The following is a 72089-nucleotide window of genomic DNA, read 5'->3' on the forward strand; positions in this document are numbered from 1 at the left end:
TCAATCAGAGTATTATTAAGCTCAAGCTTGACTCCTTTAGTAAATGAGTTTAGACGAGTCAAATTTTTATCGAGTTTAGTCTCCAATAGTTCACGAATAGTTTAATTTATTTACCTGTATAATGAGTTTTAATTTAAAATTAGTAAGTTTAAAACTAAATAATTTTAGTTAAATAAGTATATATTCAAATTAGCTTGTAAACTTATAAAGATGAGCTCTTAAATCTTAACGATCCAAATATATGTAAGTTTTAAGAGTGTAATTAAATTATATAGAGTTGAAATTTAGAAAATGGTTTGACTCATGAAAGTGTGTGCTTGGTTTGAATTTATTTCTATTATGATATTAATCTCAGTCTTCTTAACGAGATTGTACATCATGAACTAGTTCGCGAACTTGCTCATGAATTCGGAAATGAGCTGAGCTCACGAGTTGAATACGATGGAGCTCAATCTTGACTTATTTACTAGACGAGTCTAAAAATTAAGGCCAAACTTGGCTCATTTAGAAATCAATTCGAGTTCGATCGAGTTTTTATTTAACCGAATCTTAAGTAGTTTACGAATATTTTGATTCATTTACACCTCTCCTAATATATATTCATGACTCTGATTAAAAAACAAAATATATAACTTTATAAAATTTAGGAATATTTATAATTTAGTCCCTGTGTATTGCCATTATTAACAAGTCAGTCCCTGTATTTTTAGAAACCTATTAAAATGTCTTTATGTTTTTTTTCCGTCAACGAAATAGTCATTCCGTCCTTTTTTCCGTTAAAATTAGATAAAGTAGGAGAGAGAGAATTTTTAAAATATAATTTTACCCTCAAATAAAACCCTTTATTTAGTCCTTAGATATTGTTATTATTAACAAGTTAGTCCTTACATTTTCAAAAATCTATTAAAATATTTTTTATCTTTTTTTATATCAATTAAAACGTCCTTATCGTTTCTTTCCGTCAATGAAATAGTCTCTATCTTTTCTCATATCTATTAAATCGTCCTTATCGTTTCTTCCTGTCAACGAAATAGTCCCTCCTTATCGTTTCTTTTCGTCAACGAAATCGTCCCTCCCTATATTTTTAAAAATCTATTAAAACGTCCTTATCGTTTCTTTTTGTCAACTAAATAGTCCCTATCTTTTCTCACATCTATTAAAGCGTCCTTATCGTTTCTTTTTGTCAACAAAATAGTCCTTATATTTTCTTTTCTTTCCTCCTCCTCCTCCTCCGAAAAATAAAAAAAAGAAAAAAAAAAGTAAAAGAAGAAGAAGAAGAAGAAGAAGGAGAAGAAGAAGAAGAAGAGAAAGAAGAAAAAGAAGAAAAAAAAGAAGAAAAAGAAGAAGAAGGAGAAGAAGGAGAAGAATAAGAAGAGAAAGAAGAAAAAGAAGAAAAAGAAGCAAAAGAAGAAGAAGAAGAAGAAGAAGAAGAAGAAGAAGAAGAAGGAGAAGAAGAAGAAGAAGCAGAAGAAGAAGAAGAAGCAGAAGAAGAAGAAGAAGAAGAAGAAGAAGAAGAAGAAGCAGAAGCAGAAGCAGAAGAAGAAGCAGAAGAAGGAGGAAGAATTGATGAAGAAGAAAAGGAAGGAGGAGGAGGATGAGGAAAATAATGGGGGATAATTTAGTCTTTTACTATATTTTTAACGGCAAAAATAGACAGAAAAACTATTTCGTTGACGGAAAAAAAAGATAATGATGTTTTAATAGGTTTCTAAAAATACAGAGGCTGACTTGTTAATAATGGCAATACTCAAAGACTAAATTGTAAATCTTTCTAAAATTTAAAAGGCCTTTTGGACAAAAAAATCTAAATGTTTACCACTTTTCACATTTATAACTTTGTTCATATTTATATCTAAAACTTTAAATTTAGATAATAAAACTAAACTTTTTTCATTTTATCTCAATTATAACTAAAGGACTAAAATGAATTTGAACAGTTATAAAAAATTACAATATAGTCCCTAAAATTTTATTTGACTAATAAAATAGTCCTTAAAATACATTATTTACTTCTCATTATACATTATATTTTTATTTCAACAATACCTTTTTTGTTAATCTCATTATTTACTTTTCATTTATATATATATATATATAGATATTAGTTCAATAAAAGTTTAAAATATAAAAAATTATAATATAAAATATATAATATTTTATTTTATTTAATATATTATTGATATAAAATACAATTTTTTATTAGATCAGTCAATGAATTAATACACATCACAAGTTTTCTTGTTATATAGATAAGTAAAATAAAAATATTGAATATCTCAAATACAGAGACGTGGTTAACATATTTAAGATTTTATAAAAATTATAAAGAGATGAATTTATATACTAAAGAGTATAATATTTTATTTTATATTATTAATATAAAATATAATTTTTCATAGGCTAATAATTTATAATAATGAGTATAAATCTTCAATAAAATACTTTAATATATAATAATTATATATGATATTTTATGTAGCAAAAAATTAATTTTTAATAAATATTTATTTAATATTATATATGATAAATATAAAATAAATATACTTTCAATATAAAATTTAAATTAAAAGAGCATATGTTTATTAATATAAAATTTTAAGTGCTATATTATAATTTGCCCTGATTTTTTCAGAGATTAATAAAATTTTAAGTGTTATATTATAATTTGTCACTGATTTTTTCAGATTAAATTTAGTTTTCTAAGTTATAATTGTGAAAAATTAAAAAAAATTTAATTTTATTATCCAAAATTTAAAGTTTTGATTATAAATATGAATTAATATAATTATTTAAATTTTTTTATAGTCTTTTGAGGAATAATTCTAGGTACACTATATGTGGACTCGGAATTTTTTTTTTTTTTTTATCAAAATTGATAAAATAAGTAGCTAAAATTGAAATAAATCTAAAAAATCAGCTTTATTTTTTAAGATTTTAAAATTAAAATATAAATATAAAAATAATAAATATTTAAAATTTTGTATTTAATACGTTTAAAATTATATTTTAAATTTTACGGCCAACCACAAGATTATATTAACGTGAAATTCCATCAAGTTGTCGTATATCCTATGTTCACCAATGGCAGATGTGCAACTTTGGTAAAAGTTAAAGATTGAATAAAAGAAATAATGTAAATATATCATATAAAAATAAATATATATTTGAGTTTATTAATTCAAAATTTTATAAAACCTTAGACTATATGCAAATAAAATAATTTTATACTTTTAATGAAATAAAAGGGAGAAAGTAAAGTACGAGAAAATAAATAAACATCTTTTTTATACTTCACCATAAAATAAAAGTGAGAGTAAAAATAAAAATAGAAAAAATTAATCTAAAAATTTCAATAATTAATTACAAGTAATTTTTAAATATTTTTAAGATAATCAAATAACTTTAATCATTCAATTTTAATCAATATTAGAAAATTAATAAAAGTTTGACAGATTAATTGATGATGAAATTACTTTTATATATTAAGCTATTAAGTATTTTTAAAATATTTAAGAAACAAAACTTATATTATATTGTCAGACTCTAAAATAACCTTAAAACCTTCCTTCCTTAACAAATTAACAGAAATAAAACTTATATTATATTCAAGAGGAAAGTTTTCTGTTATATGCAATAATTTTTTCTTAAAAGCATTCCAACTAGAGGAAGTTTTGCGATTATTCCTCCCACTTGTAATAATTCAAGAATATTTATTTTCAAGTCTTTCAATTTAGATATATGAATTTGATCCAAGATAAAAATATTCTCACCATTAGAAATTCAAAATATTTTATAATAAAAAATTTGTCCACACTTGGATTTTCTGTGTTGTACTTATAGTTTAATGCCTTGTAAAATTCTTTTAAAAATGAAATAAAAGTAAATAAATTATAAAGTCTATCTTTCAGATTATTTAGAATATGTCCTCTCACAGTAACTCATCTTCTCATTGTTTCTTACATTATGCCTTAACTTAATAAAAGTCTTCACGCATTAGTATAGCGAGATTAGACATATTAAAATTCGGTATGTATGAAATTTTCTGAAGAGTAAATAAAAACCACATTTTGTCTTTATAACGAATAAAATTTGTTTCATCAAATAATCTAGTTTTATAAACTCTTTGTCCATAAGAACCTACTTTTTGATTTCATAATTAATTCTTGAAAATTGTTAGAATACTGGATATATAATTGGTATTGAGGCATGAAGAAAAACTTTTTTAAGGAATTAATTGTCTCGTGTTGTTGCAGAGCCATGATAATACTTCTTCGGGATGTAGAAAAGCCTTGAAATCACAGAGAATAAATTTTATGATTTTTTAGAAATTTGAGCCAAAGTGTGAGGAGAGAAAAAGAAAGAAAGACTATTAAAATTTTGGAGTGAAATTGATATTTATACAAATTGAAACAATTTGTAACGGTTAATAGCACCCATTCAGACAAATATGGGTGCACATGCTAAATCTTTTATTTATAATATTGTTTTCACCGTATTTCTAGATTTCCTTTTAAATGATCCCCAAAATAAATTTGTATTTAATTTAAAATTTTCTACAATATAATATATGTTAAAGCAAAGGAGCTGTCAGCATTTCGTTAAATTTGAGAGATCTCATATTCTACTTTTTCAATTCTCAACTCTCATTAAAAAAAAGAAAGCTAGGGATAGGAGTGCGCATTCAGTCGATTCGATTTAAAATCGAATCGAATCGAACTGAATAAATCAAAAATTAAAATTTTAATATTTATAAAAATCAAATCAAATCGATTTTGATTAGAAATCAAATCGAATTAAACCGGTCTAATTCGATTTGATTTGATTCAGTTTAATCGGTTTGAATTTTTAATAATTTTTTTTTATTTTTTACACTTTATTTTTAGTATTTTAAAATTTAATTAGAATACTTTTAATTTTAATATGATGTAATCTCTTTATATTATTAAAAATAATATATTATTATCACTAATTGGTTGGATTCGTTTTTTTTTTTTTCTGATTAAAATCGAACCAAATTGAAATAACTAAAATTTTTAAAATTAAAAATCGAATCAAAAGAACCAAACTAAAATTTTGAATTAATTCAGTTTAATCAATTTTTTCAGTTTGAACTGAATAGTGTTCGTTCTAATTAAAGTTTTATGTTTTTTCTACATGCTATCCTTAACTTTTCTTTTCTCTTTACTTAATTAAATAAATTATTAATTTACAGCGTTCACCCTATTAACAATTTTTTTCTTCGCCTTTTAGATAAAAAGCTCTAACCATAAGATGTTCCTCGTTTTCGACCGATCCTTTTACTAATTAACTTTCTCTCTAAGCTTGCAAAAGTAGTGAGTGAAGTAAAAGTACCATACCATTTATTTCATTTCCAACAAAATTTGATCTTATAACAATTGAGTTACTAAATATAAATTAAAATTAATATATAAATATATAATTTAAATTAGACCGAATGCATATACACACATCTGTATTTTAACATTTTTATTTATACCTCAATTTTAATGGTGACCTAATAAACGACTAAACTTTTAAAAAATATTATTTTTAATCACTTAATTTTAAAAAAATATATATTATTTTAAATACGTACACTTTAAAAAAAATACTTTTAAACACAAATTTAAAATTATAAATTTAAAAAATTATTTTTAAATACAACTTCAAAATCATGGATTTAACTATATATTTAAAAATTTATTTTTAAATATGACTTTAAAATTATAAATTTGATAAAGTAGTATTTAAAAGTAATATTTTTAGAATTTCAAAAAAAAAAGTAATATTTTTAATCTTGGGGGGAAAATTCAAACATGAGAGTTAATTTAGGAGGTGGTAAGGGAAGCTAACAAGGGACAAAATATTAGAAAAAATCTTGTTATGGATTTGAATTCAAATGACAAAGGTGATGAAGTGGTTATTGCCGACCTAAAAAGAAGGCACATGGGCCAAGATGATGAAGCTATTAGGGCCCAAGAGAAAACTTCAGATTTAAAGTCCATTTAGGATAAAAAATGGAAGAGCTATGGATATTGGTTCTCAGGCCAACCGAAACAAATGAGACCGTTAAGTTATGACTGTCGTGGGTTTGGCAACCCATGAGTAGTTCAAATTCTACAATAACTAGTTAAAGAAAAGGGGCCGAATTTTATTTTTCTTGTTGGAACAATTTAAAGTTCAATTAAAATTTGTAAAATAAAAATTTTATTGGATTATGCTGATTTTTTTCGGTAGACAGTATTGAGTACAGTTGCGGATTAACACTTTTGTGGAAAGGAGTTGATAGGGTTGGTCTATTTGGCTCTTCCCATTATCATAGTGACATTAAGATGTATCTATTAGGGCTTGATCCATGGAGAATAACAGACTTTTAATATGTGCAAGCTAATCGAGCTACAAGACATGAGACTTGAGATTTACTAGTATAATTATCTCGGTGAGCAATTTTTTTTGGGTTTGTATAGGTGATTTTATCGACATCCTTCATACTTATGAGAAGAAAAGGGGTCTTTTGCAAATCACAAATTTATTACATGCTTTTGAATGCAATTATTGGAGATGGTCTTTCTGATTTATCTTTAATTGGATATAAGTTTATGTGGGATAATGGAAGGGTAGGAGTTAATCATGTTGAACCCAAACTTGATCGTTGCCTAGTGTCGAGTAGTTGGAGTGGTAAATTTGCATTGGCCAAGGGTTCAATTTTGTATATCTCCATGTCCGGCCATCTACCAATTTTGTTACAGGTACAAATTTTTGTTCCAGGATAGCAAGTTCATTTTTTCGTTTTGAAAATCAATGAACTAGAGAATTAGATTGTCGAAATATTGTTGAAACTCGTTCACCGCAAAAAATCTCAAAATTAGCAACGAATTTTACAAATGGATTTTAATCGCTTAATAATTTTAATGAATTTAGAAATTCGTTAGTAATTCTTAATATAAAAAATTATGTAAAATTTTACCAACAAATTTAAAATTCATGAGTAATATGTTGGTATTACTAACGAATTTTAAAATCAGTTAGTAATTTATAAATATATAAAATAATTGGTGTTGAAATTTATTGACGGATGTAAAATTCGTTAATAAATTTATTAGTAATTAATTAACGGATTTCAACCTGTTAGTAAATTTAAAAAAGTGTTTAAATCACTAACAAACTCTAAATCATTTAATAATATACTCAAAAAATTACTAATGAATTTAGAAATTTATTACTAAATTTTAGCATTAAATTAGTAAGTAAAAAAAATGTTAAATTTATCAACGGATGCCATCCGTTAATAAATTTAAAATGAAATTCCGCATAAAATTTACATATTTTTTTTAAAACCCACATCAACGGATTTACTAATGAATTCATTGGTAATTTTTGAAAAGAAAAAATCTCACTTTTTTTTTTTTTCAAAATTTAGTAACGGATTGTGAATACGTTACTAAATCGGTTAATAATTCACGTTTATAAATATAACACCACACTCTCTCCTTTTATCATTCATTTATTTTATCATTTTTCTTTTTTTCATTTTATTGCTCCTTCTCTCATTTTCTTTCTTTTATTTCACTTTCTTATTTCATAATTTTTTCCTCATGTTTTTTTTATTATTTTTCTTTCATCTTTTATATTTTTTTCTCTGATTCTCTTCTCTCTTTTGTTATTTTCTTTATTTTTTCTCCATAATTTTCCTTTCACTTTCTCCATTTTCTTTTCCATCATTTTCTTCCCCTTCCTCTCATTTTCTTCATTTTCTCTATAATTCATTCATATTAGTTTCTCTCATATTATTTTCTTGAAAAAAAATAAAGAAACATTTTTTTTATACTTCATCATGAAATAAAAGTGAGAGTAAAAATAAAAATAGAAAAGTTTCATCTAAAAGTTTGAATAATTAATTTCAAGTAATTTTTTTATACTTTTACGAAAATCAAATAACTTTAATCCTTCAATTTTAATCAATATTTAGAGAATTAATAAAAATTTGAGAGATTAATTGGTAAAGATATTAATTTTATTAAGCTATTAATTATTTTTAAAATTATTTAAGGGGCTAAACTTATATTATATTATTGCATTATATTTTGAATAATTTTCACTAACTTTAAAAGGGCTGATGCAAGATATTAAAAATGAAAAATATAATAATGTGTAAATTGAACGATCTTATTTCTTAGATCCATTTTCTGGTCTTGCTCCTCTATTTCACCTTCATTATACTAGAATTACTCATTACATAAACAGAAATCTATAAGCAATACGATTATATATTCTTAATTGGAATAAGAAATTTCATATAAATTTAATTTAATTATTTTTTTTAATTTCATTATTTGAAATAAAAAAAAATTCATTCTTAAGAGAAATTACTAAAGTAAGAATTAATTTGAATTCTTTTATTCAAAAATGAATCGCTCCAACACTAATGAATTAATGATGGCAATTATTTACATTAGATTGCATCTACAATTTTTTTTTTCATTTTTTTATAAAAAAAACAGATTGTATATGTATCTGCATGCACCTACGACTAACAAAGATGCCAAAAATGTAATGATCTCCAAAATTTTCCCATTTTCCAAATAGGCCAGGATGGTATTTGCTAGCTATGATAAACAAACGGAGAAGAAGTTTATTTTCTTAAAAAGCTCCAAGGTCCCGTCCCGGTGCCTATTCTGTAGAAATAAAAATACTTTGTTAAAATAAATTTCTATATAAAGAACATTGATTAAATACAATCATTGATAAATAGTCAGATATCAATTTTTAGTTAATTGACACCCCTATACTAAATAGAATTAAACTACTGAATGCCTAAATTAAAACCGTAATCTATTCAATATTTGAATTTATAAAAATCATAATAATTAACTACAAGTTAATCATACTATCCATAATTTATTAGAAGAAAAATAAAAATTAATCACACGTATTGTTGTTTATATTCTAAATTTTTTTGATTCTCTAAATTTTTATAAATTGACAAAGTTTGAGAAGTATAATTTTGTCATTTTATAAAAATTTAGAGTTCAATCAATAAAATTCGAGAGTAGTAAGTAATAAATCAAACTATTTTTGACATCCTTTTATAAATTAACAATAATATCGTTAATCTGTGCTTGATTGTTATAATCCTTGTAAGTTTAAGTATTCAATAAGTTGCAAATTTAGTTCAGGTGTTTAACGATGCAATATGAAATAATATAAAAGTATAGGTATAAATTTGGCATCAATATTTCTAATTGAAACTGTTACCTCAACAAGCCCACGTATGCGCGTAAAGTCATAAAAATGGTCAACGCAACCCAGATGCCAAAGAAGCCATGACTAGATGATAAAGCAAATAAGCATAGGATGCTTATTATTGACACCAAAACCTGAACCATGGTGGAAGAAATTAGCAGAATGCGAAAAATAAGAGAAGTATAACAAGGATTTGATATTTGTTAATGGTATAATAGGGAAGAAAAATAATATAAGATAATTAAAGTGTTGATTTTCTGTTGTATTCTTGGAAGCCAAACAAGCTTATCTAAACACAAAAGCAAAATGAATTGATGTTTTGAAGAACTTTTTAACTGGGGTAGAAGGCGAGGCATACCATTGAGTATGAAGAGTATGCAAAATCAGATGCTCCATAATTGATTCCATCGAAAACGAAGGCTAAAACATTTACGATTTGAGTTGCTGCAACAAACTAATCAGCATAAAAAGAGAAAAGAGGAAAGTCTTAGTCCGAAAAGTTTTCCATAATCCAAAGCACAGAAAGTTCTTGTAATTAGAAAAAGTGAATAGTTACCGGGATGCCCACGGCAATAAGATTCAAAACATTGACGTCTTCTGTAAATAATCTTGAAGCAAACTGTAGTCCACCGAAAAGGAAGATCGAGAGAACTAGGCCTAAAAGCAAACCGTACTGCAAAGAAAAGCACACAATTAAAATATTTACAGGGAAATTTGTAACTTAATGCTGAGGTATTTCCGTACCTGGAATACACGAGAAGCAATGGCCTTGGCCCTGTCGTGATCCTTATTTGCAAATGCACTTGCAAGCATTGCCTGGAAAAGTTGAAATGCATTAGTCCATTTCTTGGAGATGTTTTACAAGTAAAATCTACATCCACCGGCAAGCGAATTATGCAAATATTTACAAACACATGCAAGTGGTTTCAGTTCATTAAAAGAAACAGTTCTTACTTGTCCAGCCACAGCCAGCCCATCTGCAAGCAAAGAAGTTGCCATCCAAATCTGCAAGCAAACCTGAAATGCAGCCATTGAAGTAGATCCATGTCTTGCCGCCAATGATGCAGCCAAGGTGACACAGATTGTCGCAGCTATTACCCTCATCAACAGCATAAATCCTTAGTGGAAATGCAATTCATAGATCAGTTGCAATAGCATACAAAGTGAACAGCAAAAAAATGAATAGAAAAGGAATGAGATAATTCCCAAGGAGACAATGCATTTAAGAAGGGTGGAAAAGGAAAAACCTTACCATTTTTTAGAAATCGACCAAATTGTAGATCTTTAATGTTGGGAGGCAATAGATCAACATGTTCAATTAATTTCCACAACAGAATCAGGGAGATTAGGTACCTAAAACATAATATTAAAAGGAAAAAAAAGGTGAACCATAGTGTCCTCAACAAAAAATCAATCAACAGCATGCCAGAAACCACAAAGAAAAATTGGAATGCTATCTCATCTTCAGGAGAAAGATGGAACTTACTGAGAAATAACATGAGCAATGGCTGCACCACAGACGTTCAATCTGAATACGAATATAAATATTGGGTCCAAGATGATATTTGCTACATCTCCCACAACTACAAAAAAATAAATGATAATAATAATAAATTATAAGCTTTGGAACTGCTAATCCATATAAATGAAGTATAGATCAAATATAAAGGTAGGAAGAACACAGCAAAAATCACTTCACATTATTTGATTTTATGTCATGTTTCTCTTTGCTTTTATTGTTATAGATATTAAAAAATATAGATACATATTTCACTAATATATCAAGGGCATACATATTTACAGGTGAAAGATCTATCTTACCAGTAGCAAATAGAGGAGTTTTCGTATCCTTAATTCCTCGGAAAACCCCTTGCATCGCTAATGAAAGAAGAACAGCAGGAGCACCTAGTGACCTCAATGTCAAGTATTGTTGTGCTGGTATTAGCATTGGGGAATCCTGCACAACAGAAAAGGCATTCCTCACAGAACTTGTCTTTTGAAGTTTGAACAATAAAAAGTTTTAGACTAACTTGCGTGAAATAAACTGGAGCATATTGATATATTGAAAAACTTGGGCTGTTAGGTAAAAACATGAACATCAAACAACCTATTGACAAGATAACCCAGTGGAGCTAATAATTTTAGATGAAAAATCACAACAGGAATGAGAAATAATACACAAACTTTTCAGCACTCCAATGCTACTTGAAGAAGACTTACAGATTGTACACCCATGTAGCTCAGGATCGGTTTTGCAGAGAAAATGAGGAATAAAGCCTGGATTACGCCAAGGACACAAGCAATAACCAATGCTGAAGAAGCAGATGGTATGTGCCGTTTGGTGGAAATGCTGCCTGCAGAGGATGATTTGCATGTAGACTCTTGTTAAGTGGAAAACACAGAATGTCTTAAAAGTGAGGAGCATATTCCAGGAATTATAAGGAAATCAATCGAGAACAACGTGTAAGTTGGAGCTCTATCCAGATCTTTGCAACTCAATTGGTGTATTCTTTCAACAAACTAAGGGGAAACAGAGGATAAACCTACCAGATTTAGGTAATAGCTCTTCCGTTTCCTTATTGACAAGCAAACCATCTTCAAGTGATGCATTTTCGTCGTTACTCGATTTTCCAGCACTTTCTTCCTCGGCAACAAAAGACGTGGTAACACTGACAAGTGGGAAAATTGCAATCTTTGACACTTGATTAAAAATGGCAATAGAAACTCCCACAGCAGCAAGCTCCACAGGTCCTACAAGTAATAATATTAATGAGCCATTGATGTTGACAAAAAATATTTATTTTTTCCTATGATGGATGATAGATTCAAAATAAAGATATATTATTTATTATCCATGTTAGGTTCAAGTGGATCCGTTTCATGTTGGATAGAACTTCACGACCATATTGTATGCTTTCTACTTATCTATTCATTTACAATGCATCAAACAATAACTTTTTCCAGTAAAGTTTCTGCATCCAGAAATGTAATTATTTCTCATGAGCAACAATGAATGCAAACTGCATCTACAAATATATAATTGATCAGTTCCTGTATACTAAATACTCAGAGATAAAAGCTTATTGAATATGGATCAGCAGAGAAAAGCTTAAAAAAATCGAATAGGAAGGAAATTAAGTAGTGGATATGCAGGCTATCTTCAAGAAAAGATGGAGATCACATGTACAAACCTAAATGGCCAATGAATGCTGTATCGATTAGAGAAGCAACAGGATCTGCTGCTAAAGCAAGTGCAGCAGGAACTGCAATTTGTGCTATTTCTACTGCTAACTCATCCATATTGAAAACGTTCCTGGACAAACAAATCATAGAGTTACATGTGAGATTTAATAATATTATCACAAAACCTCTTGACAAACAATTAAAAGAAGAAGAAGATGAAAATCCAAGCTGCAAGATATGCATTATTTAAAAAATTTATACTGTGATAATCATAAAAATAAAGATGTTCCTAAAAATAGTTGTAGAATCAAAAACTTTCTAAAAGAAAGAGTACCTTGTATCCTTCAAGAGCATAACAAGAGGCAATTTAGCCAAGTTTTCCCACAGATTAAGAAGAGTTTCTGTGGCCATCGTTAAATTGGTTTTTCCAAAAACAACAGATGGAATAAAGATGATGCAGCTTCAGTGGAGTAATTAAAATAATGTGATCATCACCAAGCCAAAACCAACAGAGGAATCAGGCTGCTTCCGATGGGAAAAAGAATTCAACAATCAAAGAATTCCGGCATCAAACAACTGGTCAACAAAGAAAATGACAAAAGAAAATACTCAGAAAAGTCACTGTTGTTTCCCAGAAATTACAAGCAGTATAAGAAATTCAAATCAATAGAATCCCAGAAAAAAAAAAATACAAAGAATCCTAAAGAATCATGCTTCATTTCAGCTAGAAAATGTTTTTAGAAAAATGAAGCATGGATCATAGAAGTAACCTGTAAGCTGGGACGCTGCAACAGATGCAGCTTCCTCAGTTGATCAGGAAATCCGAGTCTGTACTTTTTATGCATTACAAAAATTGTAGAAAATCGGAGCTAAAATTAGCAAACTCAAAAATAACCGCCACTGCTTACGCAACAATTTCCAAAAACAGAAATTCCATTTCTTTTTTCAGCCATTCTCCAATTTGACTGCTAAAAATTATCCATTTTTATTTTAAGTTAGTTTATTTTTTTCTCTCCAATTGCTAAAAATATATGTTCGTGGTTGCCAATATCAGCTGTTTTAGCGACCTTTCTTTTTCTTTTTTCCTCCAAGTTTGAGGAGGCGTTTGAACTAGAGCTCAAAAGCACTTGTGTAGATTTCATACCTAAAAATTGATTTATATTTGTTTGATAAACTCATCATCGTTTCATATTAAAGAGATCACTACATATATTGTATTTATTTACTTTAACAGAAAAATAAATAATTTAATATGATAAATTAATAATAAAAAAATTATATAAATATACACTTATTAGTTAATTTATGTATTAAATAGTTGCAATTATATAAAATTTTACTAAATACGTTATGTAAATAAGTTTTGATGAGCTATAACAACAATTATCAATTAATAATAACAATTATTAAAAAAATAATAATGTAAATATAGTGGTATTCTGAAATTCAGAAAATAGAGTTATAGTGGGTGTGTAAAACTTAGCTAGGGAAGGAGACGTTTCTTTCCTTTTATCACTTTTCCTTTTATCTGCTAGTGACGTCTAATCGCTTCTCTGCTACAGTGCCACCTGTCTCTGTCACTCAATCCGTACATACGGAGGCATTAGACCCCTCCCCACGCCAGGCGACCATTTAATTCCCCCTGGCGCGCATGCGGGTAGGGCTGTGAAGTGACTGGGCCAGTTATTCTCCGTCACATCACATCACCGGACTGGATTACCTCCTGTTGGACCCATGCTCATGTGGGATCTGGCCTGCCCCACGTATCCGGGCTAGGGCTTGTGGTGTTGGGTCGGTCTGCTTAAGGAGGGCCTGATGAGCTTTGGGTCTGCGTTCTTCCTTAGAGCCTGCCCTTGCCCCTAGGTGTAGGAAGTCCAGCGGTCATCAAGTGCCCCTTTACCTCCTCAGCAGTTATTACATGAGTGATGAGTGGGTAAATCCCTAGGCCTCATTATGACCGCGTGGCCCGAGGACGGCTTCTGTAAAAAATGTCATTTCCTTGCTTTTACTCTTTTAAAATTCAAAACCCCCAGTTTTCTCTAGACTCTTCTTCTCGCTTTGCTCTCTGTGTGCTTCATCCCTTTCACTCTCTGCAAAATTCTCTCTGAGGCATGTCTCTTACTCTCTAATGGCTGCTTTTAGACTTTCCGACGTTGTGAATCGAAAATCTAACATCACTCCTTTCTCTCTTTCCAATTTCTTTCTCGGGAGTACCTAGATACCCCCTCTTCCGTATTAGGGCTTCTCATTGTAACGAGAGGATTGTTCTTTCTGTTCCTCCTCCTCCTGGTCTGATTGACCCCCAGGGGGATCGTAGCTTAGTTTTCTTTGTCAAGCAATGCGAATTTGGTCTGACCTTCCCCTTTTTCCCATTTTTCGTTGAGGTCTTTCGCTATTTCGAGGTAACCCCCCGTATGCTTGCACCCAACTCCATCCTCTTCATGTGCTCTTTTGAGTCTGTTAGCGTGTGTTGGGGTTTCACCCCCTCGGCTGTCCTGTTCTCTACCTTTTTTCGCTTGATCAGGGCTGGCCAAGACTTTTATTATTTTGCTCCCCGAGGAGGATTATCTATCTTATTGGGTCACAAAGACTCCATTAAGGGTTGGGCAGAAAGTTTCACCGTGGTGGAGCTGAAGGAAGGTTTCGGGGTATCCTGGGAGGTAGACCTCTCCTGGAGGGATGTGCCCCTAGGCTGTAACGACCTTCCTCAGCTGTCCCTTTCTGAACAAATATGCCTTCTCAGACTGACCTCTGTTTCTCGAAAGTATGATGTCGTGAAGTGTATGTTCGTGTCCAGTCTTCAGGACTACTAGGAAGCTAGTATTTACTTGCTAATGTTCTGTCTTTCTCTTGTTTTTACTTTTTCTTGCACTTGTCTCTAACTGTTTGGGTATTTTCATTTTTTGCAGCTTTTGATTTCCCAATGGAGCAAATCAAGCCACCGAGGAACTTCACCTTGTCCCAGGAGAACATGAGGGCCGCCCTGGAGGCCTTCTGGGCTGGTCGACCTGTGACCGAGGTGACTCGAGAGATCGCTCATGCTATTTCTCCCTGGGCAGCTGGCCGAACGGTTTCTCCTGCCCCTGCTTCTTCTCAGGCTTTAGTGCCAATTTTCAAGAGCTCCCGTTCTGGGGCCTCCAAAGCGTCCACTCGCGGCAAGACTCCGAGGTCTTCCAAGTCCCCTACTGCTCCTCAGCTCAAGCCAGCCTCCACTCCAGCCTCTCAAGAGCCCATCACCATCGAGGAATCTATGGAGGGTGGCTCCAAAAGGGCCACGCCTCCACTCCAGGCCATTTTTGAATTTGCTTTGTTTTTGTTGTTTCTAATTTTGCTTGTTGTTTCCTTCTGCTAGGCGCTGAGCATTTATATGGAAATCGATGCTCGGGATCAGTCCCTTCAGAACTCGATGGACTTGCAGATCGATGAATGCCGCCGTGAGGAGAATCTAGTGGCGACTGGTGACGCCCATAGGCACATAGTTGCCCTCAAGAGCTAGCTTGACGACCTCACCCTTTGCTTGGCTGGGATGCGGGATGAGGTCGACAGGGCTTCCGAATAGGCTTCTACAGTAGAGTCTCGACGTGATGAGGCTTTGGCACAGTTGTCTTCTCTGGAGGAGGCCTGCCGAGAGCGGGACAAGGCCAGAGCTCAACGCGACGAGGCCTGGGCCCAATGTGAGGCAGCTAAAGTTCAACGGGATGAGGCCCAGGCCCGGTGCGAGGTGGTAATGGCTCAAAGGGAGGAAGCCTTGGCTCGAGTTGTTGTCCTTGAGCAGGAGGTCAACAAGCGCATCAAGGACCTGAAAGGCATGGCCTCGATATTGGAGGAGTCACGGCTTCAGCAACAGCAACTCCGCCAAGGGGTCACTGTCTTGGAGGAGAGGTGTTCTGCCCTACTGAAGGATGCCAGACTCATAGAGGACAGGGTCTAGTTGGCCTATAAGGCGCGCTTGCAGGAGTACAAGGACTCTGCTAAACTGAAGGCCAAAATTAAGTAGGCCTGCGAAGCGCGACTTGCGGAGTACAAGGCTTCTAATGCAATGAAAGAAGAGCTATACAACTCAGCCTTCCGCATGTTTGCCTCCGAGTTCAATAAAGGCCTAAAGGCGGCTAGGGATGCCCCTTCCACTTCGTTGGTGAACCTTCGAGCTCCCGAAGTCAATTCTGACGGCGAGAAGGTACGCTACGGAGAGGATGACAGCTCGTTACCTAAGGGAGCTCCTCCCCTGCCAACTGGACCTTAAGGAGTGGATAGTGTAAATAAGCCCTTGAACGGCCTTGTTAGTTCAGGCTCATCTTTTGTACCTTTGAATAAATAAATAAAGATGTTACTTTTTCTATTTCGCCTTTGTATTTTTTTGTCTCTTTACTTTTATGTTTTTGAATGTATGGCGATATGGGAGCGTGTAGTTGATAATGAATGATATTTCACCTTGTCATATGCCTCATTTATACTTAGAATATTTTCTGCACAGGTTGCTTCTTTTGGCTTAGCCGGCCTACTTGAACCCTTTAAGACTCAACTTACTTTCTCCTCTTGACTTGTGAATTTTCCTCACTGAACTTAATTATAAAAGCCTTAAACCAGATGCTTACTTAGCAAATTCTAACTTATTTAACTCCTCTTAATTAACGGACTGGGCTGTCTCTTCTGGGACTTTGCCAAACAAACAGGCTCGAACTAAGAGCTCAGTGTCTTTCTAATGCTTCTGACTCGCGGGTTTTTCTTATTTTCATGAGGGCATTTTTGTCATTGGCTCACGACCTCCTCAGTGTTACGAGCTCGGATATATAATACTTAGAATAATAATCTGTTTGTATAAGTATCCCGCATAAGATGATTTTTTGAGTATGTTCCTGTTACGAGCTTGGACACCTTATTCTTCTTGTTGTAACCTTCCGATAGATAGTGTGGGTTGAATTGTGTGTCCTGCTTGGATGGGGAGCTCGACCTTTTGTCATTTTTCTCTACTTAGTTTTATCTTGTTAAGTGTTTGTTCACCACAAGCTAATTCGAGCTGAGAGCGTGGCCCTTTGCTTTCGTTTTATCTTTTTGTGTGTTCTGCGTTTGTGGGCCTCTTCGTATAGGGAGCTCGGATCTCTGCTATTTCTTCCATACTTAGCTTTATTCTGCTTGGGTGATTATATGTTGCGAGTCCGTCTGTCCAACGAGTTTGGGAGCTTGGACTTCATTTTCGATTTTTAAATGCCTTGATATCTTTAATGAGGTCCGACTTGCTTCCCTGCTTCCACGCTGAGCCTAATTCAGGCTATACTTTAGTTTGTTTATTTGTGTTTTCGTTTTGCCTTAGTCTTTTCTTCTGAGGGGAGGCTCAGAGCCATTATTTTTCTTCGTTGATCTTTCTCTTTCCAGCTCGGTCGGGCGATGCTGGCGGTCATTGTCCAGATCTAGTCACCTTCCTTCCTGGGGTTTTATTTCCCTTTGAGCTCGGTTTTGCGTAGCTTAGCTCGGGTTCAGGCTGTTTGGCCTTACTGTCGCTTCCAGACTCTTTGGCCTTACTGTCGCTTCCAGGCTCTTTGGCCTTACTGTTGCTTCGTCCTTTCAGCTCGATTTTGTGGTGCTGGCGGTCGTGTTTCGAGGCTAGCCACCCACCTCACTGAGGGCTTCACTCCCTCTCAGCTCGGTTTTGTGGTGCTGGCAGTCATATTCCGAGGCCAGTCACCCACCTCACTCAGGGCTTCTATCCCTCTCAGCTCGGTTTTGTGGTGCTGGCGGTTATTTTCTGAGGCCAATCACCCACCTCACTGAGGGCTTCTATCCCTCTCAGCTCGGTTTTATGGTGCTGGCGATCATTTTCTGAGGCCAGTCACCCACCTCACTGAGGGCTTCTATCCCTCTCAGCTCAATTTTGTGGTGCTGGCGGTCATTTTTCGAGGCCAGTCACCTACCTCACTGAGGGCTTCTATCCCTCTCAGCTTAGTTTTGTGGTGCTGACGATCATTTTTCGAGGCCAGTCACCCACCTCACTGAGGGTTTCTATCCCTCTCAGCTCAGTTTTGTGGTGCTGGTAGTCATTTTCCGAGGCTAGTCACCCACCTCACTGAGGGCTTCTATCCCTCTCAGTTCGGTTCTGTGGTGCTGGCGATCATTTTTCGAGGCCAGTCACCCACCTCACTGTGGACTTCTATCCCTCTCAGCTCGGTTTTGTGGTGCTGGCGATCATTTTTTGAGGCCAATCACCCACCTCATTAAGGGCTTCCAGTGTCTGTTCTTCTTTTTTAAGAAATAAATGAGACACATAGTGACAAAAATAGTATTTCTTATTTCATTCATATTTTTCAGAGTACAAATATTTTCAAAGTACTGGGTATTACATTGCATGTATTTTAAGGAAAGTACCACTTCAGATGTCGGATATTCCAAGCATGGGGCTCCGGGTTCCCTTGTAGGTCTTCAATCCGATATACTCCAAGCTTGAAAACTTTAGTTATCCGGAAGGGCCCTCCCAAGTCGGTGCCAACTTCCCTACTGCTGCCCTTTTTCCCGTGGCTTCTAGTTTCCTCAAGGCTAGATCTCCAACTTTCAAACTTCTTTCCCTAACCCTCTGATTGTAATAGCAGGTTGCTTTTTGTTGATAAGCGGCCGTGCGCACTTGAGCTTCTTCTCTGATCTTCTCTAGGGCATCCAAATTGCTTCTCAGCTTTTCACCATTGGTGTCTTCATTGTTGAATTGGACATCATGAGAAGGGATTTGCAACTCGATGGGGATTACTGCCTCAGTGCCGAATGCTAGTGCAAATGGTGTTTCTTTCATTGGCGTCCGAGGAGTAGTCCTGAACGCCCATAGGATGCTATTGAGTTCGGCCGCCCAATTCTTCTTTGCTCCATCCAATCGCTTTTTTAATTCCTGAAGGATAGCTCGGTTTGTGACCTCCGTCTGGCCATTGGTTTGAGGGTGGACTACCGATGAGAACTTGTGTCAGATGCCCATGTTCTTTGTGAAATCTTTGAAGGTCTTGCAGTCGAACTGCTTGCTATTGTTTGAGATAAGCGTCCTCGGTATCCCAAATCTGTAGATGATGTTGCCATAGATGAAGTCTATTACTTTGCACGCGGTGATGGTGGGGACAGCCTCAGTTTCAGGCCACTTTGAGAAGTACTCCACTGCTACTATCACAAACTTCTTTTGCCCAGTGGTCTTAGGGAAAGGGCCTAGGATGTCTATGCCATACTGTGAGAATGGCCAAGGGCTAGATATGTTGGACTGGGGTGTGGCTGGGATGTTGATGGCATTGGCAAACCTTTGACGTATGTCGCATCTCTTAACGAATTCCTCTGCTTTTTTTTTTAATTGTGGGCCAATAGTAACTCTGCCTGAAAATTTTATTTGTTGATAGAGCCAAATTTAGACCATTTTATCATGTTGTTATTAATGTTAATTTACACTTTTTCTGCCTAATTCTGTGGTTTTGATCTTATTTTGCAGAAAGTGGTGTAAAGAGGTAATTTGGTGAAAATGCTCTTAAAACTGCCTAAAAACAGATAAAAGAGAACAAGCTTGTTGCCCAAGTCAAGTTGCAGCTGAAGTGAAGATAAATAAGAAAAGTGCTAAATAAGGAAAGTGGTAAATAAGAAAAGTACATTCAGCAGAGTAATTTGAAATTCAAATTTCAAATCTTCAAGAAGGTTTTCCCTTATTCAAGAAGCCAAATCTCAAGAAGACATACTTGCCTCCTAAGTATTCAAGATTCAAAATTCAAAATTTGAAATTCAAAAGAAGGCTCCACCTCATAAGGCAACTTAGGGCAACACCTTCACGTATAAAAGCCTCTCTTCCAAGCCGCACGCCGAAGTCCTCTCCTCCATTCGGATTCAAGCAAGCCATCGAATCTCTCTTCCTCTCCAAGGCCGTCGGTTCTTCTTCCCTTCTTCTTTTCTTTTATTTTCTTATTTTGTTTCAGCCATGAGTGGCTGAAACCCTTTTTTCTAGTTGAAGATTAGGTGAAACTTTAGTTGTTTTATGGATTGGGAGATTTGAATATATATTGTTTATCTTTTATTTTTCAGTATTTATGCAATTTCATGCTTAATTTAATTGTTGCTTTGTTGTTTAGATCTACGTTAATTCTTGATTGTAAAGTAATAATTTGTTAGTTTGGATAGTTTTGAGTCTGTAATTGCTTGAATTATTCAAACACAAGAACACTTGGTGTAAAAACTAAGGAAATTGCATGATCTAGCGATATCACCATACGTTTGGGTAGCTAGAATTAGGTCTTTCTATTTCTTAATGCAATTGAAAGTTGTTAGAAGCCAAAGGCCCAAGGACGTTCCTTGGCAACTTGTTGATTAGTAATTAATTAGAGGACGTTCCCTAATTGATTTATGCTTAAGGAGGGATATGGTGGTGAGAAGCGTCTTCCATCTCCATAACTAATTTATTGAATCAAATAAAGGAATCTTTGTGTCAATGATCAATCCCAACAACTGAAGTGGATCCAATTCTTCAACTAGAGCTTTTCTCATTATTGAATTCTCTTTACTTTATTATTCGCTTTATTTTATTGCTTTTAATTCTAGTTTAATGATCAAATCTAAAACCCCCCAATTTACTTTTACTGTCTATTTACTTTCAGTTTATTTACTTGGTCTTGATAAGGAAAATAGGTAAGTATCAATTCCATGTGGATTCGATCCTTTTGCCACTATCTGCAGTTGTAAAATTGTTGATAACCAAAAAGGTTATTTTTGACCGGCTTCGACAACCGCACATTCATTTGCCAACATGCCTGCTCCTTCGTGTGCTCCACAAACTCCCTGATGTATCTCCTCAATCACCTTGGTTGCTTTTTCTGGACCCACACATCGAAGCCACGGGCTGGATTTCCCCCTTCGGTATAGAGTCCCCCTCACTGCTTGATAATTTACAGCTTGGGCTGTAATTTTTCTTGCTTCAGCTTTATCTTCAGGGAGCTTTCCATTCTCTAAGTACTCCAGGTATGGGGTCATGCAGTTCTGCCCTTCTTCGATCTGCATTATTGTAACAAGATTTTCAAAGGCGGGAATGCTAACGTGTTGTATGTATACTTCATTCGGAAGCTGTTCTAGTTCTTCTTCAGATAACCGGCTAAGCAGGTCTGCCTCTTCATTCTCCTCTCGAGGTATCCTCTGGTACTGCACAATAATTCCCTACTCGCCGAGCTCGCTTCTACAACTCTCACCTTCGCCAAGTACTTCTGCATGGTGGGGTCCCTTGCTTGGTATGCTCATGTTATTTGATTAATCACTAGCTGGGAGTCGCTGCTTATTTTGAGATCAGTTGCCCCCACTTCCATTGCTATCAGCATTCCGTTTATTAGGGCTTCATATTCTGCCATGTTATTGGAAGCTATGAACTCCAATCGCAGGGCGTAATAGTCCTTGAACCCTTCTGGGCCTTTTAACAGTATTCCAGCACCACTGCCCTTAGCATTAGATGCCTCATCTACAAACAACTTCCAGTTGAATTCCCGTGAGGACTATCCTTCGCTCTCTCTTCCTACCACACCCCGCGACTCTCTATTGAGCTCTGGATGCTCTTCATTGAAGGAGCACTCTACTAAGAAGTCAGTAAGGGCTTGAGCTTTGATGGCTGTCTAAGGTTGATATTCAAGACAATACGGGCCGATTTCAACAGACCAGGCTAGCATCCGACCTCACTTTTCTAGTCTGTGAAAGATTTTCTTTAAAGGCTGATCTATCATCACAACTCCCTGAAGGCTTTCTAGGTAGGCTCTGAACTTCCTTACTGCCAACAGCAAGGCGAACGCCAGCTTCTCTATGTTCAGGTATCTGACCTCGGCATCCTTGAGCACCTTACTGACATAGAAGACTGGCTTTTGCTCCCCTCCTTCTTCCCTTACTAGTACTGCATTTATGGCTTGCTCTGAGGCCGCTAGGTAGATCATGAGTTCTTCCCTGGCTAATGGGCTGCTGAGCACATGTGATGAGCTGAGGTATTGCTTGAGGCTCTTGAAGGCCTGTTGGCAATCTTTTGTGCACTCGAAGTTGGGTACTTTTTTCAGCTTCTTGAAGACTTTGACATAAATCGATTGAGCGCTACCACCCTCCTTGTGAGTCTCTGCACATCTCTTACACAAGTCGGCTCTGGTATCTTCAGTATGGCTTCTACCTTCTCCAGGTTTGGCTCAATGCCCTTTCCACTGACCATGTAGCCCAGGAATTTCCCTCTAATGAAGAAAGTGCACTTTGCCGGGTTCAGCTTCATTCTGTAATGCTTCAGCACTCTGAATACTTCCTTTAGGTCAGCCAAGTGCAGCTGGAAGGTTTGACTCTTGACCACCATGTCATCTACATATACTTCTACAGTCCTCCCTATTTGGCCTTTGAAAATTTTATTCATCAATCTCTGGTATGTCGCCCCTGCATTTTTCAGCCTGAAAGGCATGGCCCTGTAGCAATAAGTCCCATCCTCAGTTATGAACGAGGTCTTCTCCTCGTCTGACCTGTCCCTTAGAATTTGATGATAACCAGACATCGCATCAAGGGATGACATATTGATAGCGGTTGTCGAAGCCGTAAAAAATAAACCTATTATTAACCAACAAATTAATTTGCAGATAGTGGCAATAGGGTCTAACCACAGGGATTTGACACTACAAATTTTCCTATTACTGACTTGGTTAAATAACAAAGTAAATAAAAGAGGGGGGGGTTTGTTTTGAAGAGTTTAAAACTAAATAAAAGAAAGCAGTGATTAAATGAGTAAATCAATGGGAGAAGGATTCTAGTTGAAGCATGGATCTATTTCAGTTTGTTTAGAATTGATTATTGACTCTTTAGTACTCCTATTTATTTCAATAAATTAGTTTAGGATGTGGAAGATGCTTCTCACAATCCAAATTCCTCCTTAATTCTAGTTTGACTAGGAAACATTCACCAATCAAACACTGGTTAACAAGATGCCAAGGAACGTCCTTAGGGCTTTTAGCATCGAACAACTGTTAACTGCGTTAGGACTTATAGAAACCTAATTCTAACCTTGCTAACCGCGTGGTCAAGTTTAGATTATGCAACCGATTATACTTGAGTTTAAACAACCTAAGCAATTACAGACCTACGTCATTCAAACAATATATTACTTAAGCAATTAAAAACAACAGGCCTTAATTGATTCTAAAAGCAAAGCAATAATTAGAGAAAGATCAAGTTGCATAAATATTGAAAATAAACAAGAGTTTAATAATGGAGATTTAAATCTCCCAACTCATCACAAACTGAATTTTTTCCAACTTCAAGTAGAAAAGAATGGATTTAGCCACTCATGGTGGACAAAATCACAAAAAGGAAGAAGAAGAAAAGTAGAAGAGGAGAGGCTGCTGAAATTCTGCAGTTGCCGATGAGTTTCTGCTGAAAATCTGATCATTCTTTGCTGGTTTGGAGCTGTCTGCTTTTATAGGTGAAGAGTCCTAGTCCAATTAGGATTTGGAATCCTAATTTGACTTTGTCTTTTATAGTCTTTTATTCCTTCTTTTCTTTTGTATTTAATTATGAATGAATTCTTCTTTTTGAGAAAGTCTTTCTTGGGAGTGACTCTTGGAGATGTCCTAGGATTGATCTTGAAGTGTTTGAAGTAGGATAGGACTTCAATGCTTTTGAAATTTTAAATTTGCCTCTTTTCCGCGCTGCTGTCCGCCTCTGCTTCAGTTTGATTTGAGCAGTTGATTTGCCCAAATCACTTGCCCCAATCGCTCGTGCAAGTCAGTCCCAGTTTTCTGCTTCAGCTCCCTGTGAGTGATTTGGCCAAATCACTTCGACCCAATCACTTTTCCAGCTTTTTCTGCACTTTTTCTCCAACTTTCCATTTTCTTCCTTTTCTGCAAAAACATGATAAAAACCATAAATTAAGCTGGAAAATGTGTAATTAAACAGTAATAAAGATAATAAAAATGTGGCTAAATTATGTTTGATCACATATAATCAAAGCCGGCCGTGGAATCGAATATTTTATTAATGTTAGGAAGGGGATAACAATCTTTTGGATAGGCCTGGTTCAGGTCGGTAAAGTCTATACACATTATGTATTTGCCATTGGCTTTTTTGACTAACACAGGGTTTGCTAAACACCGTGGGTACATGACTTCCCTAATGAACCCTGCCTCTTCTAACTTCTGCACTTCTTCTCTGGTAGCCTGTTGTTTCTCCTTCCCAAACTCCCTTTTCTTCTGTTTTATTGGCTTTGCTCTGGGGAGGACATTGAGCTTGTGGGTCATCACCTTGGGGTCTATTCCCGGCATGTCAAAGGGCTTCCAGGCAAAGCTTGAGGCACGTCATCGGATTAGGGCCATTGTTGCAGCTTTCTGCTCTTCGTCAAGGCTCACATTGAGGCTGAAGACCTTGTCTGTCTCTTCCTCTGATAGGGGGAAGGTCTCCAGCTCTCTAACGGGCTCCGTCCTAACCTCCTTCTTTTCGTCCCGGACCTCCATGACCTCTGGATTTATCCCCTCAGCTGTTGTACTTGGTTCTACCACCATGGCCAGATATACAGCTCTCACTTCCTCTAGTCATCCCCAAACTACTCCCACCCCTGCCTCTATTGGAAATTTCATGGTTAGGTATCTGATGCTGGTCACCACTTCGAAGTCATACAGCACAGGCCTTCCCAATATTGCATTGTAACTTAGTGGGAGCTTCACCACTAGGAATACTGCGTAGTGAGCCCGAGACAAGGGTGGTTCTCCCAAGGTTAGGGCCACCTTCACCTTCCCCTCCATGGCCACTGGGTTTCCTCCAATCCCCTTGACTGGGGCCTGATCTCTCACCGACTATTCTTCTGGTATCCTCATTTGTTGGAAAACCCTGTAGGGCAGCAGGTTCACCTTGCTCCCATCATCGACCAGGATCTTGCGTACCCTATAGTTATGAATGACGGCCTCGATGACAAGAGCATCATCATGAGGCATTTGAATCCTATGAGCATCCTCAGGGGAGAGGGAGATGGTCGCTGGGGAGTGTTCTACTACTTGCAAGACCTCGCTGCTGCTGCTCCCCTCCCCACTTCGGCTTCTCTTCCTCCCTCTCCTGCTCATTCGGCATCCAGTCCCTCCTACAATCATATTGATGGTTCCGCTGGAGCCGTTATTCATGGGCCCTGCCCCCTGTCTACGGGGCCTCTCTGCTGTAGCATTCTGCTGGGGCCTCTCTCCTTCTGGTTTCTTCACGAAGTTCCAGAGATGCCCCCTCTTTATCAACCTCTCTAATTCACTGATCAACTGGTAGCAACTGTTGGTATCATGGCTATGGGTGCGGTGGTATTGGCAGTAATTGTTGGGATCCCTCCGGCTAGCATCGGCTTTCATGGGCTTAGGCCATTGGAGGAAGTCCTTGTCTTGTACTACCATGAGCACTTTGGCTCTGGATGCATTGAGGGGAGTGACTGCCTCAGGGATCCGGGGCTGGTATGCCCTCTGTTCTCTCTTATCCCAAGGTTGCCTATATGCCTCAGGCCCCTTATTTTGTCGTTTCTCTGGTCTCTCCGGCCTTCTTTCTTCTACGACCCTTCCCCTGTCCCTAGCCTCCCTAGCGAACCTGCTGGTTGTTAAGGCATCATCCTGCCTTATGTACTTCTTAGCTCTTTTCATCAGTTCTGCCAGGGTGGTTGGGGGTTTTTTGCACAATGACCCGAAGAACTCAGGGGATGTGGTCCCCTTCTGCATGACTTCTACGGCTCGGCTCTCATCCAACTCTAGAATCTGCAAGGCCTCCGTGTTAAAACGGGCCACATACTCTCTCAAGGATTCATTCTTCTTTTGCCAGACTGTTTCCAAGTAGCTGGTCTTCCTTTCAGTTGGGACCCCTGCTATAATTCGGCTGATGAAAAGGTTAGCGAGGTCCCCGAAGCTTTTAATGCTTCCCGCCTCTAGGCTATTGAACTAGGCCCTCGCTGGTCCTGTGAGAGTTGTGGGGAACACCTTACACATCAAAGCGTTTGATAGAGTCTGAGCTCCATGAATGTTTTGTTGTTCAGGATGTGCTCCCGAGGGTTTTCCTGCTCCATCGTACGTCGCCATGGGTAGCATCATAAACTTCTTAGGGATGGTCTTGTAACGACCCGGAAATGGACCGTCACCGGCGCTAGGATTCAGGTCGGCATAAGGCCGCCAGAACCCGTAGCAAGCCTGCTATACTCTCTGTGTACCTGTAATAACTCATACATGATCATATATTTTCTGTGAAAATAAAAACTTTTCTTTCTCGAAACTCTGGCTTAACCTGTGCATGCACAATCTCTATACTTTGTACTCTGTACCCCTGACTAGAGCTTGCTCTAGATGGGTTAAATCATACCTGTTAAGCCTGGTTTTTCACCTGTTTGTAAAACAGTTATATAACTTGATCAAGTATACAAAAGACTTATAAAACAGAATAACTAAGTCAAGCACACTTTAACTATTTACACAACTAATACATCTCTTTAATATTACATATCCACTCTAACTATTACAAGCTCTCTTTTTTTTTTATGCATCTCTGACTTGCCCTTGTACAACCTGTATACTGAAACCTGCAAAACTGGGAATAAGGGAGAGGGATGAGCTCTATAGCCCAGTGAGTAGAACAATAAAACCTGTCATTAAAACATGATCTTATGGAATGCATCATATCACAGACAATTCACATCTAGGGTAAACCTGTCACCACATAGTCCCAGTATCTAATCCGTGCCAGGCCGTCGACTGGGGTCCTGGTCTTCCTGTAATGCATACATACATCCATACATACATACACACATATTTTAAATTTCCAGGCCATTGATGAGGTCCTGGATTTTTCCTGTATAAATAATAAATCTGCCAGGCCATCGCATGGGGTCCTGGACTTCCTGTACAAAAAAAACAAACCTGTCAGGCCGTAGAATGGGGTCCTGAACTCTCTATACCTGCCAGGCCGTAGAATGGGGTCCTGGACTTCCTGTCTGGGACTATTGGATCATTCAGCATTCACCCACATCAACAATTAACTATGCAATGCAACATATTCGTGATTTCTAATGTAATCATCCTATGCATATTCATGATGAATGAAATATGCTAAAAGCATTACATTTCTTAATTAAAAGAATTAAATTTAGTTCCACTCACCTCTGACTGACTCTGACTGACTCTGCAGGCTCCTGAAGCGGTACTCACTGCTGAACTCTCTGGTTCCTCTGGTCTATGCCTACACAGATAGACTTAAATGAGGGACCAAACATACTCTAACATATCTCTAAACATCTCCCCAAAAACCCCTTAAAACACCTTAGAACAACCATGGAAAAACATGCAAAGGAAAACTGGACAGGGCACTTTCGGGGGCACCTTCGGCGGCCGAATGTGCATGACAGATCCGAAAGTCCAAATGTTCGGGGGCAACCTTAGGCAGCCAAAACTGCCTTCAGAAGAGGTTCGGCGGCCGAACTCCCACATTCGGCGGCCGAACCTGAGTTCATCCAGAACTCAGCTTCGTGCACAACCATGCCATCCAAACACTAACCCTCCAAACATGCATCCCACCTCTCCAACCATGCTCGAACACGTAATCATGCATATAGGAGTCTTAAACCACATTAAAACTCCAACCAACAACACACATCAAGCATACATATAGCATAAACGATTCATGCACCCTACTATGCACAACTTATGCATACACATGCATAACTCCCCTTCTCCTTCATCAAGCTTATGTAAAACATGATAAAAACTAAGGATTCACACTTACCTCTTGAAGAACAAAGGCTGGTGTGATTCCAAACTTGAAGAGATGGAGATTCAAGCTTCACAAGTTCTTAAACTCCACAACTTCTCAAAACTATCTTAAACTCACTTTAAACTTGTTTTTCTTTGAAAGATTTGATGAGAAACTAGGTAAGTCACTAAGGGGAAGCATGAACATGTCTCTGACCCAAAGGAAAGCTTAAGCACCTCCTTTCTCGGCCAAAAGCACCTTTAACAAAGAACCACCGCTTCACATTTGGTGGCTAAAGCTACATGCAACACCTCACCACCTTCGGAGGCCGAACATTAGAGTTTAGGGGGCCGAACATTGGGTACTTTCGGCGGCCGAACTTCAACTTTCGGGGGCCGAAAGTGGCAAAGACTTCCTTAGCCTTTTCTCTTCAAAACTCATTTCTTTTCTAAAACAAAAGCGTAAAACATGTAAAAATATTTTAGAAAACCTTCACTCTACCCTTCAGGAATGCTTTGACATCCTAGATTCCATCGGACGGTAGGAATTTCGATGTCTGAACATGCCGGGTATTACATTCTCCCCCCTTAAGAACATTCGTCCTCGGATGTTTCTAAAACAATAAATAAAACACAAGGAGGAAACTAACCTCAAAACAAATATGGATACTGCTGGAGCATAGACTCCCGCGTCTCCCATGTGCATTCTTCTAGATTATGGTGGTTCCATAGAACTTTCACCATCGGAATCTCCTTGTTCCTTAGCTGTCTGATCTGCGTGTCCAAAATCCGCACTGGCTGCTCTATATAGGTGAGATCCGTATGAATCTCCACCTCAGGCTCACTCAGAACTTGATTCGGATCTGACACATACTGTCGTAGCATAGAAACATGAAATACCGGGTGAATCCTTTCCATAGAAGCAGGTAAATCCAGCTTATACGACACATTTCCGATCCTCTGTAACACCTCAAAGGGGCCAATGTACCGTGGAGCCAATTTACCTTTCTTCCCAAAACGAACCACACCTTTCATTGGAGACACTTTCAGCAATACCCAATTACCTTCTTGAAACTCTAACTGCTTTCTGCGAACGTCTGCATAACTTTTCTGTCTACTCTGAGCTGTTCTGATTCTCTCTCTGATCATGGGCACCATTTTACTGGTAAAGTCTACTAACTCTGGCCCTGCAAGAGCCTTCTCTCCTACCTCTTCCCAGCAAACTGGTGATCTGCATTTCCTCCCATATAACGCCTCATAAGGAGCCATCCCAATGCTAGCATGATGACTGTTATTGTAGGCAAACTCCACCAAAGATAGATGCTGCCTCCAAGAACCGCCAAAGTCTAACACACATAGGCGAAGCATATCCTCTATGGTCTGGATGGTCCTTTCTGACTGTCCATCAGTCTGTGGGTGAAAAGCAGTACTAAAATCCAATCTCGTGCCCATTGCACTTTGCAGACTCCGCCAAAAGCGGGAGGTAAACTGAGGTCCTCTGTCTGAAACTATAGACACTGGAACTCCATGTAATCTCACTATCTCATCCAGATAGACCTGTGCCAACTTATCCACAGAATAGGTACTCCGTACTGGAAGAAAATGAGCAGATTTCGTGAGTCTGTCCACAATCACCCATATCGAGTCTATCCTGTTGGACGCTACTGGTAAACCCATTACAAAATCCATGGCTATGTTCTCCCATTTCCACTCTGGAATCGGTAATGGGTTAAGCATTCCGGCTGGTTTCTGATGCTCTAATTTCACCCTCTGACAAACCTCACAGGCTGTCACGAATTGCGCCACTTCTTTCTTCATGGCTGGCCACCAATAGACCCTTTTCAGATCCTGATACATCTTGGTGGCTCCTGGGTGAACACTATACCTCGCATTATGAGCTTCCCTCATAATGTCTTCCTTTACACTGTCCCTATCTGGTACACAAAGTCGACTCCCATAGCGAAGGATCCCTTTGCTGTCAAATCTAAACTCTGCATTGTTGCCTGACTGAACAGTTCTGGCAATTTTCATCAATTCAGGGTCCTCGTGCTGTCTCTGAGCTATCTGCTCCAGAAACACGGGTGTCACTCTCATCTGTGCTATCAACGCACCTGTACCAGACAACTCTAACTGTAATCCCTCGTCAAAGAGCTTATAAAGCTCCATCACAACTGGTCTCCGCTCTGCTACTATATGGGACAAACTGCCTAGTGACTTCCGGCTTAGGGCGTCTGCGACAACATTCGCCTTACCCGGGTGATACTGGATCTTACAATCATAATCACTGAGCAATTCGACCCATCTTCTTTGCCGCAAATTCAGCTCTCTCTGACTTAAGATGTACTGTAAACTCTTGTGATCAGTAAAGATCTCGCATTTAACCCCGTAGAGGTAATGCCGCCACATCTTAAGTGCAAAGATAACTGCTGCCATCTCTAGATCATGGGTGGGGTAATTCAACTCGTGCTTCTTCAACTGTCTAGAAGCATAAGCAATCACCCTGTCTCTCTGCATCAACACACAACCCAATCCCACTCGAGACGCATCACAGAACACTGTGAAATCTGTATTACTAACAGGCAGAGCTAACACTGGTGCTGTGGTCAATCTCCTCTTGAGCTTCTCAAAGCTCTCTTCACACTGGTCTGACCAGACAAACTTCTGGTTCTTCTGAGTCAATTTGGTCATAGGAGCAGCTATTTTCGAGAAGTCCTGAACGAACCTCCTGTAATAACCTGCCAGTCCCAGAAAGCTTTTAATCTCAGTCACTGTCATGGGTCTGGGCCAGTTAGCTACAGCCTCTATCTTCTTGGGGTCTACCTCAATACCCTCTGCTGATACCACATGTCCCAAGAAGGAAATGCTCCTTAACCAAAATTCACACTTTGAGAACTTGGCATATAAACCATGCTCTCTCAGTGTCTGCAAAATGATCCTCAGATGCTGGGCATGCTCCTCTGCATCTCTGGAATACACTAAGATATCATCGATAAACACAATGACAAAGTGATCCAGAAACTCACTGAATACCCTGTTCATGAGATCCATAAATGCTGCAGGGGCGTTAGTTAACCCGAACGGCATCACTAAGAACTCATAATGCCCATATCTGGTCCGGAAAGCTGTCTTAGGCACATCTGCCTCTCTGACTCTCAACTGATGATACCCGGATCTCAGATCTATTTTCGAGAAACAACCTGCTCCAGCTAGCTGGTCAAATAGATCATCAATCCGAGGTAAAGGATACCTATTCTTGATAGTGACCTTGTTCAACTGTCTGTAGTCGATACAAAGTCTGAGGGATCCATCCTTCTTTTTGACAAAAAGCACTGGAGCACCCCAAGGTGAGGTACTAGGGCGGATGAAACCCTTATCTACCAAGTCCCGCAACTGCTCCTTCAATTCTTTTAACTCAGCTGGCGCCATCCTGTAGGGAGGAATAGAGATAGGTCTGGTACCTGGCAATAATTCAATGTCAAACCCTATCTCCCTATCAGGTGGTAGTCCTGGCAAATCGTCTGGGAACACATCGAGAAACTCTCGGACTACTGGTACTGTGGCTGGTTCCCTAACCTGACTATCTCGCTCTCTCACATGAGCTAGAAACCCCTGACAACCCCTCCTAAGCAAACGACGAGCCTGAAGGGCTGAAATCAAACCTCTGGGTGTACCTCTCCTGTCTCCTCTGAAGACACACTCTGACCCATCCTGGTCTCTGAGACTCACTAACTTCTCTCGACAGTCCAACGTAGCACTATATGCAGATAGCCAATCCATCCCTAGAATGACATCAAAATCAGTCAAGTCTAGAACCACAAGGTCAGCTGGAAGGCATCTACCCTCTATGCACACTGGACTGAAACGACAGACTGACACTGCCACTGATGGGTCACACTTGGGTCCACTGACCCAGAGAGGATACTCTAACTCAGAAATGATCAAACCCAATCTCTCTACGGCTCTCGAAGCAATAAAGGAATGAGAAGCACCGGGGTCCATCAAAGCATACACATCAGAACATCCAATGATGAGATTACCTGACACCACTGTGTTTGACGTGTTAGCCTCCTCCTGTGTCACTGTGAAAATCCGTGCTGGGGCTACCGGATTTCCACCTCGGGAACCTGCTGCTGAAGTAGAGGCTGCCCCTCTCCCTCTACCTCTGCCACTACTCTGAGGCATGACTGGAGCTGCTGGCTGTACTACACTGCCTGAACTCATCTGCTGAGATGGTGCCATAAAAGTCAGCTGAGGACAATACCGAGCAATATGCCCTTCCTGTCCACATCTATAACAAGCTGTAGATCCCAACTGACAAGCTCCCCTATGTGGTCTTCCACATCTCTGACATACTGGATTAGCTGTGCCAGAGCTTGAGCCACTACCAAATCCCAGACCAGACTTAACTTTACCCCAGAACTTTTTCTTTGCTCCTTTTGCCTTGTCCCATCTCTTACTGCCTGACGTACCTGTACTAGGGGCCTTAGAACTCGAAGCCTGTGCTCTTGATTGTTTCTGAATATTGGAACTTGCCTCCATTTTCCTGGCTGCATCCACTATAGAGTGGAAACTCTCCTTTTCTGCTGGAAGAATCAAGGAAGAATACCTGGGATGAAGTCTCATAGTATATCTCCTTGCCTTCTTCTGATCAGTATCATAGGCTTGACCCACATACTGAAGCAAATCCAGGAACTTGTCTGTAAATTCATCAACACTCATTTCATCTGTCTGTCTCAACTGCTCAAATTCCACTACTTTCATCTCCCTAGAGCTGTCAGGAAAAGCCCACCCTGCAAATTCATTGGCGAACTCTCCCCATGACATACTGTCCATCCTGGGTTCCACATAGTTTTTAAACCATTCCTGAGCTTTCTTGCATTTAAGTGTGAACCCTGCCATTTCAATGGCTCTACAATCATCTGCTCCCAACTCACTGGTTATCATCCTGACTGATCTGAGGTATTCAAATGGATCATCTCCTGGGTTAAACTTAGGAGCATCCAATTTCAGGTACTCTGTCATTTTCACCCTTCTTCTCTCGGGTAAATGAGGTTGAGGTATCTGAATTACTGGTTCTGGTTGTGGTGGAGGTCTTGGTTCATCTTGTTCTGGATACGCTGTACTTTGATGCACAGGTGAGGGTGGATACATGGGATATGGTGGATCATAATGAGGTATGTATGGCATGTAAGGAGAATATGGGATGTAACTGGAGTACTCCGACACATCTCCCATTGAATAATCTGGGTCCTGAAAAGAGAATGGATAACCAAACCCCGAGGCCTGAGTGCCTCCCTGAAACTCTCCCATACCCTCATCAGACCTACCAATACCCATGCTTTCATCCATGGCCTGTTCTACCTCCATAGCTTCTCTCACTTCCTCCGATCTTCCTCCCCTAACAACGCCTCTTCTGCTCTCGTCTAAAGACCTTCTAGGGTCCATTGACATACCTTCCCTGCTTGATCTCTGAGATCTTGCCCTTGGCAAAACAGGAGGTTGAGCATCTACTCTCTCACTTTCTGGTGGATCTCTAGTCAATCGAACTGATCGACGAGCTCCTCGCATCTTAACTTCCTGAGAACAAAACACACAATATGTCACTAATACACATGCATATTCATGGCATATCATAACATCAAAAGACAGGACTAACATCCTATCCGAGTGGACATGTTTTCCTATTGTGCTTGACCAATTCTATCCTCTATGAGCCCGACACTCTCTCTATAGGTCCGATCATGTGAACCTAGGGCTCTGATACCAATCTGTAACGACCCGGAAATGGACCGTCACCGGCGCTAGGATTCAGGTCGGCATAAGGCCGCCAGAACCCGTAGCAAGCCTGCTATACTCTCTGTGTACCTGTAATAACTCATACATGATCATATATTTTCTGTGAAAATAAAAACTTTTCTTTCTCGAAACTCTGGCTTAACCTGTGCATGCACAATCTCTATACTTTGTACTCTGTACCCCTGACTAGAGCTTGCTCTAGATGGGTTAAATCATACCTGTTAAGCCTGGTTTTTCACCTGTTTGTAAAACAGTTATATAACTTGATCAAGTATACAAAAGACTTATAAAACAGAATAACTAAGTCAAGCACACTTTAACTATTTACACAACTAATACATCTCTTTAATATTACATATCCACTCTAACTATTACAAGCTCTCTTTTTTTTTTATGCATCTCTGACTTGCCCTTGTACAACCTGTATACTGAAACCTGCAAAACTGGGAATAAGGGAGAGGGATGAGCTCTATAGCCCAGTGAGTAGAACAATAAAACCTGTCATTAAAACATGATCTTATGGAATGCATCATATCACAGACAATTCACATCTAGGGTAAACCTGTCACCACATAGTCCCAGTATCTAATCCGTGCCAGGCCGTCGACTGGGGTCCTGGTCTTCCTGTAATGCATACATACATCCATACATACATACACACATATTTTAAATTTCCAGGCCATTGATGAGGTCCTGGATTTTTCCTGTATAAATAATAAATCTGCCAGGCCATCGCATGGGGTCCTGGACTTCCTGTACAAAAAAACAAACCTGTCAGGCCGTAGAATGGGGTCCTGAACTCTCTATACCTGCCAGGCCGTAGAATGGGGTCCTGGACTTCCTGTCTGGGACTATTGGATCATTCAGCATTCACCCACATCAACAATTAACTATGCAATGCAACATATTCGTGATTTCTAATGTAATCATCCTATGCATATTCATGATGAATGAAATATGCTAAAAGCATTACATTTCTTAATTAAAAGAATTAAATTTAGTTCCACTCACCTCTGACTGACTCTGACTGACTCTGCAGGCTCCTGAAGCGGTACTCACTGCTGAACTCTCTGGTTCCTCTGGTCTATGCCTACACAGATAGACTTAAATGAGGGACCAAACATACTCTAACATATCTCTAAACATCTCCCCAAAAACCCCTTAAAACACCTTAGAACAACCATGGAAAAACATGCAAAGGAAAACTGGACAGGGCACTTTCGGGGGCACCTTCGGCGGCCGAATGTGCATGACAGATCCGAAAGTCCAAATGTTCGGGGGCAACCTTAGGCAGCCAAAACTGCCTTCAGAAGAGGTTCGGCGGCCGAACTCCCACATTCGGCGGCCGAACCTGAGTTCATCCAGAACTCAGCTTCGTGCACAACCATGCCATCCAAACACTAACCCTCCAAACATGCATCCCACCTCTCCAACCATGCTCGAACACGTAATCATGCATATAGGAGTCTTAAACCACATTAAAACTCCAACCAACAACACACATCAAGCATACATATAGCATAAACGATTCATGCACCCTACTATGCACAACTTATGCATACACATGCATAACTCCCCTTCTCCTTCATCAAGCTTATGTAAAACATGATAAAAACTAAGGATTCACACTTACCTCTTGAAGAACAAAGGCTGGTGTGATTCCAAACTTGAAGAGATGGAGATTCAAGCTTCACAAGTTCTTAAACTCCACAACTTCTCAAAACTATCTTAAACTCACTTTAAACTTGTTTTTCTTTGAAAGATTTGATGAGAAACTAGGTAAGTCACTAAGGGGAAGCATGAACATGTCTCTGACCCAAAGGAAAGCTTAAGCACCTCCTTTCTCGGCCAAAAGCACCTTTAACAAAGAACCACCGCTTCACATTTGGTGGCTAAAGCTACATGCAACACCTCACCACCTTCGGAGGCCGAACATTAGAGTTTAGGGGGCCGAACATTGGGTACTTTCGGCGGCCGAACTTCAACTTTCGGGGGCCGAAAGTGGCAAAGACTTCCTTAGCCTTTTCTCTTCAAAACTCATTTCTTTTCTAAAACAAAAGCGTAAAACATGTAAAAATATTTTAGAAAACCTTCACTCTACCCTTCAGGAATGCTTTGACATCCTAGATTCCATCGGACGGTAGGAATTTCGATGTCTGAACATGCCGGGTATTACAGGTCTCCTGTTGGATCCACCCTGAGAATGCTGAGGACGTAGGTAAGAGGGTCTGGCTATTGTCTTTTGCCCCCAGTTCAGCTAGGAGCTGCTCCTTTATTCTCTGTAAATTTTGATCTACGTCTGCCTCTTCCTGCCTCGGCCTCTTCTCCAGGCGATACCCTTCTCTTCGTTCTTCGCTCTCTGTCCTCCTGGCTGTCCCCGTAGAGTAGCTTTCTGCTTCGTCATTCTCAATGAGTTCTTTCACCCTCCTCCCTCAAGCTCTGACTGTCGGCTCCTCTTCTCTACCAGCTCCTCTGCTCCCTTCTCCGGTCCTCCTACTACTTTGTTGAGGGATCTGATAGTTGAAGGTGGGTTGAGACTCGATGATATGGACCCCTTTAGCCACAGGGGGTATGTTTAATGGGGGTATTGAGACCCTCTCCTGCAGCATCTACCCCATCTAGTGGACAACGTTTTATAGTTGAAGAGCCATGGCTTGAAGTTCTTGGTTGGACAGGGTGGCTCTAGGTACATTCCCTGCTGAGCTCGACGAGGGATTAAACAACACTGGTGGTTGATTGAAGGGGGTTGTAGGACTAGAGAAAGAAAACTGCTGACCTTCTTGAGCAGTTTTGATAGGGTTGATAACGAAACTCTAGTGATGAGAAGATCTCCTTCGTTCCCACGGACAGTGACATTCCTTCCCTTTTATTCCTTTTCCTTTTGTCTGTTAGTGACGTCTAACCGCTTCTCTGCTATAGTGCCACCTGTCTCTATCACTCAGATCCGTACGTACGGAAGCGTCAGACCCTTTCCCCACGCCAGGCGGCCATTTAATTCCCACCTGATGCGCATGCGGATAGGGCTGTGAAGTGACTGGGCAGCTATTCTCCCTCACATTACATCACCGGGCTGGATTACCTCTAGTTGGACCCGTGCTCATGTGGGATCCAGCCTGCCCCACGTATCCAGACTAGAGCTTGCGGTGTTGGGTCTGTAATACCCGGCTAGACTCCGGTATCGGAATTCCTACCGTCCGGTGGAATCTCAGATGTCGGAAGCCTCTAGTAGGGTAGAAACATGTTTTCATAAAATGTTTTAAGGTATTTCATGATTTTAAGTATAAAAATTAAATGAGTTTTGCATGAGAAGTCTTTGGAGGAAAACCCAGGTTCGGCCGCCGAAAGTCAAGTTCGGCCGCCGAACATGCATGCGTTTTGGAGGCACGTTAGGCCCCCGAAAGCATGAGTTAGGGAAGTCCAGGTTCGGCCGCCGAAAGTCAAGTTCGGCCGCCGAACATTGCATGGATGCGGAGGCACATTCGGCCCCCGAACGTGGCCTGGCCAGCCACCTATAAAAGGGGCACTTAGCCGAAATGGGCGAGCTTTCTCCCATTTTCGGCCACAGCAAGCTTCCGACCTTCCCTTTGCAAATCTTGTGTTCTTCCTCCAAATCTCTTCCATTTTCCTTGAGTTTTAAACTCACATTGCAAGTTTTGAGCATTTAAACCAAGTTTTGGAGCTTTGGGAACTCAAGAGCTCATTTTCGTGGATCTCCAAGTTTAGGTCGTCTCCCTCTCGATCTTCAAGAGGTAAGAGCCGATCTTAAGCTCCTTATGTGTTTTAAATAATTTTTATGCAAGATCTATGGGTAGAAATGCATGTTAGGGTATATGTTGAGTTTATGGGTTAATATTGATGTTTTGAACAATGTGGCTTGCTTGAGTATGTTTGAAGTGTTGTAGATGGGGTATATGATAGTTTGAGACCCCTAGGTGTAATGTATGTGAAGTGTGCATGTTGTAGAGCAAGATTATGCATGATTAGAGGTTTTGGGAGGCAAGAGGTTCGTTTGAACCAAGTTTCTGCCCTTTGGCAGAAACCAGGTTCGGCAGCCGAAGGGAGTTTCGGCCGCCGAACCCCCTTTGTGGAGGCAGCATTCGGCTGCCGAAGTTGCCCCCGAAAAGAGACTTTCGTCTCTGTCTGGGAAGTTCGGCCGCCGAAGGTGCCGCCGAACCTACCTGAGTTTCGTCTCTGTCCAGGACTTTCGGCCGCCGAAGGTGCCGCCGAAAGTGCCCTGTTCAGCCACTTCATGCATATCTCTATGTGATATTTTCAGGATGTTTTAGGGGGTTTTTGGGGAATGTATTAGAGTTATGTTTATGTATGTTTGGTCCCTCATTGGAGTCCACCTGCGTAGGTTCGGACCCGAGGAACCAAGGACCCCAGCAGTGAGCCAGCTGCTACAGAGTTTGTCAGAGTCAGCCAGAGGTGAGTGGAACTAAACTTAACCTTTTAAATTGAGAAAAGAAATGCTTTTATCATGCTTCATGCATCATGATCATATTATAGGTTGTTTGCATTAGAATTCACGACTATGCCGCATTGTATTGTTGTGATAGATGATAGTGGATGGACATTAGGATGATTCATTAGCCTTCTAAATACGAAGTCCTGTGGTGCCCATAATAGGGCCGGGCAATACGAAGTCCTGTGGTGCCCATAATAGGGCCGGGCAATAACTCCGAGTACGAAGTCCTGTGGTGCCCATAATAGGGCCGGGCAATACGAAGACCTGTGGTGCCCATAATAGGGCCGGGCATGGAGTTGAGGGATTTTTGAATCAGTCCATCCGTGGTGTGATTTGTTTGTGCAGTGACGCATTTCATGATAGCATGTTTTAAATATTCTTTTTATAGTTCTACTCACTGGGCATCTAGCTCACCCCTCTCCCCTAACCCCCAGGTTTGCAGGTACGGGATAGATAGAGAAGGCAAGAAGAGAAAAAGTCATATGTATGTAATAGTTAGATTGTGGACATGACAATTGTATTATGATGAAATGTAAAAATATTCAGTATGTTATGTAATGAGGTTATTGAGGATAGAGTTGTGCTTGACCATAGTATATTGTTAATCCCTTTTGTATGTACATGATCTTATGTTATGATATTTATGTAAACTAACTCAACACAGGTTGTTTTGCCTTTGAGGCTTGATGAGATCCCACAGAGGGACTATGTTATGTATATGTTCAGAGTATGCACAGGTTGAGTTAGTTGATGACAGTATGTATGAAGAAAAGTTTTAATTTTTATGTATATGGTTGATCATGTATGGGATTAAACATGTTTACAGGTTATGTTAGGCTTGCTACGGGTCCCGGCGGCCTTATGCCGATCTGGATCCTAGCGCCGGTAGCGGTCCAGATTTCCGGGGCGTTACAGAGTGGTATCAGAGCCCTAGGTTCATATGGTCGGACCTAGAGTGTCGGGCTCATAGATGTTATAGAAGGTCAAGCACAATAGGAAGGTCATGTCCACTAGGATAGGATGTTGAGTCCTGTCTTGCATGATGATGTGAAATGCCATGACTTTATGCATGTGCATTAATGATATGCTATGCTATGTGATGTATATGTGATGAGGGTTCATGTGTGCCCACATGAACCATATGATGCTAATGTTTGTATGATGTGAGCTGTTTTTCAGAATATAGGATGAAGGGAACTCGTCGATCTGCACGATTGACTGGAGTGCCACCTGAGGATGAGGGCACGAGCGCCCGTCCTCCTACATTGCCTAGGGCAATGTCTTGTAGAGCCAACAGAGAGAGAGTGTCCAGGGACCCTAGAAGGTCTTTTGATGCTAGCAGAAGGGGGACAGATAGAGGAGGAAGTTCTTCGGATGTGAGGGAGGTCACAGGAGAGGATCAGAGGAGGGATGGGAACCTGGATGTGAGCATGCAGGAAGAAGGGACAGGGGAGTCACAGGGAGGCGTTCAGGCCTCGGGGTATGGTTTTCCACCCCATTATCCACCCTTCCCACAGGGTTCAGGGTATCCGATGGGAGGTACATCGGATTACTCCAGCTTTAACCCCTACCCTACCTACATGCCCTATCCACCTTTCTATCCACCTTACGCACAGTACCCAGCATATCCACCCTCACCCTTCTATCCAAACCCGGCAAACCCCACCTCGGGGAATGCTGCACCTCCACCTCCACCACTTACAGAACCAACAGCCCCAGTTACTCAACCTCCTAGACCTAGCTCAGTCGATGGGAGCAAGGTAAAGATGACAGATTACCTCAAGCTAGATGCTCCCAAATACAAGACAGGGGATGACCCCTTTGAGTATCTGAGAGTAGTGAAGACAATAACTGATTGTAATACCCGGCTAGACTCCGGTATCGGAATTCCTACCGTCCGGTGGAATTTGGGTGTCGGAAACCTCTAGAAGGGTAAAAGCATGTTTTTATAAAATATTTTCATGTATTTTAATGTTTTAAGCATGATCTTAAATAAGTTTTGCATGAAAATTCTTTAAGGAAAAACCCAGGTTCGGCCGCCGAAACTCACTTTCGGCCGCCGAACATGCATGGACTTTGGGAGGCACGTTAGGCCCCCGAAAGTCTAAGTGAGGGAAGTGCAGGTTCGGCCGCCGAACCTCATGTTCGGCCGCCGAACATTGCATGGATGCGGAGGCACATTCGGCCCCCGAACGTGGCCTGGCCAGCCACTATAAAAGGGTCCCCTTGGTCCGCACGGGCGAGCTTTTTCTCTCCCATTGTCGGCCAAGGTGAGTCTCCACCGTTCCTCCCTCGATCTTGAGTGTTTCCTCTAGATCTTTCATGGTTTTAACAAGTTTATAACCTTGTTTTGAAGATTTGTGAGCTTTGAGCAAGCTTTGAGTGCTTGGAGGTTCAAAGAGCTTAATCTCTCCATCTCCAAGCTAGGATCGCTTTCCTCTCGTTTCTTCAAGAGGTAAGGGTCGATCTTGAACCCTTTTTATGTTTTAAACAAGTTTTAAGTAAGATCTATGGGTAGAAATGCATGTTAGGACATATGTTGAGTTTATGGGGTTTTGATGATGTTTGAGCAATGTAGCTTGATTGTGTGTGAATGAAGTGTTGTAGATGGGGTATATGCATGTTTGAGACCCCTAGGAACTTGTATGTGTGTTTTGGTTGAGAAATATGCATGATCTATGGTTTTGGGAGGCAGGAGGTTCATTTGAACCAAGTTTCTGCCGTTTGGCAGAACCCAGGTTCGGCAGCCGAAGGGAGTTTCGGCCGCCGAACCCCTCTTGTGAAGGCAGCTTTCGGCTGCCGAAGGTGCCCCCGAAAAGAGACTTTCGTCTCTGTCTGGCACTTTCGGCCGCCGAAGGTGCCGCCGAACCTAGCTGAGTTTCGTCTCTGTCCAGGACTTTCGGCCGCCGAAGGTGCCGCCGAAGGTGCCCTGTTCAGCCGTTTCATGCATATTTTCTGTGATGTTTTCATGATGTTTTAGGGGGTTTTTGGGGGATGTATTAGAGTGGTGTTTATATATGTTTGGTCCCTCATTGGAGTCCACCTGTGTAGGTTCGGACCCGAGGAACCGAGGACCCCAGCAGTGAGTGAGCTGCTTCAGTGTCTGGTCAGAGCTAACCAGAGGTGAGTGGAAACAAGCTTAATGTTTTAAATCAAGCAATTAAATGTTTTGAGCATGTTTCATGCATCATAATGACATGTAATAGGCTGATTGCATTAGTTCACGAATATGTCGCATTGCATTTTATTTTGTGGTTGTGGGTGAATGCTGTATGATCCAATTAGTCCACGAGACTTTATGTATGTTATAACAGGAAGACCAGGACCCCATGCTACGGCCTGGCACGAGACTTTATGTATGTTATGACAGGAAGACCAGGACCCCATGCTACGGCCTGGCACGAGGCTTTATATATGATATGACAGGAAGACCAGGACCCCATGCTACGGCCTGGCACGAGGCTTTATATATGATATGACAGGAAGACCAGGACCCCATGCTACGGCCTGGCACGAGACTTTATGTATGTTATGACAGGAAGACCAGGACCCCATGCTACGGCCTGGCATGAGACTATGTTGGGACTAATTGGTGACAGGTTCACCCTTGATGTGGATTGTCTGTGATATGATGCATTTCATGAAAGCATGAACCTTAATATAATGTTTTTAGTTTCTGCTCACTGGGCTTTTAGCTCACCCCTCTCCCCTAACCCCAGGTTTGCAGGTACGGGAGTGATAGAGAAGAAAAGAAGAGAAAAGTCATATGTATGTAATAGCTAGAGTATGTGGACATGAAAAATGATAAGAATGTAATGTAATTATGTTATTGAGGATAGAGTTGTGCTTGACCATAGTATATGTTAATCCCTTGGTATGTACATGATCTTGTGTTTTGATATTGATGTAAACCAACTCACCATATGATGTATAGCCCTTGAGGCTTTGATGAAATCCCACAGAGGGATTAATGTTTATGTATATGATGAATATAGTGCATGCACAGGTTGAGTTTGGTGAATGAAGAAAAAGAAAAGTTTTTAATTCTTATGTATGTTTGATGATCATGTATGGGATTAAACAGGTGAACAGGATGTATGTAGGCTTGCTACGGGTTCCGGCGGCCTTAAGCCGACCTGAATCCTAGCGCCGGTAGCGGTCCGGATTTCCGGGGCGTTACAGAGTGGTATCAGAGCCCTAGGTTCATATGGTCGGACCTAGAGTGTCGGGCTCATAGATGTTATAGAAGGTCAAGCACAATAGGCAAAAATCATGTCCACTAGGATAGGATGTAGAGTCCTGTCTTGCTATGATTGTATGATATACCATGATGATATGCTATGTGTGTAATGTAGCTGTGAGGTTCATGCTTGCCGACATGAACCATTTAATGCTAATGTTTATGTGATGTTTACTGTTTCTCAGAAAACAGGATGAGAGGAACCCGTCGATCTGCACGATTGACTGGAATACCACCTCAGGACGAGGGCATTGGTGCCCGTCCTTCAACATTGCCTAGGGCAATGTCAAGTAGGTCCAACAGGGACCGAGCAGTGAGAGACCCTAGAAGGTCTTTAGATCTGGGAAGGAGCAGATCAGTCAGAGGAACAGTGCAGGGAGGTATGTCAGAGGATATGGGGGATCAGATGGATGTTGATCAAAGGAGGGATGGCAGTTTGGGCGTCAGTATGTCAGAAGAGGGTATGGGAGAATCCCAAGGAGGCACTCAGGCCTCGGGATTTGTTCAGCCACCTCACTATCCGCCCTACAACCAAAATCCCGGGTATTCGATGGGAGGTACATCGGATTACCCTAGTTTTAACCCTTACTCCACACAGATGCCATACCCACCATACTACCCTCCATATCCACAGTACCCAATGTACCCACCTCCACCATATCATCCAAATCCAGCAAACCCTACCTCAGGGGATGCTGTACCTCCTCCGCCACCAGCACCTACAGTCCCAGATACCCAGATACCTCAGCCTAGCTCATCTGGGGGAAGTAAGGCTAAAATGACAGATTACATGAAGTTGGGTGCTCCCCAGTTTGAGTCAGGTGATGACCCGTTCGTATATTTGGAGAAGGTCAAGATGATCACAGAGGAGATCGGAGCTGATGATAGTAGAGCCATTCAGATGGCTGGTTTCACCTTGAAATGCAAAAAGGCCCGTGAGTGGTTCAAAAACTATGTGAAGCCGAGGGTGGATAGCCTATCATGGGAGGAGTTCGCTAATGAATTTGCAGGATGGGCTTTCCCTGATAGTTCAAGGGAATTGAAGATGATAGAATTCGAGCAGTTGAGGCAAACCGATGACATGAGTGTAGACGAGTATACTGACAGGTTTATGGAGTTGCTGCCTTTTGCTGGGCAAGACCTTAGCACAGACCAGAAGAAGTCGAGGAGGTATATCATGAAGCTCCATCCCAGGTATTCCTCCTTGGTACAGTCAGCAGATAGAGAGAGTTTTCACGCCATAGTAGACATGGCTAGGAGAATGGAGGCTAGTGCCATCGTTCAGGGGACAGTCAAACAGACAGTGGCACAAGCTTCTGGTTCTAAAACTCCGGGAGGGGGAAGGTTAGATCCCTCTACCTTGAGTGCAGCAGCTTCAGGCAGTAAGAGATGGGGTAAGCCCAAGGGTAAGAAGAATAAGTTCTGGAACAAGGTCAAGTCTAGTCTGGGGTTTAGCAGTGGTTCTAGTTCTGGGGCAGATAATGCAGCTTGTGCGAAGTGTGGTAGGCCACACAGGGGTTTATGCCGGTATGGGACGACGACCTGCTACAGATGTGGGCAAGAGGGGCATATGTCATGGCAATGTCCTAAAGCAGTTCCTATGGCACAGACACAGCAGACAGCTTCAGGAAGTGTGGCACAGCCAGTAGCTCCAGCTGCTACACAGGCCAGTGGCAGAGGCAGAGGGAGAGGGTCAGCCTCTTCTTCAGCAGGGTTCAGAGGTGAGGGTCCGTCAGCTCCAGCCAGGATCTTCACCATGACACAGCAGGAAGCTAACACATCCAACACCGTGGTGTCAGGTAAACTCATCATTGGGTGTTCTGATGTGTATGCATTAATGGACCCGGGTGCATCTCACTCTTTTATTGCACCGAGAGCCGTTCAGAGGTTAGGATTGATGGTCTCTGAGTTAGAGTGTCCCCTATGGGTCAGTGGACCCAAGTGTGACCCGTCAGTTGCAGAGTCAGTCTGCCAGTGTAGTCCAGTTTTTATAGAGGGAAGATGCTTGTCCGCCGACCTTGTGGTTCTAGATTTGACAGACTTTGACGTCATTCTAGGGATGGATTGGCTATCTACCCATGGTGCTACCTTGGACTGCAGGGACAAAGTAGTTAAGTTCAGATGTCAGGATGGGTCAGAGGTCGTCTTCAGAGGAGACAAGAGGGGTACACCTAGAGGTCTAATTTCAGCTCTTCAGGCTCGTAGGTTGCTTAGGAGGGGATGTCAGGGGTTTCTAGCTCATGTGAGGGAGTTGGATAGTCATGTTAGAGAGCCCGCCTCAGTGCCTGTGGTGAGTGAGTTCTTAGACGTTTTCCCAGACGAGCTGCCAGGGTTACCACCTGCTAGGGAGATAGAGTTCGAAATTGAGTTAATGCCTGATACCAGACCGATCTCTATCCCTCCCTACAGGATGGCACCAGCCGAGATGAAAGAGTTAAAAGAACAGTTGCAGGAACTGGTAGACAAGGGTTTCATCCGACCGAGTACCTCACCTTGGGGTGCTCCAGTACTCTTTGTGAAGAAAAAGGATGGATCCCTCAGGCTTTGTATCGACTACAGGCAGTTGAACAAAGTCACCATCAAGAATAAGTACCCATTGCCAAGGATCGACGATCTATTCGACCAGCTAGCAGGAGCGGGTTGTTTCTCCAAAATAGATCTGAGATCCGGGTACCATCAGTTGAGAATCAGAGAGGAGGACGTGCCAAAGACGGCCTTCAGGACCAGATATGGGCACTATGAGTTCCTTGTAATGCCGTTTGGGTTAACCAACGCCCCTGCAGCATTCATGGACCTCATGAACAGAGTATTCAGACCATACCTGGATCACTTCGTTATTGTCTTCATAGATGATATCCTAGTGTATTCCAGGAATGCAGAGGAGCATGCCCATCATCTGCGGATAGTTTTGCAGACCTTGAGGGAACATGGCTTGTATGCCAAGTTCTCCAAGTGTGAGTTCTGGTTAAGGAGCATATCATTCTTGGGGCATATAGTGTCATAGAATGGAATAGAGGTAGACCCCAAGAAAGTAGAGGCTGTGACTAACTGGCCCAGACCCACCTCAGTGACAGAGATCAGAAGTTTCTTGGGTTTGGCTGGTTATTACAGGAGGTTCGTACAGGACTTCTCCAAGATTGCAGCTCCTTTAACCAGATTGACCAGAAAGAATCAGAGGTTCGATTGGACCGATCGATGTGAAGAAAGCTTTGAGGAGCTCAAGAAGAGGTTGACTTCAGCACCAGTGTTAGCTCTGCCAACCAGCAATGAGGACTTCACAGTATTCTGTGATGCATCCAGAGTAGGCTTGGGTTGTGTGTTGATGCAGAATGGTAGGGTGATCGCTTATGCTTCTAGACAGCTAAAGAGGCATGAGATGAATTACCCCACACACGATCTGGAGATGGCAGCAGTTATCTTTGCCCTCAAGATGTGGAGGCATTACCTCTATGGGGTAAAATGTGAGATCTTCACAGATCATAAGAGCCTGCAGCACATCTTGAGTCAGAGAGATTTGAACTTGAGGCAGAGGAGATGGGTAGAACTGCTCAGTGACTATGATTGTAAGATACAGTACCATCCGGGTAAGGCTAATGTAGTAGCTGATGCCTTAAGCCGGAAATCACTTGGCAGTCTATCCCACATCACGGCAGAGAGGAGACCGGTGGTGAAAGAATTTTATAAGCTCATTGAGGAGGGTCTACAGATGGAGTTGTCTGGTACAGGTGCTTTGATTGCACAGATGAAAGTAACCCCCGTGTTTCTGGAGCAGGTGGCTCAGAAACAGCACGAGGACCCAGAGTTAGTGAAGTTTGCCAGGACTGTTCAGTCAGGCAAAGATAGTGAGTTCAGATTCGATGATAAGGGGATCCTCCGCTATGGGAACAGACTATGTGTACCAGATGACATCGGGCTTAAAGGAGACATTATGAGAGAGGCTCATAATGCAAGATACAGCATTCACCCTGGAGCCACCAAGATGTATCAAGATCTGAAGAGGGTGTATTGGTGGCCAGCTATGAAGAGGGAAGTGGCACAATTCGTGTCAGCCTGCGAAATATGTCAGAGGGTGAAGCTGGAACATCAGAAGCCGGCTGGAATGCTTAACCCGCTACCTATTCCAGAATGGAAATGGGAGAACATAGCTATGGACTTTGTAGTGGGGTTACCGGCAACATCCAACAGACTAGACTCCATATGGGTGATTGTGGACAGACTCACCAAATCTGCTCACTTCATTCCAGTTAGGAGCAACTACTCTGTGGATAAGTTAGCGCAGGTTTATGTGGATGAAGTCGTCAGACTACATGGGGTCCCGGTATCTATAGTGTCAGATAGAGGGCCCCAGTTCACCTCCAGGTTTTGGCGGAGTCTGCAGAGTGCTATGGGTACCAGGTTAGATTTCAGTACTGCCTTCCACCCCCAGACTGATGGACAGTCAGAGAGGACCATCCAGACCATAGAAGATATGCTCAGAATGTGTGTGCTAGATTTTGGCGGTTCTTGGAAGCAACATCTACCTTTGGTGGAGTTTGCCTACAATAACAACTATCATGCTAGCATAGGGATGGCTCCCTATGAAGCTTTATATGGGAGGAAGTGCAGGTCACCCGTTTGTTGGGAAGAGGTAGGAGAGAGGTCCTTAGCAGGGCCTGAGCTTGTTGAGATCACCAGCAGGGTGGTGCCCATTATCAGAGAAAGGATAGAGACTGCCACCAGCAGGCAGAAAAGTTATGCAGACATCCGCAGGAAACAGGTAGAGTTTCAGGAGGGGGATCTAGTATTGCTCAAGGTGTCTCCGATGAAAGGGGTGGTTCGATTTGGTAAAAAGGGTAAGCTAGCTCCGCGGTACATTGGACCCTTTGAAGTCCTGCAAAGGATTGGGAATGTATCATACAAGCTGGACTTGCCTGCTTCTATGGAAAGAATCCATCCGGTTTTCCATGTTTCCATGTTGAGGAAGTTCGTGTCAGATCCGGGCAAGGTTCTTAGCGAGCCTGATGTGGAGATCCAAGAGGATCTCACGTATGTTGAACAGCCAGTGCGGATTCTTGACACTCAGATCAGAAAGTTGAGGAACAAGGAAATCCCGATGGTGAAAGTCCTTTGGAACCACCACAATTTGGAAGAATGCACTTGGGAGACCCGGGAGTCCATGCTCCAGCAGTACCCCCACCTCTTCTAAGGTTAGTTGAGATGTGTTCCATGTGCTATATGTGTGTATGTTATGTTTGTTTCGCTATGCATGTACTAGTTGAGGAACATTCGGGGACGAATGTTCTTAAGGGGGGGAGAATGTAATACCCGGCTAGACTCCGGTATCGGAATTCCTACCGTCCGGTGGAATTTGGGTGTCGGAAACCTCTAGAAGGGTAAAAGCATGTTTTTATAAAATATTTTCATGTATTTTAATGTTTTAAGCATGATCTTAAATAAGTTTTGCATGAAAATTCTTTAAGGAAAAACCCAGGTTCGGCCGCCGAAACTCACTTTCGGCCGCCGAACATGCATGGACTTTGGGAGGCACGTTAGGCCCCCGAAAGTCTAAGTGAGGGAAGTGCAGGTTCGGCCGCCGAACCTCATGTTCGGCCGCCGAACATTGCATGGATGCGGAGGCACATTCGGCCCCCGAACGTGGCCTGGCCAGCCACTATAAAAGGGTCCCCTTGGTCCGCACGGGCGAGCTTTTTCTCTCCCATTGTCGGCCAAGGTGAGTCTCCACCGTTCCTCCCTCGATCTTGAGTGTTTCCTCTAGATCTTTCATGGTTTTAACAAGTTTATAACCTTGTTTTGAAGATTTGTGAGCTTTGAGCAAGCTTTGAGTGCTTGGAGGTTCAAAGAGCTTAATCTCTCCATCTCCAAGCTAGGATCGCTTTCCTCTCGTTTCTTCAAGAGGTAAGGGTCGATCTTGAACCCTTTTTATGTTTTAAACAAGTTTTAAGTAAGATCTATGGGTAGAAATGCATGTTAGGACATATGTTGAGTTTATGGGGTTTTGATGATGTTTGAGCAATGTAGCTTGATTGTGTGTGAATGAAGTGTTGTAGATGGGGTATATGCATGTTTGAGACCCCTAGGAACTTGTATGTGTGTTTTGGTTGAGAAATATGCATGATCTATGGTTTTGGGAGGCAGGAGGTTCATTTGAACCAAGTTTCTGCCGTTTGGCAGAACCCAGGTTCGGCAGCCGAAGGGAGTTTCGGCCGCCGAACCCCTCTTGTGAAGGCAGCTTTCGGCTGCCGAAGGTGCCCCCGAAAAGAGACTTTCGTCTCTGTCTGGCACTTTCGGCCGCCGAAGGTGCCGCCGAACCTAGCTGAGTTTCGTCTCTGTCCAGGACTTTCGGCCGCCGAAGGTGCCGCCGAAGGTGCCCTGTTCAGCCGTTTCATGCATATTTTCTGTGATGTTTTCATGATGTTTTAGGGGGTTTTTGGGGGATGTATTAGAGTGGTGTTTATATATGTTTGGTCCCTCATTGGAGTCCACCTGTGTAGGTTCGGACCCGAGGAACCGAGGACCCCAGCAGTGAGTGAGCTGCTTCAGTGTCTGGTCAGAGCTAACCAGAGGTGAGTGGAAACAAGCTTAATGTTTTAAATCAAGCAATTAAATGTTTTGAGCATGTTTCATGCATCATAATGACATGTAATAGGCTGATTGCATTAGTTCACGAATATGTCGCATTGCATTTTATTTTGTGGTTGTGGGTGAATGCTGTATGATCCAATTAGTCCACGAGACTTTATGTATGTTATAACAGGAAGACCAGGACCCCATGCTACGGCCTGGCACGAGACTTTATGTATGTTATGACAGGAAGACCAGGACCCCATGCTACGGCCTGGCACGAGGCTTTATATATGATATGACAGGAAGACCAGGACCCCATGCTACGGCCTGGCACGAGGCTTTATATATGATATGACAGGAAGACCAGGACCCCATGCTACGGCCTGGCACGAGACTTTATGTATGTTATGACAGGAAGACCAGGACCCCATGCTACGGCCTGGCATGAGACTATGTTGGGACTAATTGGTGACAGGTTCACCCTTGATGTGGATTGTCTGTGATATGATGCATTTCATGAAAGCATGAACCTTAATATAATGTTTTTAGTTTCTGCTCACTGGGCTTTTAGCTCACCCCTCTCCCCTAACCCCAGGTTTGCAGGTACGGGAGTGATAGAGAAGAAAAGAAGAGAAAAGTCATATGTATGTAATAGCTAGAGTATGTGGACATGAAAAATGATAAGAATGTAATGTAATTATGTTATTGAGGATAGAGTTGTGCTTGACCATAGTATATGTTAATCCCTTGGTATGTACATGATCTTGTGTTTTGATATTGATGTAAACCAACTCACCATATGATGTATAGCCCTTGAGGCTTTGATGAAATCCCACAGAGGGATTAATGTTTATGTATATGATGAATATAGTGCATGCACAGGTTGAGTTTGGTGAATGAAGAAAAAGAAAAGTTTTTAATTCTTATGTATGTTTGATGATCATGTATGGGATTAAACAGGTGAACAGGATGTATGTAGGCTTGCTACGGGTTCCGGCGGCCTTAAGCCGACCTGAATCCTAGCGCCGGTAGCGGTCCGGATTTCCGGGGCGTTACACTGATGAGCTAGGGGCAAGTGACAGCAGGGCCATTCAGATGGCAGGGTTCACTTTAAAGTGCAAGAAGGCACGGGAATGGTTCAAGTGTTATGTGGACCCGAGACTAGACGGTATGACATGGGAAGAATTTGCGAATGAGTTCGCTGGATGGGCTTTTCCAGACAGTTCTAGAGAACTGAAAATGATTGAGTTTGAGCAACTGAGGCAGTCAGAGCACATGAGTGTAGAGGAGTTCACGGATAAATTCTTGGAGCTATTGCCTTTTTCAGGGCAAGCTCTAGATTCAGATACGAAGAAAGCCAAGAAATATGTTATGAAGCTGCATTCTAGGTACTCCTCGTTAGTTCAGTCAGCTGAGAGAGAAAGTTTCCACACTGTGGTGGATATGGCTCGAAGAATGGAGGCAAGTGCTATAGTTGAGGGGTCAGTGAAGCAGTCAGTGACCCAGTCTTCAGGGGTTAAGACCCCAAGCAGAGGAGGACCAGGTTTCTCTTCTCAGAGCTCAGGTAAGAAGAGGTGGGATAGCACCACCAAGAAGCCGAAGAAGAATAAGTTTTGGAACAAGTTGAAATCCGGTCTGGGATGACCGGATTTGGCGGTGGCTCGAGCTCAGGCTCAGATGGTACAGAATGCCAGAGATGTGGAAGACCACACAGGGGAGTGTGTCGAGCTGGGACTAATGCATGTTTCAGATGTGGACAGGAGGGACACATAGCTCGGGATTGTCCTAGAGCGCCTTTTATGGGCCAGCCCCAGCAGACAGCTTCTGGTAGTGTGGCACAGCCAGCAGTTCCAGCCCCAACTCAGGGCAGTGGCAGAGGTAGAGGGAGAGGGGCAGCCTCTTCTTCTGGTTCCCGAGGTGAAGGTCCATCAGCTCCAGCCAGGATCTTCACCATGACACAGCAGGAGGCTAACACATCCAACACCGTGGTGTCAGGTAATCTCGTCATTGGGTGTTCTGATGTGTGTGCATTAATGGACCCGGGTGCATCTCATTCATTTATTGCTCCGAGAGCCGTCGAGAGGTTAGGTCTGATAGTCTCTGGGTTAGAGTGTCCCCTATGGGTCAGTGGACCCAAGTGTGACCCGTCAGTGGCAGTGTCAGTCTGCCAGTGCAGTCCAGTTTTTATTGAGGGAAGATGCCTCTCCGCCAACCTTGTGGTTCTAGATTTGACAGACTTTGACGTCATTCTAGGGATGGATTGGCTATCTACCCATGGTGCTACCTTGGACTGCAGGGACAAGGTAGTCAGGTTCAGAGATCAGAACGGGTCAGAGGTAGTCTTCAGAGGAGACAAGAGGGGCACACCTAGAGGTCTGATATCAGCTCTTCAGGCTCGTAGGTTGCTTAGGAAGGGATGTCAGGGGTACTTAGCTCATGTGAGAGAGCTAGACAGTCAGGTCAGGGAGCCGGCCTCGGTGCCAGTTGTCAGAGAGTTTCAGGATGTCTTTCCTGATGAGCTTCCAGGATTACCACCTGCTAGGGAGATAGAGTTCGAGATAGAGTTGGTGCCTGGAACTAGACCGATCTCTATCCCTCCCTACAGGATGGCTCCAGCCGAGTTAAAGGAGTTGAAAGAGCAATTGCAAGAGCTGGTAGAAAAGGGTTTCATCCGACAGAGTACCTCACCTTGGGGTGCACCAGTTTTGTTCGTGAAAAAGAAGGATGGATCCCTTAGACTTTGTATCGACTACAGGCAGTTGAACAAAGTCACTACCAAGAATAGGTACCCTTTGCCAAGGATCGACGATCTATTCGACCAGCTAGCCGGAGCAGGTTGTTTCTCCAAAATAGATTTGAGATCGGGGTACCATCAGTTAAGGATAAGGGAAGAGGATGTGCCGAAGACAGCCTTCAGGACCAGATATGGGCATTTTGAGTTCCTTGTAATGCCGTTCGGGTTAACCAACGCCCCTGCAGCATTCATGGATCTCATGAACAGAGTGTTTAGTCAATACCTGGATCACTTCGTTATTGTCTTCATAGATGATATCTTAGTGTATTCCAGGAATGCAGAGGAGCATGCCCATCATCTGAGGTTGGTCCTACAGACCTTGAGGGAACATGGCTTGTATGCCAAGTTCTCTAAGTGTGAGTTCTGGCTGAGGAGCATTTCGTTCTTGGGGCATGTAGTGTCAGAGAATGGTATAGAGGTAGACCCCAAGAAGACAGAAACTGTGGCTAACTGGCCTAGACCCACTTCAGTGACAGAGATAAGGAGTTTCTTGGGTTTGGCAGGTTACTACAGGAGGTTCGTACAGGACTTCTCAAAAATTGCAGCTCCTCTGACCAGACTAACCAGGAAGAATCAGAAATTTCTGTGGACCGACCAGTGCGAGGAGAGTTTTGAAGAGCTCAAGAAGAGGTTGACTTCAGCACCAGTTTTAGCTCTGCCATCTAATGGTGAGGACTTTACAGTCTTTTGTGATGCGTCCCGTGTGGGACTGGGTTGTGTGCTTATGCAGAATGAGAGGGCGATTGCTTATGCTTCTAGGCAGCTAAAGAAGCATGAGTTGAATTACCCCACACATGACCTTGAGATGGCAGCAGTAATCTTTGCACTCAAGATGTGGAGGCACTACCTCTATGGGGTTAAATGTGAGATCTTTACAGATCATAAGAGCCTGCAATACATCTTGAGTCAAAGAGATTTGAATTTGAGACAGAGGAGATGGGTAGAGTTGCTGAGTGACTATGATTGCAAGATTCAGTATCATCCGGGTAAGGCGAATGTTGTGGCAGACGCCCTAAGCCGGAAGTCACTAGGCAGTCTATCCCACATCACGGCAGAGAGGAGACCAGTGGTGAAGGAGTTTTACAAGCTCATTGAGGAAGGTCTACAGTTGGAGTTATCTGGTACAGGTGCCTTGGTTGCTCAGATGAAAGTGACACCCGTGTTTCTGGAGCAGGTGGCTCAGAAACAGCATGAGGACCCAGAGTTAGTGAAGATTGCCAGGACTGTTTAGTCAGGCAAAGACAGTGAGTTCAGATTCGACAATAGGGGGATCCTCCGCTATGGGAGTCGATTGTGTGTACCAGATGACATAGGGCTAAAAGGAGACATTATGAGAGAAGCTCATAATGCAAGATACAGCATTCACCCCGGAGCCACCAAGATGTATCAAGATCTGAAGAAAGTTTACTGGTGGCCAGCTATGAAGAAAGAAGTGGCACAGTTTGTGTCAGCCTGCGAAGTGTGTCAGAGGGTGAAGCTGGAACATCAGAAGCCGGCTGGAATGCTTAACCCGCTACCTATTCCAGAGTGGAAATGGGAGAATATAGCTATGGATTTCGTAGTGGGGTTACCGGCAGCGTCCAACAGAGTGGACTCCATATGGGTGATTATGGACAGACTCACCAAATCTGCTAACTTCATCCCTGTCAGGAGTGGCTATTCTGTGGACAAGTTGGCGCAGGTGTACGTTGACGAGATAGTCAGACTGCATGGGGTTCCTGTTTCGATAGTGTCAGATAGAGGGCCCCAGTTCACCTCCAGGTTTTGGCGGAGTCTGCAGAATGCCATGGGTACTAGGTTGGATTTCAGTACTGCCTTCCACCCCCAGACTGATGGACAGTCAGAAAGGACCATCCAGACTATCGAGGATATGCTCAGAATGTGTGTGCTAGACTTTGGCGGTTCTTGGAGGCAGCATCTACCTTTGGTGGAGTTTGCCTACAACAACAGCCATCATGCTAGCATCGGGATGGCTCCATATGAAGCTTTGTATGGAAGGAAGTGCAGATCACCTGTTTGCTGGGAAGAAGTTGGAGAAAAGGCCTTGGCAGGGCCTGAGTTAGTAGAGATCACCAGCAGGGTGGTACCCATAATCAGAGAAAGAATCAAGACTGCTGCAAGCAGACAGAAGAGCTATGCAGACGTCCGCAGAAGACAGTTAGAGTTTCAGGAGGGGGATCTGGTATTGCTTAAGGTGTCTCCAATGAAGGGAGTGGTTCGCTTCGGGAAGAAAGGTAAACTAGCCCCACGATACATCGGACCCTTTGAAATCTTGCAAAAGATTGGGAATGTGTCGTACAAGCTGGATTTACCTGCTTCGATGGAAAGAATCCATCCGGTTTTCCATGTTTCAATGTTGAGGAAGTTTGTGTCAGATCCAAGTAAGGTTCTTAGTGAGCCTGATGTGGAGGTCCAAGAGGATCTCACCTATGTTGAATAGCCAGTACGGATAATAGACACCCAGATCAGAAAGTTAAGAAACAAGGAAATCCCGATGGTGAAAGTCCTGTGGAACCACCACAATTTAGAGGAATGCACTTGGGAGACACGGGAGTCTATGCTCCAGCAGTACCCTCATCTCTTTTAAGGTTAGATCCCTATGTGTTTATGTGCCTTGTATGTGTGTTATGTTCTTTGCCATGCTGTGTGTGCTAGATGAGGAACATTCGGGGACGAATGTTCTTAAGGGGGGGAGAATGTAATACCCGGCTAGACTCCGGTATCGGAATTCCTACCGTCCGGTGGAATCTCAGATGTCGGAAGCCTCTAGTAGGGTAGAAACATGTTTTCATAAAATGTTTTTAAGGTATTTCATGATTTTAAGTATAAAAATTAAATGAGTTTTGCATGAGAAGTCTTTGGAGGAAAACCCAGGTTCGGCCGCCGAAAGTCAAGTTCGGCCGCCGAACATGCATGCGTTTTGGAGGCACGTTAGGCCCCCGAAAGCATGAGTTAGGGAAGTCCAGGTTCGGCCGCCGAAAGTCAAGTTCGGCCGCCGAACATTGCATGGATGCGGAGGCACATTCGGCCCCCGAACGTGGCCTGGCCAGCCACCTATAAAAGGGGCACTTAGCCGAAATGGGCGAGCTTTCTCCCATTTTCGGCCACAGCAAGCTTCCGACCTTCCCTTTGCAAATCTTGTGTTCTTCCTCCAAATCTCTTCCATTTTCCTTGAGTTTTAAACTCACATTGCAAGTTTTGAGCATTTAAACCAAGTTTTGGAGCTTTGGGAACTCAGGAGCTCATTTTCGTGGATCTCCAAGTTTAGGTCGTCTCCCTCTCGATCTTCAAGAGGTAAGAGCCGATCTTAAGCTCCTTATGTGTTTTAAATAAGTTTTATGCAAGATCTATGGGTAGAAATGCATGTTAGGGTATATGTTGAGTTTATGGGTTAATATTGATGTTTTGAACAATGTGGCTTGCTTGAGTATGTTTGAAGTGTTGTAGATGGGGTATATGATAGTTTGAGACCCCTAGGTGTAATGTATGTGAAGTGTGCATGTTGTAGAGCAAGATTATGCATGATTAGAGGTTTTGGGAGGCAAGAGGTTCGTTTGAACCAAGTTTCTGCCCTTTGGCAGAAACCAGGTTCGGCAGCCGAAGGGAGTTTCGGCCGCCGAACCCCCTTTGTGGAGGCAGCATTCGGCTGCCGAAGTTGCCCCCGAAAAGAGACTTTCGTCTCTGTCTGGGAAGTTCGGCCGCCGAAGGTGCCGCCGAACCTACCTGAGTTTCGTCTCTGTCCAGGACTTTCGGCCGCCGAAGGTGCCGCCGAAAGTGCCCTGTTCAGCCACTTCATGCATATCTCTATGTGATATTTTCAGGATGTTTTAGGGGGTTTTTGGGGAATGTATTAGAGTTATGTTTATGTATGTTTGGTCCCTCATTGGAGTCCACCTGCGTAGGTTCGGACCCGAGGAACCAAGGACCCCAGCAGTGAGCCAGCTGCTACAGAGTTTGTCAGAGTCAGCCAGAGGTGAGTGGAACTAAACTTAACCTTTTAAATTGAGAAAAGAAATGCTTTTATCATGCTTCATGCATCATGATCATATTATAGGTTGTTTGCATTAGAATTCACGACTATGCCGCATTGTATTGTTGTGATAGATGATAGTGGATGGACATTAGGATGATTCATTAGCCTTCTAAATACGAAGTCCTGTGGTGCCCATAATAGGGCCGGGCAATACGAAGTCCTGTGGTGCCCATAATAGGGCCGGGCAATAACTCCGAGTACGAAGTCCTGTGGTGCCCATAATAGGGCCGGGCAATACGAAGACCTGTGGTGCCCATAATAGGGCCGGGCATGGAGTTGAGGGATTTTTGAATCAGTCCATCCGTGGTGTGATTTGTTTGTGCAGTGACGCATTTCATGATAGTATGTTTTAAATATTCTTTTTATAGTTCTACTCACTGGGCATCTAGCTCACCCCTCTCCCCTAACCCCCAGGTTTGCAGGTACGGGATAGATAGAGAAGGCAAGAAGAGAAAAAGTCATATGTATGTAATAGTTAGATTGTGGACATGACAATTGTATTATGATGAAATGTAAAAATATTCAGTATGTTATGTAATGAGGTTATTGAGGATAGAGTTGTGCTTGACCATAGTATATTGTTAATCCCTTTTGTATGTACATGATCTTATGTTATGATATTTATGTAAACTAACTCAACACAGGTTGTTTTGCCTTTGAGGCTTGATGAGATCCCACAGAGGGACTATGTTATGTATATGTTCAGAGTATGCACAGGTTGAGTTAGTTGATGACAGTATGTATGAAGAAAAGTTTTAATTTTTATGTATATGGTTGATCATGTATGGGATTAAACATGTTTACAGGTTATGTTAGGCTTGCTACGGGTCCCGACGGCCTTATGCCGATCTGGATCCTAGCGCCGGTAGCGGTCCGGATTTCCGGGGCGTTACAGGGTCGGTCTGCTTAAGTAGGGCCTGATGGGCTTTGGGCCTGTGTTCTTCCTTAGGGCCTGGCCTTGCCCCCAGGTGTAGGAAGCCCAGCGGTCATTGATGAGTTGTAAAATTCACAATTTTTTTCCTCATTTAATTCCATGATTTTGCTAAAATTTTGATATAAATATTTAATTTTACTTGAAATTTAATTTTGGACAGGTTTTGAGCAGAATTTAAGAAAAGGAACGAAAAAAAGCTGAATTAAAGGATTTTTGTATTGGGAGGTTGCAACCTTGGCCAAATCTGTAGTCCAAGGCGATGGAAAATTTCAGAAAGCGCCGCCTCAGCAGATTTTGCCACCTAAGCAAGGATAAGTTTCCACTTGGATCAAATACAATCAGATTAGGATAGGGATAAGATAGGAGTAGTAGAGTTTATTTTAAATTATTAAATTCTATTTTTTTGTACCTATATAAAGGCTCCTAGAATTAAACTTAGATCATCATATTTTCTCCTCTCCTTTTTCTCTTCTCTTGCTGCCGCCCCCTCTCTCTTCTTCTCCATCTTCTTCTTTTCTTTTTCTTCTTTTCTTTTTTTTTCTTTAACTTTTGCAATTTTATTATGTTCTTTAGAGGCTAAATAATTATTTTCAGTTGAAGGTTAATTTCAATTGAGGTTTTATTCAAGTTGTGAGGTTATGTGCTTCAATTCTTTTAATTTTATTTCTATTTTCTGTTAATTTCTGAATTTGAGGAATATTAGTTTATGTTAAGAAATTGATAAATTTGATTTAAATAAAACGCGTGTTTGTATATTAAGAAATATTGTTATGGATTTGAATTCAAATGATAAAGGTGATGGATTTGAATTCAAATGATAAAGGTAATAAGGGACAATAAATTTAAAAAAGTGTTTACATTACTAACAAACTCTAGATTGCTTAGCAATATATTCAAAAAATTACGATTTAAAAATCCATTATTAAATTTTAACATTAAATTAGTAAGTAAAAAATATGTTGAATTTATCAACGGATGCCATCCGTTAGTAAATTTAAAATGAAATCCCGCGTAAAATTCAGTTTCCAACGAATTTACTAATGGATCTGTTGGTAATTCTTGGAGGGAAAAAAATCTCACTTTTTTTTTTTCAAAATTTAGTAAGGGATTGTGAATCCGTTACTAAATCGGTTAGTAATTCACCTTTATAAATATAACACCACATTCTCTTCTTTTATCATTCATTTATTTTATCATTTTTCTTTTTTCCCTTTTCTTTTTCTTTCTCTCATTTTCTTTCTTTCTCTATTACTTCCTTTTTATTTCACTTTCTTATTTCATAATTTTTTTCTCATATTTTTTTTTAATTATTTTTCCTTTCATCTCTTATATTTTTTTCTCTCATTCTCTTCCCTCTTCTATTATTTTCTTTATTTTTTTCTCCTTAATTTTCCTTTCACTTTCTCCATTTTCTTTTCCATCATTTTCTTCCCTTTCATCTCATTTTCTTCATTTTCTTTATAGTTCATTCATATTAGTTTCTCTCATATTAGTTTTTTTCTATCATCTATCTAAAGTTTTTCTATTATTTTCTCTTCATTTATTTTTTTATAATAATTCATTCCCTATTTTTCTCGTTTCTCTAATAATCTTTTTTACTTTACTTTCATTCTTCATTCTTTTTTATAAATTTTAATTTTCTATTATTTTCTTTCTTTTCCTCTTTTTCCTTTCTTTTTTATCATTTTCTCTCATTTTATATAATTTATTTTTATCTTATTTCTACGTTCAATGTATTTCTAATAAATATTGGACACAAATTAAAAACTTAGTAACAATAATAATATAATTTTAAATTTTATTAAATTAATAAAAAATAATATTAATAATAAAATTTATTATTTAATCAAATTAATAATTATTTTTAAATTATTTAAATTTCTAATGGATTTACTAATAGATTTAACAACGAATGTTGGTAAATTTTTTTCTCTCAATTTACTAATGGATTTAAAATCCGTTAGTAATAGTAACGGAAACTCTGTTAGTAAATCTATTAGTATTATTAACAGACTTGAAAGTTATTGGTAAAAATTTACCAACAAATTTTTTAACAACAGATCGTAATTTGTTAGTTATCTGTTAGTAATTTTATCAACGGATTTTTATTGGATTATAAACGGAAAAATCCATTGATAATCCGAAAGCTTCTTATAGTAGTTGGACGAATACAGTAAAAGATGCATCATAAGCTTGCTGTTTGTAGGCAACAATTGGATGTGTGGGGCCAAAATTACAGGAACAAAGAGATTGAAGATTGTAGAACATAGATTCGTCGATTGAGGGGTCCAAGAATATTGAATGATCCATGAAAATTCATGCATTGTGAAAACAAGTTGGCTGAACTTTTTGAACAGTGGGAGCATTTCTGGAAACAACGGGCAAAGGAAGCTTGGTTAAGGGACGATAATTGTATTACCCAGTTTTTCCATACGAAAGCCACTGCCAAGAAGAAAAGAAATAAAATAGAGCAGCTCAAAGACAGAGGCAGTAACTGGAAGACATGGGACATTGAGCTAAATCAGGTAATTTCTGATTATTTGGCAAACTGTATATGTCACAAACCTGTGCACTAGATAGTGTCATTAATCTTGTTCCTAGCTGTGTCACGGAAGAGGATAATCAACTAGTGATGATATATGAAAGATAGTGTTTAGTATGGGGTGTGATAAGTCACCTAGGATTGATGGATTAAACCCTAGGTTTTTTCAAAATTATTGGAATGTTATTGGAGCTAATGTCTCTTCTTTATGTATTTCATGTGCTACCTCGGACGTTTTTTAATTTGTTAAGTGAGATAGTCCTGGTACTTATCCTAAAAAAAACACTAGAATTGTTTGTCAGAGTTACTTCCAATTGGTTTGTGCTAGATATTTATAAAATTATTGCCAAGATGCTTGCTAACAGAATGAAGCTTATTTTGCCACATTATCTCTTTGACCTAGGGTGCATTTGTGATGGGACAACATATTCAAGATAGTTATATGGTTGCTTTTGAAATGCTTCATTATCTCAAAGTTAAAACGAATGGGAAGGTCGGATATCCCATGCTAAAGATTGATATTAGTAAGACATACAATAGATTGGAATAGTCTTTTTTGAAAGCAATAATGCTGAAGGTGGGTTTAGTGATAAATGGATTGACTTAATATTCCTGTATGCGGTTTCTTATTAGGTACTTCAATAAGGGAATCTTATTGAACCGATTTTTCTGGGAAGTGCTTGAGATTGGGAGATTCCTTAAGTCCATATCTTTTCATTATTTATGCAGAGGCTTTATCGAGTCTTAGAATCATTACAAGTATTCAAACTATATCTTATCTCTTTTCCATAGATGATAATGTTTTATTTTTTAAGGTGAAACTTAATGAGGTGCAAGAGATTACATATTTTTTAATGGAGTATACACCTGGAAAGGTAATCAATTTCAACAAATCCTTAATTTACTTCAGTCCTAATACCGTTAAATAACAAGGTTGGATGTTTGCTCCAAGTTGCAGGTTGAGGAGCATGATGATCTTGGAACATACTTCGGCCTTCTTGACTGTGCGATTGTCGAAACCGGTCAAAAATAACTTTTTTGGTTATCAACAGTTTTACAACTGTAGATAGTGGCAAAAAAATCGAATCCCCAGGGAATTGATACTCGCCTATTTTTCTTATCATGACCAAGTAAATAAATAGACAATAAAAGTAAATTGGGGGATTTTGAAGTTTGATGACTAAACTAGATTTAAAAGCAATAAAGAAGCAAATAATAAAGTAAAGAGAATTCAATAATAAGAAAAGTCTAGTTGAAGAATTGGATCCATTTCAGTTGTTGGGATTTATTATTGACATTTATATTCTTTTATTTGACTCAATAAATTAGTTATGGGGGTAGAAGACGCTTCTCACCACCATATCCCTCATTAAACATAGATTAACTAGAAAACATTCTCTAATTAATCACTAATCAATAAGTTGCCAAAGAACATCCTTGAGACTTTTAGCATCATACAACTATCAATTGCATTAAGAAATAGAGAGACCTAATATTCTAGCTATCCAAACGTATGTTGATCTTACTAGATTATGCAATCTCCTTGGTTTTTACACCAAGAGTTACTTGTGTTTGAATAATTCAAGCAATTACAGACTTCAAACTATCCAAACTAACAAATTATTAATTTGCAATCAAGAATCAATGGGCCCTATTGATCTAAATAACAAAGCAACAATGGAATTAAGCATGAAATTGCATAAATATTGATAAATAAAAGATAAACAATATATGTTCAGATCTCCCAATCCATAAAAAAACTGAAGTTTCACCTAATCCTCAACTAGAAAAAGGGTTTCAGCCACTAATGACTAAAACTAAAACAAAAATAAAAGAAAGAAAACAAGAAGAAGTAGAGGAAGGGCCGGCTGGGTGGCGCGCGGCTGCTAGTGATCTTTTCCGAAGATGAGATGATCCCTTTTGCTGGTTTGCTGTCCTCTATTTATAGCTGAATAGGGCAGCCCTTAGTTTCTTGATTTTTTAGAATTCTTTTCCTATTTGGGATTGGATTCTTGAAAGGCAATTGAATCTTCTTGAGATTTAGCTTCCTAGATATATGGGATTGAGTGCTGAGGTGTCTTGAAAATTTGCTAAGCTGTCTTTACGTGTTTGGGGGGGGAAAAGATTTGTTGAAGTTTTGAAATTTGAATTTCCCGCGATTCTGCTGTCGGCTGTTGCAAACTCTATTTGCCCGGGTTGTTTGGGCAAACAACTCGGTGAAACAGTCTGTTTTGGGTACTTTCTGCACACTGCCTCTGTCCTGCGGGTCTGTTTGCCTAGTTTGTTTGGAAAAACAATTTGGTCAAACAGTAAGTCTGTACTTTCCCCATCCCTCTCCCATTTCAGCTGCAACTTGGTCTAGGCAAACAACTTGGGCAAACCAGCCTTGTTCTCTATTACTCTCTTTTAGGCAGTTTTAAGGCTTTTTTACCAAATTACCCTTTTATATCATTTTCTGTAAAATAAGATTAAAATCACAAAATTAGGCAGAAAATTTGTAAATTAACATTAATAACAACATGAAAAATGGGTCTAAATTTAGCTTGATCACTTCCTATAATTATTGACCGAAAAAAAAGTCTTTGATTTAGTAAAGGATACATAAAAAGAGGCCTTCTTATAATATATATTTTTATTTTATTACTATAAGAGAAATTTCCTATTTAGTTCTTATGAAATACAAAAAATTCATTAATTGTTTCCTTAATTTTAAACAATAAATTAATATATCCTTGACATTTTAAAAGATTTACTCTTTTCATTCGTTTTAGTTGTTAATGTGTTACTATTTAGTTCATCTAATATGAAAAAATTGAATAATTAGTTATTCAGTTTTATAAAAATGCATACCAATTAATCCCATATTAAAGGCATTTTAAATTTTTTAATAAAAAATTTACTATTCAGTCCCTATAATATTGAAAAACTTATTAGTTAATTTATTTATTTTAAAAAATACATGAAAACATTTTTAAAATATTAAAAATATATTAATTAGTTATTTTATTAGTTTAACTGTTAAATATTTTACTATCTAGTTTTTGTAGTAAGAGAAAATTAATTTATTGGTACTTCGAATTTCTACTAATTAGTTATGAGAATATTTGAAACTTTTGTGTAACATTTAACATTTAACATTGAGAAATTATTTTTTATAGATTTGTTAGTAGATTTGTTAAAAATTAGTTAGTAGATTTGTTAAAAATTGATTGAGAAATTAGTTAGTAGATTTGTTAAAAATTTCAGAAACATTGTAAAGTATTTTTTATACATTTATGACAATTAAATAATTTAATCATTCAATTTTAATCAATATTGAGAGAATTAATAAAAATTTGAGAGATTAAAAGGTAAAGAAATTAATTTTATAAGGCTATTATTTGTTTAAAAAATTATTTAAGGAGCTAAATTTATATTATATTATTGCATTATATTTTGAATATTTTTTTACTAATTTTAATTTAATTAATTTTTTTTATTAATTTTATTATTTGAAATAAAAGAATTAAATTCTGATTTGAAAAAAATTTATTCTCAAGAGAAATTGAATTAATGATGGCAATTATTTACATTAGATTGCATCTACATTTTTTTTTCATTTTTTTTTTCTTAAAACAGATTCAATATGCATCTGCATTACAATGCCTATAGATTGAAAAATCTACTACTAATAAAGATGCCAAAAATGTAATCATCTCTAAAATTTTCCCATTTTCCAAATAGGCCAGGATGGTATTTGCTAACTATGATAAACAAACGAAGAAGAAGCTTATTTTCTTAAAAAGCTCCAAGGTCCTGTTCCCGTGCCTATTCTGCAAAAACAAAAGTACTTTGTTAAAACAATTTTCTATATAAAAAATATTAATCAAATACAATCACCGATAAATAGTCAAACTCTTAATTTTTAGCTAAATGACACCCCTATAGTAAGTAGGATTTTTTTTTTTTTTGAAATGGGAAGTAGGATTAAACTACTGAATGCCTAAATTAAAACCGTAATCTATTCAATATTTGAATTTATAAAAATCATAATAATTAACTACAAGTTAATCATACTATCCATAATTTATTAGAAGAAAAATAAAAATTAATCACACGTATTGTTGTTTATATTCTAAATTTTTTTGATTCTCTAAATTTTTATAAATTGACAAAGTTTGAGAAGTATAATTTTGTCATTTTATAAAAATTTAGAGTTCAATCAATAAAATTCGAGAGTAGTAAGTAATAAATCAAACTATTTTTGACATCCTTTTATAAATTAACAATAATATCGTTAATCTGTGCTTGATTGTTATAATCCTTGTAAGTTTAAGTATTCAATAAGTTGCAAATTTAGTTCAGGTGTTTAACGATGCAATATGAAATAATATAAAAGTATAGGTATAAATTTGGCATCAATATTTCTAATTGAAACTGTTACCTCAACAAGCCCACGTATGCGCGTAAAGTCATAAAAATGGTCAACGCAACCCAGATGCCAAAGAAGCCATGACTAGATGATAAAGCAAATAAGCATAGGATGCTTATTATTGACACCAAAACCTGAACCATGGTGGAAGAAATTAGCAGAATGCGAAAAATAAGAGAAGTATAACAAGGATTTGATATTTGTTAATGGTATAATAGGGAAGAAAAATAATATAAGATAATTAAAGTGTTGATTTTCTGTTGTATTCTTGGAAGCCAAACAAGCTTATCTAAACACAAAAGCAAAATGAATTGATGTTTTGAAGAACTTTTTAACTGGGGTAGAAGGCGAGGCATACCATTGAGTATGAAGAGTATGCAAAATCAGATGCTCCATAATTGATTCCATCGAAAACGAAGGCTAAAACATTTACGATTTGAGTTGCTGCAACAAACTAATCAGCATAAAAAGAGAAAAGAGGAAAGTCTTAGTCCGAAAAGTTTTCCATAATCCAAAGCACAGAAAGTTCTTGTAATTAGAAAAAGTGAATAGTTACCGGGATGCCCACGGCAATAAGATTCAAAACATTGACGTCTTCTGTAAATAATCTTGAAGCAAACTGTAGTCCACCGAAAAGGAAGATCGAGAGAACTAGGCCTAAAAGCAAACCGTACTGCAAAGAAAAGCACACAATTAAAATATTTACAGGGAAATTTGTAACTTAATGCTGAGGTATTTCCGTACCTGGAATACACGAGAAGCAATGGCCTTGGCCCTGTCGTGATCCTTATTTGCAAATGCACTTGCAAGCATTGCCTGGAAAAGTTGAAATGCGTTAGTCCATTTCTTGGAGATGTTTTACAAGTAAAATCTACATCCACCGGCAAGCGAATTATGCAAATATTTACAAACACATGCAAGTGGTTTCAGTTCATTAAAAGAAACAGTTCTTACTTGTCCAGCCACAGCCAGCCCATCTGCAAGCAAAGAAGTTGCCATCCAAATCTGCAAGCAAACCTGAAATGCAGCCATTGAAGTAGATCCATGTCTTGCCGCCAATGATGCAGCCAAGGTGACACAGATTGTCGCAGCTATTACCCTCATCAACAGCATAAATCCTTAGTGGAAATGCAATTCATAGATCAGTTGCAATAGCATACAAAGTGAACAGCAAAAAAATGAATAGAAAAGGAATGAGATAATTCCCAAGGAGACAATGCATTTAAGAAGGGTGGAAAAGGAAAAACCTTACCATTTTTTAGAAATCGACCAAATTGTAGATCTTTAATGTTGGGAGGCAATAGATCAACATGTTCAATTAATTTCCACAACAGAATCAGGGAGATTAGGTACCTAAAACATAATATTAAAAGGAAAAAAAAGGTGAACCATAGTGTCCTCAACAAAAAATCAATCAACAGCATGCCAGAAACCACAAAGAAAAATTGGAATGCTATCTCATCTTCAGGAGAAAGATGGAACTTACTGAGAAATAACATGAGCAATGGCTGCACCACAGACGTTCAATCTGAATACGAATATAAATATTGGGTCCAAGATGATATTTGCTACATCTCCCACAACTACAAAAAAATAAATGATAATAATAATAAATTATAAGCTTTGGAACTGCTAATCCATATAAATGAAGTATAGATCAAATATAAAGGTAGGAAGAACACAGCAAAAATCACTTCACATTATTTGATTTTATGTCATGTTTCTCTTTGCTTTTATTGTTATAGATATTAAAAAATATAGATACATATTTCACTAATATATCAAGGGCATACATATTTACAGGTGAAAGATCTATCTTACCAGTAGCAAATAGAGGAGTTTTCGTATCCTTAATTCCTCGGAAAACCCCTTGCATCGCTAGTGAAAGAAGAACAGCAGGAGCACCTAGTGACCTCAATGTCAAGTATTGTTGTGCTGGTATTAGCATTGGGGAATCCTGCACAACAGAAAATGCATTCCTCAGAGAACTTGTCTTTTGAAGTTTGAACAATAAAAAGTTTTAGACTAACTTGCGTGAAATAAACTGGAGCATATTGATATATTGAAAAACTTGTGCTGTTAGGTAAAAACATGAACATCAAACAACCTATTGACGAGATAACCCGGTGGAGCTAATAATTTTAGATAAAAAATCACAACAGGAATGAGAAATAATACACAAACTTTTCAGCACTCGAATGCTACTTGAAGAAGACTTACAGATTGTACACCCATGTAGCTCAGGATCGGTTTTGCAGAGAAAATGAGGAATAAAGCCTGGATTACGCCAAGGACACAAGCAATAACCAATGCTGAAGAAGCAGATGGTATGTGCCTTTTGGTGGAAATGCTGCCTGCAGAGGATGATTTGCATGTAGACTCTTGTTAAGTGGAAAACACAGAATGTCTTAAAAGTGAGGAGCATATTCCAGGAATTATAAGGAAATCAATCGAGAACAACGTGTAAGTTGGAGCTCTATCCAGATCTTTGCAACTCAATTGGTGTATTCTTTCAACAAACTAAGGGGAAACAGAGGATAAACCTACCAGATTTAGGTAATAGCTCTTCCGTTTCCTTATTGACAAGCAAACCATCTTCAAGTGATGCATTTTCGTCGTTACTCGATTTTCCAGCACTTTCTTCCTCGGCAACAAAAGACGTGGTAACACTGACAAGTGGGAAAATTGCAATCTTTGACACTTGATTAAAAATGGCAATAGAAACTCCCACAGCAGCAAGCTCCACAGGTCCTACAAGTAATAATATTAATGAGCCATTGATGTTGACAAAAAATATTTATTTTTTCCTATGATGGATGATAGATTCAAAATAAAGATATATTATTTATTATCCATGTTAGGTTCAAGTGGATCCGTTTCATGTTGGATAGAACTTCACGACCATATTGTATGCTTTCTACTTATCTATTCATTTACAATGCATCAAACAATAACTTTTTCCAGTAAAGTTTCTGCATCCAGAAATGTAATTATTTCTCATGAGCAACAATGAATGCAAACTGCATCTACAAATATATAATTGATCAGTTCCTGTATACTAAATACTCAGAGATAAAAGCTTATTGAATATGGATCAGCAGAGAAAAGCTTAAAAAAATCGAATAGGAAGGAAATTAAGTAGTGGATATGCAGGCTATCTTCAAGAAAAGATGGAGATCACATGTACAAACCTAAATGGCCAATGAATGCTGTATCGATTAGAGAAGCAACAGGATCTGCTGCTAAAGCAAGTGCAGCAGGAACTGCAATTTGTGCTATTTCTACTGCTAACTCATCCATATTGAAAACGTTCCTGGACAAACAAATCATAGAGTTACATGTGAGATTTAATAATATTATCACAAAACCTCTTGACAAACAATTAAAAGAAGAAGAAGATGAAAATCCAAGCTGCAAGATATGCATTATTTAAAAAATTTATACTGTGATAATCATAAAAATAAAGATCTTCCTAAAAATAGTTGTAGAATCAAAAACTTTCTAAAAGAAAGAGTACCTTGTATCCTTCAAGAGCATAACAAGAGGCAATTTAGCCAAGTTTTCCCACAGATTAAGAAGAGTTTCTGTGGCCATCGTTAAATTGGTTTTTCCAAAAACAACAGATGGAATAAAGATGATGCAGCTTCAGTGGAGTAATTAAAATAATGTGATCATCACCAAGCCAAAACCAACAGAGGAATCAGGCTGCTTCCGATGGGAAAAAGAATTCAACAATCAAAGAATTTCGGCATCAAACAACTGGTCAACAAAGAAAATGACAAAAGAAAATACTCAGAAAAGTCACTGTTGTTTCCCAGAAATTACAAGCAGTATAAGAAATTCAAATCAATAGAATCCCAGAAAAAAAAATACAAAGAATCCTTAGGAATCAACGAATCATGCTTCATTTCAGCTAGAAATGTTTTTTGAAAAATGAAGCGTGGATCATAGAACTAACCCGTAAGCTGGGACGCTGCAACAGATGCAGCTTCCTCAGTTGATCAGGAAATCCCAGTCTGTACTTTTTATGCATTACAAAAATTGTAGAAAATCGGAGCTAAAATTAGTAAACTCAAAAATAACCGCCACTGCTTACGCAACAATTTCCAAAGACAGAAATTCCATTTCTTTTTTTAACCATTTTCCAATTTGTGGCGAACTAAGCTTATTTGTCCACATATTATATCTCTGGCCGAGAGTGCATTCGTGGCAGGACGACATTTTTCAAGATAATTATGTGGTTGCATTTGAAATGCTTCATTATCTTCCGGTTAAAACGAGTGGGAAGGTTGGATATCTAGTGCTAAGGATAGATATTAGTAAGCAATACGATAGATTAAATATAGCATCCTCAAACCATAGTTAGGAATAGTAAAATGTGTATGAGTTAGGCTATTTCACTGAGTGGTATTGAGGGAGGTGCTAGTGCTAGCATAAGTCTAAGTTGCTAATAACATAGAAAACTCAAATAATGAAACGAATATATCCAAAAATAAAGTAAACAATATGATTAGTGAACTGAAAACGAGTCACTTTCGGAAGGTGTTTAGAGTTACCCGACATACTTGCTTGAGGTTTTGTTAAAATCTGATATGCTTACCTAAGTAAAATGGACTTCTAAAAGACTAAAAGTATAGTTTAGTAGGTCAATATATGATTATTGAAATTCTGAAAATTAAATTGAATTATGGTAAAGGGTTTAGTAGGTTAAAGTGTGAACATGGAAAGTTTAAAAAGTAAAATTCACCTCTTCAACTTAGCCCCTCCATGTATCTTCTAAATAAACTCAAAATAAGTGAAAAGCAAAAAAAATGGTTATCTTTTTCATTTTGGAAGTTTTGGTCGAAATTCCTCCATGAAAAAACAAAAGTGAGCTTAGTTTTCTTCATTTCCATCAAATTTGAGCCAATTTTTTGCACCAAATCAACTCATTTCTTTCACTAAAGTTCATCCTCATATCAAAAGTAAGGAAATAAGCTATAAATTGAAATATTTAAAGAAGAAAAGTTAGAGTTCCAAGTATATAAAGCTTCAAAGCTAATGAAATTTCAAAGAAAAAGGATTTTGGAAGAAGGTTTGGTGTTTATATGATTTTCTGTTTTCCTTTAATTTTCTCATGAATATGTAAAATTAGGGATTGATTTTGCTTGCTTTGATTGTATAAATATGTAATATGAATGTTGGAATGATGTTTTTTTTTTAAAATTTTTTGAACCGGGATTGGGGAAGTAAAACCTGAGACCTCTAATATTTACTCAGGTGCACTTACCACCAGGCTAAGTGTCACGGTTTCAGATTTTAGCAATCGCTTGAAACCGTGCGGCACTTGACTTGAACACCTTCAAGCCAAGTCAGCCTTAAGAATCACCCAATTATCCTGTGAACATGAATACCCTGATTAGTCAAGGTTATATAAGCGAACTACGAAGCCAACAGGCAGCATTCCATTAGAAGCCTCACAGTAGGCATAAAAGATAAGAACTGAACATGAGAATTCATGAAGAGGCTACTTAATTTATTATAGGGGCAAAATAGTAATTATACATTATCATTGATGCAATCATTACAATAATTCTCACCTCCCTTGTAGACAGGGGGGACGGTCTACAAGGAGTGAAGGCACAACTTGGATCTCCATAGGCCTACGGTAGCCAACTGGGCCCAGCCCTAGCTGGTGGCCAACTAGTCACTCCCCCCTAAAGAGCCTTAGGAACAACTTGGCTTGTGGCAGGAGGAGACATCAACATGTCTTATATGACAACCCCCTCAAATAAATACATGAAAAGGAATTACAACAAATTGTCTCGGCCCTTATCTTCCTACTAATTTCTAATACTTTATCCCAATATTGCTTTCTAGGAATTTCAATATTGGAAAATTACTGTTTTGATCCCTGAAAACTCTATGACCCTGACACTAAGCCTGTGAGTGTTGTTGGAATGGTGTTTGAAAGGTGTAAAATAAGAAAATTTAATATAGGAGTTAAAAGTACAAATCTGGTAGAATAGATTTTAATAGGCCAGCCTATGTTAGTAGTTTTATAAATCATTGTATAATTATTGAAGTTAGATCTAAAATATACTAAACGAAAGCTGAGACAAAGAGCTAAAACTTTCATGAAGGGATCAAATTTTGAATCTAAAACAGCCCGGCCCAAACTGCCCCAAATAACTTTTGGACCCACTTTCCACTTGGCCCAAGACCTTCTGTCACACCCATTCTTTAATCTATAGAGACGGATATGACTCGAAAAACTGACAGAATTTTTCCTGATATATATATAAATACGTGTAACCTACTATAATTTTTTTTTAAAAAAATTAAACATAAAAGAGAGGACTGATGGCTGATCTAGTCAATTCATAATATATTTACACTAAACAAAATACATCCAGCACTTGAATATACAATTTATACATTATCTTCCAAAATTACAAGAAGAAATTACAAGAGACTTAGGATTGACCCGATCTCCACTAGATTCTGAGCAGATGATGTGGAAGAAAGGACAAAATTAGGAGATGTGAACTGCTAAAAGTGGATCACCAAAAAGGATCTGTAATATTAAAAATATAAGGGATGAGTACAAACTACTCAGTGAGCGGATAATTAAATAACAAATGGGAAAGGATAAAGTTTAGGTACTTAATAGTACCAAATACTTGGCTAAAATAAGTCAGCTGAATAAATACAGTTTAATTCAATCAATATAAAATAAGCTGAATATAAATTGCTAAGATTTCACTACTGGATAATAAATCCAGAAATTATAAATATGAAAAATAAAATCCGCATAGACTCATAACATGCTCCTGTAGATAATACTGGCATCTCATGTGATAAAATAAAAATAATAACAGCATGAGAGCAATGCTGGCATCTTAGCCTCTATGATGACAATATTGGCCCAAGAGCTAATAAAATACTGGTCATACACATGTGCAGAGCTACCCCCAAAGGGTGACCACCTGACATACGCCTAGGGTTGTAAATGAGCCAAGCTATTCGTGAGCTACTCGAGACTCGGCTCGATAAAAGCTCGACCGAGTTCGGCTCGTTTTTTAAACGAGCCAAGCTCGAGCTCAATTTTGAGGCTCGTCACTTAAACGAGCTGAGCTTGAGCTCCATAGTATTCGGCTCGTTAAGGCTCGCGAGCTGGCTCGTTTTTAGGCTCGCGAGCTGGCTCGTTGAGAAGGCTCGCGAACAAGCTCGTTGAGAAGGCTCGCGAGCAAGCTCGTTGAGAAGGCTCGCGAGTAAGCTCGTTGAGAAGGCTCACGAGCAGGCTCGTTAAATAGGCTCGTGAGTAATATTGTTTAAATAAATTGGTGAACCAATTCGTTAAATAAATTTATGAACAAGTTCATATATTATTAAAAAAATAAAAATAACTATAAAGTTATAAAATTTAAACTATTATAAATACTTGAAAATTATAGTATTGAAAATTACAAAAAATTAAGATTAATTATTATAATTAATATTCTTTAAAATTAAATTATAAAAATCTTTTGTATATAATTATTATAATAAGATTCCATAAAATTAATGTATAATCACAAATAATCAATATTAATTATTATAATAAGTATTCTTTAAAATTATAGTACTACATGATAAATTGAGTTGTAAAAATTATATACATTTTAAAATTAAAATATAATTATAAAATTTTTTTTGTATATAATTAAGCATACAGTATAAAAGATGATAATAATTATCAAAGTATATTAATAATAATTAATTAAGGTTATATGGATGTTGAAGTTGAAATTCAAGTTAACTAATTGAACAAGCATGAAGATGATTATGAAGATAATTAAATTATATTAGCTTGTTTCAACTGTTGGAAGTTGGAATAAACTTTATTCGTTTGATATTAAATTTTGTGTGTAATCTAATTTTATTATGTCATTGAATTTATATTTATTTGTGTTATTTTAATTATAAATTGTGTTACGTAATTTTTTTTATGTACACTCTCTTTTTTTATATTATTTAAATTAATGATGATTAAAAACTGATTAAAATGTAATTATTAATTCGAGCTCGAGTCTGAACTTGAGTTCAAACCAAACTTTTTAATTTTGAGCTCGGTCTCGAGCTTTTTTAACGAGTTTCTTAATCGAGCTTTCCGAATTCGAGCTCGAGTTTTATTAACGAGCTTCTTAATCGAGCTTTTCGAGCTCGAGCTC

The 72089-nt window shown here is 39.3% G+C and overlaps 3 protein-coding genes across 3 annotated transcripts; all 3 read right to left on the bottom strand.

Annotated features, from left to right (window-relative positions):
* Positions 1 to 8529: 8529 nt before the first annotated feature.
* Positions 8530 to 12941, bottom strand: LOC122724507 (protein DETOXIFICATION 42-like). Its single transcript, XM_043959661.1, has 13 exons — positions 12761 to 12941; positions 12435 to 12556; positions 11791 to 11994; positions 11464 to 11597; positions 11065 to 11200; positions 10730 to 10826; positions 10496 to 10596; positions 10198 to 10361; positions 9988 to 10059; positions 9800 to 9916; positions 9602 to 9697; positions 9256 to 9377; positions 8530 to 8675 (listed from the first exon to the last, which is right to left on the bottom strand). The coding sequence occupies exons 1-13, from the start codon at positions 12835 to 12837 to the stop codon at positions 8633 to 8635; spliced, it is 1485 nt and encodes a 494-aa protein (XP_043815596.1). The 5' UTR covers positions 12838 to 12941; the 3' UTR covers positions 8530 to 8632.
* A 12270-nt stretch (positions 12942 to 25211) lies between these two features.
* Positions 25212 to 26456, bottom strand: LOC110622706. The gene is made up of 2 exons (XM_021767307.1): positions 26363 to 26456; positions 25212 to 26242 (listed from the first exon to the last, which is right to left on the bottom strand). The coding sequence occupies exons 1-2, from the start codon at positions 26454 to 26456 to the stop codon at positions 25212 to 25214; spliced, it is 1125 nt and encodes a 374-aa protein (XP_021622999.1).
* Positions 26457 to 63161: 36705 nt separating this feature from the next.
* On the bottom strand, positions 63162 to 67976 carry LOC110608228 (protein DETOXIFICATION 42-like). Its single transcript, XM_043959658.1, has 14 exons — positions 67856 to 67976; positions 67415 to 67656; positions 67089 to 67210; positions 66445 to 66648; positions 66118 to 66251; positions 65719 to 65854; positions 65384 to 65480; positions 65150 to 65250; positions 64852 to 65015; positions 64642 to 64713; positions 64454 to 64570; positions 64256 to 64351; positions 63910 to 64031; positions 63162 to 63298 (listed from the first exon to the last, which is right to left on the bottom strand). Exons 2-14 carry the CDS (start codon positions 67489 to 67491, stop codon positions 63256 to 63258), a joined length of 1485 nt encoding a protein of 494 aa, XP_043815593.1. The 5' UTR covers positions 67492 to 67656; positions 67856 to 67976; the 3' UTR covers positions 63162 to 63255.
* Between the last annotated feature and the right edge of the window lie 4113 nt (positions 67977 to 72089).

This window comes from Manihot esculenta, chromosome 9 (assembly GCF_001659605.2).
Source record: "Manihot esculenta cultivar AM560-2 chromosome 9, M.esculenta_v8, whole genome shotgun sequence".
Lineage (NCBI taxonomy): Eukaryota > Viridiplantae > Streptophyta > Magnoliopsida > Malpighiales > Euphorbiaceae > Manihot > Manihot esculenta.

Coding starts and splice junctions, on each gene's coding strand:
- LOC122724507 (XM_043959661.1), bottom strand. CDS start 12,837: ATGGCCACAGAAACTCTTCTTAATCTGTGGGAAAACTTGGCTAAATTG. Junction 11,598..11,790: donor AGAGCTATTACCTAAATCTG/GTAGGTTTATCC, acceptor CATCCTCTGCAG/GCAGCATTTCCACCAAACGG. Junction 10,827..11,064: donor AACTCCTCTATTTGCTACTG/GTAAGATAGATC, acceptor ATTTTTTTGTAG/TTGTGGGAGATGTAGCAAAT.
- LOC110622706 (XM_021767307.1), bottom strand. CDS start 26,456: ATGGCGACGTACGATGGAGCAGGAAAACCCTCGGGAGCACATCCTGAA. Junction 26,243..26,362: donor TCTATCAAACGCTTTGATGT/GTAAGGTGTTCC, acceptor GAATTATAGCAG/GGGTCCCAACTGAAAGGAAG.
- LOC110608228 (XM_043959658.1), bottom strand. CDS start 67,491: ATGGCCACAGAAACTCTTCTTAATCTGTGGGAAAACTTGGCTAAATTG. Junction 65,481..65,718: donor AACTCCTCTATTTGCTACTG/GTAAGATAGATC, acceptor ATTTTTTTGTAG/TTGTGGGAGATGTAGCAAAT. Junction 65,251..65,383: donor ATTGCTCATGTTATTTCTCA/GTAAGTTCCATC, acceptor ATTATGTTTTAG/GTACCTAATCTCCCTGATTC.